Source organism: Thalassophryne amazonica, chromosome 1 (genome assembly GCF_902500255.1).
Source record: "Thalassophryne amazonica chromosome 1, fThaAma1.1, whole genome shotgun sequence".
Taxonomy (NCBI): Eukaryota; Metazoa; Chordata; class Actinopteri; order Batrachoidiformes; family Batrachoididae; genus Thalassophryne; species Thalassophryne amazonica.
The window spans coordinates 92,252,842-92,324,930 of record NC_047103.1 but is presented as its reverse complement, the minus strand read 5'-3'; the positions used below and the strand labels follow the sequence as shown (position 1 = coordinate 92,324,930).

Here is a 72,089-nt window from a genome sequence, read left to right as displayed (position 1 = left end):
TATGTGGGCATTTTTCCCAATACGGGCACTAATGGTGAAATTTAGTGTCCAGGCCACTTACTTTTCAAATAATCCTACAGAGTAAGTTTTTTTTACCCATTAAACTATAGGTGTGTGTCCTTTCTACTTGGAAATAAAGTATCATTGGTGTATTTTCCTTTTATGCGTCATTTTTGTGGTCAAAAAAGAGGATTTGGGGCCATTTTGAGGGTGTCCCAAATCTGGGTGACAATATACAAACTCATAGTTTGGCAAGGATTTCAATTTGCTTTGGCTGGAAATTGCATAATCATCAAAAGAAACTCTGGGATAATAATCCTAAGACAAAAAAATCATAGGTGGTGGTTTTCTGTGAAAAAACACTGAAAAAAATGGGTGTCCACAGAAACCCACTCAACTCCATAACCATCACTACACAGGCACTCCCTGTAGGTAGGAGTTGAAACCAAAGGATGAAGCCCATGACAAAACTACCTTTGTGTAACCCCCAAAGCTGCCATGTGCAGTTTGTTGAGAATGGCCTCATGATTTTATCAAAATTTCAGCATCCTACGGTGAGTATACTTTTTAAACTCCATTCCGTTATCTTCTTTAAAATCCAGGGTAACAGCAGGATATATTTTCAATCATGTTTGTAATAATACTTGTGCAAGACCCTCCATGGTATGGTAGGAACCATCAAGAGCTACTGCACTGGTGCATGGAAAATTCCATTTTCCTGAAAATCACTCAACTCCATAACCTCAACTCTGTTACCATTATTAGTTATGGAGTTGAGTAAAATGGTAACAGAGTTGAAATTTCCTGATTAAATGTCCCAAAAACCTGGACAGGTAATTTTTTGTGACCAAGTTCCATATCATTGTTAAAATGGGAAAAAATATCACAGAAATTTATTAGGGCAGGTTGAACAGAAATAACATATTCTTCAGGTTTCCTTGCTTTGGTAATGGAGTTGAGTCATTTGGTAATGGAGTTGAAATTTCCATATCAAGTCATAAAAACCTGGACAGGTTTTTTTGTGGCTAAAGGCCCAGTCACACAGCACTTAACGAAGGGTGACGAAGCCCTGATGAAACAAGAAATCTGGACTTTCGTTGACTGTCGTTGGCATCGTTTAACCTTCGCGCAGCTTCGTTCCTGCAGCTGGCACTTCGTCAGGATTTTCAAACTGTTGAAAAATTTGCACGAAGGGCAACGAAAACCTCAGTTCGTCTGTGTTTCATTTTGCTGTCATTCTTGACGTTTTTTAATCGTTCGTGTAGTTTTTGTAACGTTATTGTTTAATTTGACTTCGTTGGAGCAGCTGAACGTTTTCACACAGTGCAGAAGCCGGTTTGTGAGCGCTGAGGCTGCTGCTGCTTCATGTACCGTCGGAAATTACAGGGAACACTCAGCCTGCTTGCTTGGATTTTTTTATCTGTGTGGGTGGGGGACAGCTTCAATGGGCTCGGGCACCTTACATAGGCCAGAATTAATCTTTGTGTGGATATAATTAATTATTTTGCCACAAACAACTGTTGAATTTGAAACAACAAAAAAGTTGTGTAATTTCCGACGGTACTTGAATGCAATCGGCACATTTTGGTGCTTCAAACTCACAGGTGACCTTGCACACAGGAGTAGCATATGTTGGTGGTGAAGACACTGAGGCCATTTCCTTCTGCAGTTTAAGTGACAGAGATAAAACACCTACAGCAATCTGGTGTCACCTGATTCCTGTCCTCAGATTCCTGAAAGCTAGGTACCCACAGGCCGACAAACTCCACTTCATGAGTGACGGACCAGTGACCCAATATCGAGGGAAAGCAATTTTCACCTAATGGCCAATATCCCATTCCAGATGGGATTTACCAAGGTTTGGTGGAATTTCAGTGAAGCTGGCCATGGCAATGGAGCGGCAGATGGTATTGGGGCTACAGTTAAACACCTAGCAGATAACACTGTCTTATCAAGAACAGACCTGAACAGTGCAGCCAGCATGTATGATGCATTAAGGGACAAGACCAAAGTGCATCTCTTCCTAATACCAGCTGAAGTGAACATGGAAGTCCAAGTGAACAGCATTCCAACTATCAATGGCATCATGAAAGTCCATCAAGTCTATACTGACACACAAGGCCTGGTCAAATACCACCACATCAGCTGCTACTGCACTAAGGACAATTTCTGCAATTGCTTCTCCCCCAAAAGTCAAGATGTACACAAGGCCAATGTCGTTTATGTTGACCATGTGGACCAAATCTTCCATGTCTCAGGACAGAACGATGACCCTGCCCAACAAGATGATTTTGAGGTAAGATGGTTTTCATGGGCAGCTTTGCTTGAGCTGCTGCCCCCGCGACCCGACTCCGGATAAAGCGGAAGAAAATGGATGGATGGATGGTTTTCATCCCATTCAGTCTTTAGAAAATAACAATGAGATATTTAGTTAAAAAATGCCAACTACTGACTTTTGAACCCCTCGTCATTTCTAATTTTCAGCAAGCCACAGTTGCCAATATCAAAGGCGACAGGTCTCATCAGGAGATGTCAAGTAGCCAAGGTAGCAGTTCTCCAACTGTCGGAGATCACGTTGAGGTAAGACTCATTCCGTTTCTTCATTTTGATGTCACTTTTGAACAGTGTGTCTCAGTTATGTATGGTCATCAAACCAAGTGATTGTGAAACCTTTTTCAGCAAAATGACCCAGCCAATGATATGCCAAGCCAAAATGGATTTTTGCCCGGCTGTTATGCTATTGTACAATGTGGTGCAAAGTTCTATGTGGGCATGGTGATGGCCACAGATGGAGATCGACACAATGTGAAATACATGAAACAGAGAGGTAAGTACATTGGCACATTGGGTGAATGGTTCTATACAAGCATGCTCGACTTTCACTCCTACCAAGGGTCATTGCATGAGTTGGATCCCAGCCAAGGCATGTAGTTGTACAAATATGTAGAGAATACAGAGAGTCTGTCAGATGAGACTAGAAACAGTGCTCCCTTGTCCCAAAGTGTGTATGCCAGGGCAAGTAAAAGATCCCATGCAGACAGGTGGACTGTAGCCTGCAGTGGACTCCATTATACCTCTGGCAAAAATTCAAAAGGGTTACCACACCATAATGATTATGATGTAAAAATTGGCTCTTCAACAATGGATCCTTGCAAAACATGACTTCTCTATTTTTTGTTCACTTTTAGGTGCTTGCTTTGAGTGGCTGGATCAGATGTCATGGCAACAAAATGAAGACCTCGTGGAGAAACTTGATGTTCCACAGTTAGATCGACGTGGGGCACACCATCTTTTCACAGGAAGACATGGCCATGATTAGGAAATACCATGTGGTGTGACTTTGCTAGTTCTAGGTTATACAGTGTATGAGTTCTTGTGCTAATCATTCATGTTCCTCACTGCAATACAATACTGTGTTTGAATTTGGACAGTTAAATACTTTAGTAGATGGTATATTGAACGATGAAATACACAATTCATTTGTTGTTTGTTTCTGATATTTTTCTGACGCATTGTACTGAGTTGTATGGCTGATCTCATGTAATATTTTCTGTCAAAACTGACTTGCAGATTATTTTGTGACAATCTATGCGTACGTAGTAGATCTCAATGCTGACTGCTGTTTGATCGTCATGATTAAATACATTTATGATAACAGACTGCTGATCCATTCTTTTTGATTGTTTTTGATACTTTTGTTCATTTTAGATTTTAAAAGTTTGTTCTCGAGTCTGGTACAACTGTTAGCACAGGTTAGTTTGTGACATTTGAATAAAGTTGTTAAATATATTCTACGAGTCAGCTTGAGTTGCTCTATTTTTCAACTCCATTACCTTATTTTAAACTCTATAACTGATTTCTCAACTCCGTTACAGTTTCAGCGAAAATTCCTCAGAAACCAGACAAATTGGTCAAATACAAACTTTATTCTGTCAGTTTCAATCACCCTATTCAGAGTCACTGACTATGGTGAAATTTAACTCAGTTTCAAAACCAGGAGAGAGCCTAACTTGAAAAAGTAACGGAGTTGAGTGGTTACGAGGACATGGTGAATTTAAAATGCCCTGCCCCAAAAATTCTGCCTTGATTTAAGCTCTTCCCCATTGTTTTTTTTTGTGCACCTTAGGAGCAACCCTATCCCTGATGAAAAAAAGAACCAGGAACAAACAGCTTTTATTTTTCAGAATATTGACATCCAAAAAGTGCCCGTATTGAGAAAAATGCCCATGTGCATATTGTAAATAGTGCATATTGTAAATATTTTGACTTTGTTTTGTTGTGGTCAAAGAGATTTAAACTCTTTGTAATCAACAGATCCTCCAAAAGGCAGTAAGCATTTTGTTTTCGTCAAGTCATATTCTGTCAGGGGAATTTCCTGTTACGTTCAGAGCACCATTACGCAGTGTTGTATAGTAACAAAGTAAAAATATTTCACTACTGTAATTAAGTACATTTTGGGAGACTTTGTACTTTACTTGAGTTTTTTTAAAATTCAGCTTACTTTCACTTTTACTTCACTACATTTCCGACCTTAATTGCATACTTCTACTCCAATACATTTTCTATGCGCCATGCTGTTACTCGTTACAAAAAAAAAAAACAACCCACACACACATGAAACATACATGTCAACCTATACGGATTGTCCGTAAATTATACGGATTTTTCCAAGTTTCAGAGTCATACGGACGTACAAATAAAGTCTTATGGATTATCAGGGTTTGGTCTGCAGCGGCTCTGTAATCAACCGTTTCTGCAGCGTGACACCACTTTGATGCGTGAGTCATTGAAGCAATGCTTCGAACCACCGGCTCGTTGGTTCTTTGATTTGCTGCTCTTCAGAAATGGCAAGTCCGCTTCTTAACGCCTCTCTCAAAGCCATTAAAATATTGTGAGTCGCTTTTGTGTGGATTAAAGTCACTAACTGGGACTCATCTTGTTGCAGTCAAGAAATGAGAATCGTCCTCCGTTCCGTGCGTTTGGAGCCGCGCAACTGCGTGGCTCTCTGCTGAGACAGAGTCCAGTCGGAATTAATAGCTTCAAATTGCCGCTTTAAATAAAATGACACCTCTTTCAAACGCTGTAATACAGAAAATAAACTACAATCGACAAACTTTTTTTTTCTTCCCACAATTAGATGTGCTGTGTTCTTTATGAATTAAACAGATGCTGACATGCAGCACAGCCAGCTGTAAGAGCTCAGAGGTATGGAAAGACATTCATACCAAAATGTCTGAAAGGAAATGCTTTTGACAAAAACTACAGATTTTTATTCTTATTTATGTCCAGAGATCAAGGATCCACCATGTAGAGTTTATTATGTCCAAAGTTTAAGGATCCAGTGACCAATTACATATTTATTTACTTTAAGACTCAATAAAATGTTGTTCAATTCAATTTCAATTTAATGGGCTTATAAAGCGCCAAATCACAACAAAAGCCTTCTCAAGGCACCTCACATAGAACAGTTCAACATAATATAATTAAAATAAATAAATGAAAATAAAAAAAAATCAAATACATAATTAAAAACAGAAGTAAAAGATTAAAACAGATAAAAATAAAATAAATAAAAACTAGTCATAAGAAAGAGACTAAAAATGGGCTTTAAGGCTTGACTTAATAAAAAATATCCACAGACTCCAACTGCCTCACGGTCGCAGGAAGACCGTTCCACAGAGCGGGTGCACAATAAGAAAAGCTCTTTGACCTGCAGACATAGAAAACCTGTAAAGCCTATTTTTAGTACACACCAGGGGCGTAGGTTTGCATATGGACCATAGGGACAAGTCACAACCAATATTTTGGGATGGCAAAATAGTCCCTACCAATATTTAGCATTTTTTTATATAACAAAATCATTCACTATTTTTTTGCGAACTCGATACTATAATTTTAATTGTCACGTTTTGTGTTTTCGACGTGCCAGAGTGACAGGGTTACCATGTTGCAATTTCACTGGCTCTCGTTCTTCTCACGTGGACGTAAACAAAGCGCATCTCGTGGTGGCAGGCAGTGCTTAATTTGTAAAGTGGGAGGTCCCGGAGCGCAGAGGATGGGTGGCTCTGGTACAGAAAAACAAGAAGGGTGGGGGGGGGGGGGGGGGCTTGCGAACAATGCTGTGCGCCACACTTAAAATAAACTGCACACCCACACAAACACGCACACACACCTTCACAAATGACACTAACACCCTGCCTTTTCCTCAGAAATTACTACATTTATGTTTGCTGTCTGTCTCTGTACTTTTCTGTCAGTTTTGCACTCTTTTTCATACTTTTCCCTCGTTTCAAAAGTCACCGAACACACTTTACCGTAATATATGCAACATATAGGACACTGTTGGAAAGCACGGGTTCTTGGCTTGCTGTCAGTGTTGAAATTTTTCAGAGTGAGGGCTTACATGAGAACTTACGGTAATGAGAATCAGCGCGCACTAGTGTGAAACTTCTGTGTTTTTCCTCCGCGTTATGACATCACAGGCTTACGTTTACCGTAATACACCATATATCATTGGAAAGCCCTTTTTTAGGTAGGTGGTGGTATTGTCCCTACCAAAGCTGAGACCAAACCTACGCCCTTGGTACACACACAAAAAAAAAAAAAAAAAAAAAAAATCACAAGAGGTGTAGATAAGGGAACTGATAAGGAATCGGAATGATAAGCGGAATCGATAAAGGTATCTATCGATAAAATCTTATCAATACCCATCCCTAATAAACACAGGGGCAAAGTTGAGGATTATCGACATGCCAGTCTGCAACATCGCACTGGCGAGGCAATTTTCGATACACTTGATGAAGTTCTGAGGTATGTTTTGTTTTCGTCATTATAATTCCATTTATTTTTCATGATTTTATTAATGTATTTCCATTAGTGACACACAGTTCTTGTTTCTGTAAAAAAATAACAAAATTTGACACATTCAGTTCTATAAAATTCAGCTTGATGCATGAATACTAGATCTCTATTGTTTGATATTCAAATGTGGAGGAAATACTAATGATCCTGACTTTAATGTCATTGTGGCAACTCATAATATGTGGACAAAAACCCAGTTACGTGATACCGCTATGGGTTGTGTGTACTGTAATCAGGGGCGGTCCTGGAGGCGGGCCCGGGGTGGCATCACGGGGGGGGGGCTGCACGACCTTGCGGAAAAAAAAAGGCTAAAAAAAAATAAACGGGGTGGGGGGTTGTCCTGACGGGGGGGGGGGGGTCGTGGTTACGTTACGGCAGAGCGGCGCCCCCACCTTCCCGTCCCATGGCGGCTTTCCTCTCACTCATTCCCGCAGCTTCACAGTGCTATAAACAGTAGCGAAGCAAAGACTGCAGCGAAACGAGACGAGTCATTGGATAAATGCTGGGCTTTGTCCCGCCCATCGGACGCTCAGCGTGTCTGGGGGTCTATGGGGCAGTGGGCTGACCTCGGCTGGCCCAGACGCTCAGCTTCTGCATGATGATTGGATGATCTGTCTGAGGCTGAATCCCTTTTTGATTGACAACAAAATGAGCGAATCAGCGATCTTTTGGTGTAAACATCTGTGGGAGCATTTTCATTCTGTTCTGAGTTGAACCGGAGACTTTCCTAATCCTCTTAGCGGCATTTTCTTTGTTAAAAACGACTAGCGACAAATCGAGCTTCTATTTCTGGTGTTTTTTGTAGCTGCTTGTGTTTGGAGACTGACTTCTATCACTCTTTCTGACTTCTATCGCAGTTTCTGTCCCTACCAAGCAGCGGGTGCTGCTGAGCTCCTCCACCGTCACAAAGCACTCACAGGCGGACACACTTCACACTAGCCTCGCGCCAGTCCCAGCTAGTGAGCTAGCTAGGTAGCAAGCTGCACATAATGGCAGACAATTTGAATGTTGTGGACCGGATTTTGGCGAAGCCATTTGATAGTCTTCCTTATGAAGAAGCCATGGCTGCTGTCATGGCTTCAGCTCTCAATGGTTTGCAGGCCAAAGTTAAAGCAATAGCCCCCAGTGTAATGTTTGTGCATTGCTATGCACACAGACTGAATCTGGTTCTGTCTCAGGGGGCTAAATGCTTATCTGAGTGCAGAATATTTTTTGCATCACTCTCTGGGTTTGCCACATTTTTCTCAAAATCCACAAAGAGGATGTCTTTTCTTGAGTCTGCAGGCTGCTCAAGGTTGCCCAGAAATGCTCCTACTCGATGGAATTTCACATCACGGATAGTGAGCACTGTGGCAAACAATTATGACGCCCTCTTTCTAACTTTTGTGATGATCATTGCAGATAAGTCCATGGATGATGACACAGACTGTGCCAATTTCTTTGTGTTTGTTATTGCAGTAGTCATTAAAACTGGAAATTTGTTCTTGAAAATAGCTGTTGTGATTTAATTTGTGGGATTGTGGGTGTTCTGGACGAAGTTAGTGTTTTCATGGGTGGTGGGGCGGAGGTGGTGGCCATGTTAGTGTGCGCGCAGGGGGGGGACGCACGCAGGGGGTTTCACCCGGGGAGTAAATCACTCTAGGACCGCCACTGACTGTAATAAAACTGATTTTGCTGCGATTTGGAGGTTATAAGGATTTTGTGTTGATTTTATGGATTTTCCCACTTGCTTACCCTCAAAGGGGTTGACATGTATGCGAAAAAAGTCGTTTCACCCAAAGACAACACTGATTACAAGTGACTGCAACGAAGTCAGGCCACTTGGTCATGAAGCATGTCCGGTAGGCTTTTTTGCAGTTGCGCACTTGGGGGGGGGGGGGGGGGGTGTTTGTCAGGAAAATTATCATTTCTCTGCATTGATTACAGACCTGCAGCGGGTCTGTAATCAACTTTTCTGCAGCACGGCTTTGCTTTGAACCTTGAACCAATCGAAGCAGTGATTCGAATCGTGACCTAAATGTATTATTTCACGATGTTCGATTCGTGGAGTCATTGTTTTTCCCCGCTAAAACCCTGAAAAGCATATGTCTGTGAGTAATATTTAATATTTTTATGTTAAACCGACCTGTTATGGTCTTCTGAAGCAGTTGATAGATGTATTTTATAACTTAAAAACGGGACCGATGTTAACTCGTTAGCATGTCTATGGCGTTTTCAATGTTAAAGTTAGCATTAAGCTGTTCGCATCAGCACCTTTGTGTTGATTTGTTTTCTGTATAATTAATGTCTCAGCGTTCGTTATCGTAAAAGAGCCAAATTGTAATTTTTTTAATTTTATTCATATATTAATAATGATAGCAAAAACAATAATAGTCTACATAATAGACAATAATAGACTAATAATGTTACAATACAAATTTTAGAGAAAAACAAAAAGAACCTAATGAAACAAAACAGGAAAGATAAAACCATATAGCAATGAAAATAACTGTAAATAACTGTTTCCTGTGAACACCTGGGGAGTAGCCTACTCTCGTTTAGGTTTTGAAACCTTGTTTCTGAAGTGTTTTTGTGTGATGTGCACAATTTTCAGTATTTTGACTAATACTATCAGTCATTTACAAGCCTAGATAAACTTTGTAATATAAAAAAAAAAATCAGTCCGTTTTTGATTATTAACATTTACTTGTACTTTTACTTTCAATACTTGAGTACATTTAGTTGTACGTTACTTGTCATACTTAACTACAATAAATACTAGATACTTTAAGACTTTTACTTGAGTAGCATTTCGATCAGTGACTTGAACTTCTACCAAAGTCATTTTTTTTAACTTAATTGCCCCTTGTGGAATTAATAAAGTTGTTTGAAGTTGAAGTCATTGTGTGCAGTGTTACACCCCTGGCTCCCCAAAAGCGCACAATACCATATAAGACAAATGACGTCCAAACATAGGAAAAATCTCAGTCATAAACTTCAAACCAAAGAAACTACAAACGCACTCGACCAATCCAGTACTAATCAACGTCAAATATTTTGCAAAAGTAACCAAAAGGATTCTTACCTTAAATAATCTGAGTCACGTCTGCCACACGTGAACAACTGCCTATTTTAAAAAGGACGAGCCCCCATTTGTTACACCCCTGGCTCGATAAGGGAGTAACAAAAGAGGGGAGACGACACATGGACCAGTTTTAACAATATTTATTTAAACAAAATAATGTGTACGTGTGAGTCAGTATGTGTGCAAGTGTTGCAGTGCGTGTGGTGTGTGGAAGTGTAAATTAATCAAATAAACAGAAAAGCTTAAACGTCCATGGCTGGCTTCAGCAGGACTCCAACAGTCCAAGCCCTGTGTGCGTGGTGGAGACAGGAGGAGTGCTCCATGCACACCTGCACCCAGATTTTAATGAGGCCGCAATCAGACACAGGTGGAGCCACAGCCACACAAGAAGGGAGGAGGTGAAGCAGGACCACCTGGACAGAAAGCAGAGGCAGGAGCAGCCACAAAGACAACAAGCCTTCACCAACCTCCAAACCAAACAACACGGGCCGGGCCATGACAGCACGAAGAGTTGCAAAACTTTTTTTTTTTTTTTTTAAATTGAGAGAGAGCAATGTCAATTTAAATGAGATTTTGAAAGAGAGTGCATTAGAAAATACTTTCAGTCAGTAACATGAAAATGACATTCAGAAATTAACACCCTGACCTAAATGTATTATTTCTACATAGAAGTTGTCATCATCTCAGAGTGTTATTTCAGACTATAAACTCAGTTGTGAATCCATGTACCTCTGTCTTGATGGACGCTACACCCGCGACCTGTGAGGAGTTTCTTCAGTTTTCTATTGACAAAGTCTCATCAGTTAGACAGAATGCTGATCAGAATTCTAATGTTGAACTGTCTTGTTACTTGTGCACATTCTGCTGTTCTTGAGCAGTATAAGCCCATTTCTCTTTCATCCCTCATAGAAGTAGTGAAACACACAAAACCCACAGGTTGTCCTTTGGATGTTGTCCCAGCTGAGGTGTTGAAGGGGGGTTTTTAATACTGTTGGAGTGGGTGTCCTGACTTTTATCAACACTTGTCTTAGCTTAGGGTCTGCTCCAGCTGCTTTTAAACATGCTGTGGCTCGACCCCGTCTTAAAAAACCTCACCTTGATGCGTCAGTTTTATCCAATTTTAGACCTGTGTCACATCTGCCATTTCTGTCTAAAGCCCCTTTCACACCGGGGCAAATGAAGATTGCCCATTGTGGTGTACCTACTATGCTGAGTTATGCAGCTCTACACTGAGTTTAAGCAGCTCTACGCAGCTCAGCGCCGGGTTTTTGCTCCCCAATGCAGCAGTAAGCGGAGGGGTCCGTGAGGCAAAGAGCGCGCTGATTAGCAATGGAAGGAGACTTTTAGCCGACTTGGCATCACTGTCATTCTTCGGCATATTGCAGCAATGAAATTGAATGCGGTGCAGCGGGTTTTAATTGTGCTCACGTCAGAGAAGAACACTGTCACACTCTATTAAGGATCACCACTAATCAAGAAGGATCAACATGCTCAGTTGCGACCTCCACGACATGAGGCAAAATGAGGGTGGTGCATGGCATTCATGGAAGATTTTTCAACAGCCAAAAACATGCTCCACGAAAATCACGAATATCACTCAGAACATACATTATTAAGAAACCAAGGCAGGTTTAATTTTTTCTGCATAGAGCAGTGGACGCACAAAGCACGCCATTTTTAAGCAAGTCTGCGCTTCTGCATGTAAGCCTGTGAATGCAAATCTACACAACTGTACACTTACAAACTGGGTCGGTGGCTCCGAACGTTGCATTATAGATACAGAAGTTGATTTGTGAGCAATGCTGTGGAGGGAGAGATGCAGCTGCTTCCTCTGCTGGCAGTGCTGGTGTGTGGTGTGGGGCTTCTGCCGCTGTGTGTGATGGGGTGAGTGCGGCTGCTGTCATGCCGTGGTGCTGGCCGGGCAGGAAGAATTTGGCGGTGTCCTCCGCCAGCGCACGGCAGTCCATGATCATGGTGTTGGCCAGTGCTGCATGCACCTGAGGATGGAGTTGGTTCACAGTAGGTCCGGCTGATGTCATCTCAGGAGCTGCAGCATTCTGTCCATGAGCTCTGGGGGCTTGTTGTCCTCCAGCCAGTGCAGAGGGAAGAGTCTGACAGTTCAAAAGTTTTGAGGAGGTGATTCTTGATGGCTGCGTATTTCTTCACAGCAGGGGGCTTTACAGGAATGCGATCAGCCTCGATCAGTCTGCCAAGGATCTGCTGAGGGCCGAGATGATGTAATAATATTTCGTATCATCTGTGGTAATCTCTCAAAGTGAACTGCACCTCGGTTTGTGCAAACCAGGCGGCAGTTTACAGACGCATGTGACTTTGAGCATCAAGTGTGAAAAAGTTTCAGCAGCAATGGACATTTACGTGTGAACAGCTTTGATCCACAGAGGTGTGACATATAAAAACAGAAAACTCAGTGTGATCGCAAATGGCTGCATTCTTTTCTGAAAAATGTCTGAGTTGCTGAATTATGTATGAGACAGTCCTTTTGTGCGCGTGTGTATGTGCACGTGTGCAACAACACATCCAAACACTGAATTCATTCATCCAGAGTGAATCAGCTGAAGAAAAGGTGAAGTGTGTGTGTGTGTGTGTGTGTGTGTGTGTGTGTGTGTGTGTGTGTGTGTGTGTGTGTGTGTGTGTGTGTGTGTGTGTGTGTGTGTGTGTGTGTGTGTGTGTGGCTAATCCATGTACGCAGTGCCTGATCAGGACTGGAGGTGTGCCTGATCAGAACAGGTAATCAAACCCGCGACAGTAGACATGTACATCGTATCGTACAGTATACGGTTGTATATCGGCTTCCTTTATTTCTTCTTGACAGATTTGTTATTTGTTAGGTGTGTGTGCCTACTCTGAGGTGTATTTAACTGTAGTCTTGTACTGATATGGTAACGATCAGAGCTGGTAGCGGTCAGAGCCGGTAGCGGTTAGCACCGGCTAACGGTTAGCACCGGCTCGCTTGCTCGACTGTCCCCTGGCGGGACTTTTCCAGCTGTTCAGTGATATCCCACTGCCCCAAACCTCAGCCACGCCGATAGCAGACGGCTCAAAGGCGCGCTGAAGCCGGAGGTGAAACAGGGAATCAACAAACAAAAACACCCCCCCCCCAACATAAAGTTGCTCGGGTCCTTTTTTTTGTCCAAACAGATTGCAGGGTCACGACCCCAGACACCAATAGTGGAAAAAAAATAAAATAAATAAAATCCCACACAAAAACCAACTCAAAAAACACCCACACAAAATGAACTAACACAAAACAAATAAGTGATTTATACCGTCAAGCTCAAACAAATCGAACACACCTGTTCCAATGTAAGAGCTTAACGGTAATGTGACTCAGTCACCACAAGAGGGAGCCAGAGTGCTAAAAATGAAAAACCCCCTTTGGTGACAGAGAAAACAAACGAGCTGCTTTTCTGTGCGCAGCTATGTGCAACACACAACCAAAAATGTGATTCAACTAAATTACGCCGGAGCTGACACAACAGACGCAGCAGTTATCTTCACCCGGGGAAACGGGGCTACAACTGTAACACAGGAAGCTCAGCGACCCGTGCCACAGAGCTCTGCCGTGCGCGTTCACCCATTACAGACACACTCTTGCAGCTCCCGTTTAAACCTCTTATCCAGTCGGAGCGTGACGCGAAACCGTCGCCAGTCACACTCCACCACGACCCTCGGATAAGGCACAACACAGGATCACAGCTGCAAGAGAGCTCAAATCAGTATTCAGTAATGGGTTCTCAAACACGCACCATCCGGGCGGAGAGCACCCGCAACTGATCCGGATAACTACTGAACGTCTGCTGCCGCCTTCCCGGCGTGTTACCGTCTCTGCTACCGCTGGGTCCGTGATGTTTGGCCAGAGACTACTGTTATGTGTCGGACGCAGCCCGGAGAACCGACCAGCGTTTGAAGGACCCAGTATAAAATAAGCAGAGCACGGTACAAAGGATAACTGAGTTTAATAAACATAACAGTGATGTGATAAATATACAAACAAATAAGTGCGCGGTCTGGCAAGGTGGTAAACGGTGCGCTCCCAGCAGCGCTAACGGTCCGGAGCCAGAACCAGTTCGGACCCAAGGACCCCGCCGACACCCCCCAGGTGGCCGCGACAAACCGAGTCTGTGAATGAAGAAATCATCTTGTGAGTCCACACTCAACACACAGAGAGAACACTCAAAGGTGTACAACAGCCACTCAGTCCCAAATGCAAGCCACCTGGGAGGAAAACCAAAAGACAGAAACAAAAGACACACAAAAGCCAGCCAGGCACGCCAGCCACAACACAGATAAAATTGATAGACTAACAAAAGAAAACACCACCCTCAAAGATAAATTGAGAGAAAATGAGAGGACCATCCACCAGGTAGAAAAAGTCCTAAAAGAGAATAAAAAGGAAAAAGTGAGATTAGAAAAATACTGCGATGAGCTTGAGGAAGTTAACAAAGACCTGTTAGAACAATTTAACAAGAAATCGCCAATAACATCAGATCAAAAGACAACATCAAAGAAACTGGAAAAAAAACCTTTTGATAGCGGACTCTAACAGAAGGCACATAGTCCAGCACCTGTTAGAAGCAGACTGCAAAGAATGGCATGCTGAAACCACCATTTACAAAATGGAGGATCTGAGGAGGATACAGAGAAAAGATATAGAGGAATTTGATAACCTGGTCGTCCTCCTGGGAACAAACAACATAAAGGACGGACTGGATGGAAAAAGAGAAGCAACAGAATACATACACCTACTGGAAGAACTTAAAGGAAAGACAAACCAAGAAACTGTATTATATGTTGTAGAAATTCCCTCGATAGGGAGAAGGACAGGTAAATCTGAACGAGAGAAGTTCAATTCCCACTTGACAAGATACATACCAAGTGACATGAATATAATAAGGACACCAGCAGTGGTAAGCAGAACGCCTACAGAGGACCTACTTGATGATGACCTCCACCTGACCAAAGAAGCTGCAGCTGAATACGCCAATCACATAGTCAAATGTGTAGAGGCCGCTCAAGGAAGGAAGCTGCAGAAAAGAGAGGATTGCGAACGTACAATTAGGCTGACAGCCAACCAAAGTGTGGATGTACCGCAAATAATTGGGAAAAATGGATGGAGGATACAAGACATGGAAAAGAAACACAAAGTCAAAATCATAGTAGATCACGAAAAACCAACCACGATCAAAATCCGAGGAGAACAAAGGAGCACTGAAAAGGCAGTTGAGGGCAATAATTGAAGAAAAAAATGAATCGATGGAGAGAAACAGAGACAGAAGAGAGCAAGCAAAGGATGTGGTATGCCGCTACTACATAAAAGGTATATGCAACAGAGGCACTAGATGTTTCTACAAACACGTCCAAGACCAAACACCAAACAGAGAAGAACAAACATGGACAAGGAAAATGACCAGACAACGAGGCACATCAAGATATGAGGAAAATGAAAGGACACTGAACAGGATAAACATCGAAAAAATTAAATAGGACAACACCCAGAGCCCTGAAAAAAGAATAAAAAGACTTGGAGAAAGAAATACGAAAAGAAAAGTAACATTCAAAAATGAAGTACAAAAATATACGATACCATGGATAGGAACAATAAGGGAGAAAAGAACCAAACACAAAAGAGGGGAAAAAAGCATAACCAAGGGAAGGTAAACATCGTATACACAAACATCAACGGCATTAGAGGGAAAATACACAGCTTATCTGAGATAATACGAACTAACAACACAGATACAGTAATAGTAACAGAAACAAAAGGAGAGCCACCAATAATACCCAACTACACATGGTACTCCAAGCAAAGACTAAACAGAACAGGAGGAGGCATAGCAATTGCTATAACGAATGAAATAGCAAAGCACACAACAGCCCAAGAAAACCTAGAAGACAGCACAATGGAAATACTCTGGCTAAAAATAGAAAACCCAAAACATAAACCAGACTTCATAGGATGCTACTACGGACCACAAGAGACATGCTATAAGGATGAGGTGGAAAGGCAGTACGCCATAATCAGAACACAAATCCAATGCTACAAACAGGAAGGAAATGTACTACTAGCAGGAGACTTCAATGCAAAACTGGGAATTAGAGCAGGACAATACCAACAAAAAGAAAGTAGAAATGGGAGAATTCTAAAAAACCTACTAAAAGAAGCAGACTGCAAGGCAATTAACCTCAAATCTGAAACAGGCCTGTGGACAAGAGAGAACAGACACAATGATGAAAAATCTGTAATAGACTACATAATAGCATGTGACGAAATGGAACAAAGAACAACAAGGTAGAAGTTGATGAAGCAGGAACCCTCAGACCCAAAAGTAAACATGGTGTTGTGTGGGGGGCGTGTCTGAGGCTGTGATGATGGATGAAGCATCTCTCACCCTCCACTGTCATCATGCCAACCCCATGCACCTGATGAGCAGTTCATGTGCAGATCTAGAGGACTACCAGCTGAAGAGGATGTACCTGATGAGCAGTTCACGTGTAGAGCTAAAGGACTACCAGCTGAAGTGGATGCACCTGATGAGCAGTTCACGTGCAGAGTTAAAAGACTACCAGCTGAAGTGGATATCCTGATCAGCAGTTCACGTGCAGTTCCAAAGGACTTCCAGCTGAAGTAGATATCCTAATGATGTGCTACATTTAAGCCATGACTGCTCTGTGTAAGGTGCTGGGGACTCAACCTTGTTGCTGCTGTATGACGATCGTTTGTCTAACATGGTGATGCTGAGGATTGCTCCAGGTTTGACGCACCGTGCCTGTTAAGGAGATGGGTGAGGGACATGCTCCATCAGCACACTTCAGAGGTAACTAAAGCTGTGAATGACTTTGAGTAATTAACAATAGTAATTTGGTGTTTTGTACGCAGCTATATTTGAGCTACTCTGATAATTGTGTAAATTCGCTCTTCACAGCCGTGGCGTGCAGATTGATGGTCCTCCACGGGCTGTGAGAGCTGTTTCTGTAATTTGAGTCTGAATTAGAACCTGAATGTGTTTGCTGATGGTGTGAACCCTAAACAGTATTTGTGTGAACAGTGTTGACTTATCTCGCCTCTCATCCTTAACAGGCGCTGTCCAATTCATTAACCACCTGGGGGGTGCCGGCGGGAATTTCTGGGTCCAGAACTGTCGGGCTCCAATCCCTTGGGCGCTAGGAAGAGCGCGTCGTCCTCCACCCCGCCAGGCTGTTAATTCACTTTTTGTTTATATTTGCACTTGAAATAAATCTGTTATGTTCTTTGGAACCGCTCTCTGTTTCTTTAGCGCTGGGTCCTTGTCAGACACTGGTTCGCTCCTCTAACCTGCGTCTCAACATAACAGAAGTCCCCAGCCAAACCAGCATGGACCCAGCGGCAGAGGAGCTGGTTTAGTCCAGGAAAGCGGCAGCGAATGTTGGAACCAATCCGGGATCCGTTGCGGGTGCTCTCCGCCCAGGTTGTGTGCATGGGTGCGCACATGGCGGAGTCACAGCGTCATTTGCAGCACGGGTCGCTTTGCGTCCCGCTATTGAAGCTGTAGCCCCGTCTCCTCCGGTGGTAATTGGTTCCAACATCTGTTGTGTCAGCTCCGGACCACTTTAGTAAGGTGCACTCAGCTGCTCACAGAAAAGCAGTATGTTGATTTTTCTCTGTGGCCACAGGGCTTTTTATTTGTTGCACTTTGGCTCCCCCTGCTGGCAACAGAGTCACATTGCCGTCAAGAGCTCAGAGTGGGAAAAGACATATTTCCTGCTCTCTGACCTTGACGGAGCAAAACACTTATCGGTTAGTTAGTGGTTAACATCTCTGGGGTTTTATTAAGGGATTTTCACGAAATGTATTTGTGATTATTATAGCACATTTTAACATTCCTGGTGGAGTGGACAGACCGGCTGATTGGAGCTCTTCTGGACCCAGGTAATGGTATTTTTTACTTATTTGTAGTTTTTTATTTTTTGTTGGTGGGTTGGGTCGTTTTTTCTTTGTTGTTTTTTATTTCCCTGTTCCCTAGCCCTGACCTCACACACTTCTGTACCGTTCATCTTTAGTGTGTGGGGTGGTGCAGGTTGGTTACACTGGGCGTCTCCTAGGAAACCTCTGCACCTGGGGGGGGGGGGGGGTTTCAGGGCCGTTATTTCTATTTAGTTGATTCCGGTTTCACTCCAGCCTCAGCGAGCCTTTGACCGTTAGTCATCGGCGTCGCTGGTGTGTAGTGCAGTGGGAATGTGCTTTGGTCGGAGTGGTGGCGCCGATTCGTGCCGTTTGCCTTTTCCGCTGTCCACCACTCCCGGTAGGCTGAAGCACAGTCTGAGTTATGACACCGGACGTACGTCCGGTTTTCCTCTGCGCTTGGGGTGGGACTGGGTTAGTTTTTTCCTGTTTTCTCCCCCGGCTCAGTAGTCCTGTGCTGTTCGCCACGATGTATCTGTCGATTGGCTCTGGAGGTGTTCCGGGGTCTTTCGGGGTGCTGGGGGGGGCAACAGGATTTCCCATTTGTTTTGTTTGCCCCCGGGGTTGTTATTGGTGTCCGCTGGGGGTGTGGGGTGTTTATGTTATTTGTGTTTCCTCCCAGGTTCCACCTCCAGGGTTGATGGGACGGTCCTCTGGGGGGGAAAGGACTGTGGGGCCGACTAGCCGGATGTGGCCGGTCCTGGGGTTTCTGGGTCGTGGGGGTGTCTCCTGGGGTTTGATGGAACGGTCCTCTGGGGGGCGCTGTAGCTCCCGTGTATACCTGGGGATCTCAGGTGGACCCGGTCTCGGTTATTACTCCTAGAGCTGGCGGCAATGTCCTCTAGGGGGTGTTGTGCTCCACTTGTCGTCGGGGGGGGGGGGGGGTGTTTGTTATTTTCTTTGTGCATGTTGTGTTATATGGGGCTCTGTTGGGTTTTTTGGGTTTGGAATTTGCTCCCTGGGGTTTGATGGGACGGTCCCCTGGGGAGGGTTTTGGGGTGGTCATGTGTTTTTATTTTGTGTTATTCCCCAGCTTGCTTCCCTGGGGTTGTAGTTGTGCTGTACTCTGGGGGGGTATGTTGGGGTTTTACTGTGTGCTTTGTGTTTTATGTTGTACTGTGTTGTGGGACTTTTTTGGGGTGTTTGGGATTGTTTTTTTTTTCTTGCCAGCTGGCCTCCCTGCCACATTGTCTTGATGATACCGGTGGAGGCATGATCAAGTCCTTAAGACCATTGCTGAAGCTAAAGTGAGGAAAATAAGTATTTGAACACCCTGCGATTTTGCAAGTTCTCCCACTTAGAAATCATGGAGGTGTCTGAAATTTTCATCTTAGGTGCATGTCCACATGTGAACTCAAATGAAGCTGTAGAAACATCTCAAGGATGATCGTTGGAAACAGGATGCACCTGAGCTCAATTATGAGCTTTTGGGTAAAGGCTGTGAATACTTATGTGCATGTGATTTCTTAGTTTTATTTACTTTTAATAAACTTGCACAAATCTAAAAAACAAACAAACAAACAAAAAACAGTTTTTTGTGTGTGTAGAATTTTGAGGGAAATAATGAATTTCATCCATTTTGGAATAAGGCTGGAACATAAAATGTGGAAACAGTGATGCGTTGTGAATACTTTCCAGGTGCACCGTAACTTGTCCGAGTTCTGAAGTAGCTGATAAAAAATAAAATTAGACATACAGCCTCTAAAAAATGCACACAGATTCAGGGCTACTTTTTGCCATTAAAGTGATGTAACCGTGGAGTGATCTTTTGGACTACTCGCTGTCCGAAGATCACTCATGATTTACACCAGTATATACAGTCAATCTGGGTTGCTTTCTGTCTCCAAATGTAATGTAGCTTTAATTTGGTTTTCAAGTCAAATTCTTGTATTTTGTGATCAACAAATATCCTTCTCCACTTTGTAACCTGCGGTACATTCAGTCAAAAAAACAAAACAAAACACGTGATTATATCCTAGCTGTGAAAGTGGTGTTCACTAATTTCACTCCTGTTGTGTTCGCACACAGAGCCATGTAGAATTATTGCAGAGATTGTGAACCTTTTTGTGCTCCTGGCTGCACAGATTCTCCTGCCGACAAAACAGAGGCAAGCTCGTACACTATTGATCCTTCTCAGTTTAAACACTGCTTTTGTGTTTGTGTGATTCCTGTTATCTACCTTGTTTGCTATTTTTTGACTTTCCTTGCAACCTGCTGGTTTTTTTTTTAGCTTTTTGTCTGAATCGGATCCCATGAACACTGACCTCTGGCCTGTAACCAGTAACTTTCTTGTGCCAACCCTCATGCGCACCTTTGCCTGTTTATTGGTTGCCTGGTGAGCTTGGACTGCAGCTATTAGCTTTAGCTGCAGAAGTAACCTTTGATGGAATGGTGTCCCGTTCAGGGGAAGTAGCAGACTTTCATCTGCTTTATGCTGAAATATCCATGGATAAGCACCCATCTGATGAGCCTCATGGGCCTATATCGGACTTAAATCTACATAATCGTGCCATAACTGTGGTTAATCTGAATAATTAATGGATAATATTTGCAGTTGCACCAACTGCAGTTAGCACAAATGCTAACAGCATTATCCTTAAGTTTGTATTATCGTATATCACTTGATCTTTAATACACCCATCAATCATTAAATGTACCACATGAGCATACAAGTATCTGGTAAAGTACTAGGCTTCACATTTAGAAAACTGCTCAGTCCTCAAAAGCATTAATCACTTAAAATAAGCATCTGCATTTGCATCCTGAATGTCATCTTCACCACAATTCAAAACCTAGTAGACCTAAAATCTTCTTTTAAAATCCATAAGCAAATACAAAACAGTGAGAAGATGAATGTGAAAAACAGTTCAGAGGTCATCAACATAACATTGCAAATTGCAAATACATTTAAATAGTTTGAAACAGTGAAAATAAAAAGCAAAAATTAAAACAAAATAAACAGATAATGCCCATTTCAGTGTGTTCAAGCTGGAAATTTAAACCTTGGCTGAGAATTAACCTTAACCTGAATCTTCAGCAGTGGTCACAACAAGAATGAGATGAGTTTTATTCATGGCTGCTCAGGGAATTACAGAAATTATAATAGTCTATTAGTCATTATGTAGCTTACAGTTAACTCCTTTCAGCCAGAATTTCTGGAGAAAAGGAGAATTTCTGGAGCTTCTTTCTTGATGGATCTTGGTGGGTTTGTGTCACTGATGATTTAGAGTTGGTATAAAATGACTGAAACTGTGATGCCAGCAGAGTCCAAAAAAATTGGGCAGGATTAAGAACAACAGGGGTAATAGGAGAAATAGAATTCAGTCAGAGACTGAGATGTGCAGAGTATGTACTTTTTAATCTTTTGGTCCTTTTTGGGGGGGGGGGGGGTTGTTTTCTGTGAAGCGCCTTGAGGCAACGCTGTTGTGATTTAGCACTCTATAAGATGAATAAATTGAATTGAAATCTCATTGCCGAGCTGAGTGTCCTGGTTTTGATGCCACAAGCTTGGTGCACCTATCTTTGGGCAGTTTTGCCCATTCCTCTTTGGAGCACCTCTCAAGCTCCATCATGTTGGATGAGGAGCGCTGGTGCACAGCCATTTTCAGATCTATCCAGAGATGTTCAATTGGATTCAGGTCTGGGCTCTGGCTGGGCTATGCAAGGACATTCACAGAGTTGTCCTGAAGCCACTCCTTTGATATATTGTCTGCGTGCTTAGGGTCATTGTTCTGCTGAGAGATGAACCGTCACCCCAGTCTGAGGACAAGCGCGCTCTGGTGCAGGTTTTCATCCAGGATGTCTCTGTACATTGCTGCATTCATCTTTCCCTCAATCCAGACTAGTCTCCCAGTTCCTGCTGCTGAAAAAAACAACCCCACAGCATGAAGCTGACAGCACCATGCTTCACTGTCAGGATGGTGCCTGTTTTCCTCCAAACATTATGCCTGACATTCACACCAAAGAGTTCAATCCTTGTCTCATCAGACCAGAGAGTTTTGTTTTGTACTTCAGGTGCCTTTGGCAAACTCCTGGTAAGCTGACATGTGCCTTTCACTAAGAAGTGGCTTCTGTCTGGCCACTGTACCATACAGACCTGATTTGTGGATTGCTGCACAGATGGTGTTCTTCTAGAAGGTTCTCCTCTCTCCATAGAGGAATGCTGGAGCTCTGACAGAGTGACCATTGGGTTCTTGGTCACCTCCCTGACTAAGGCCCTTCTCCCTGTTCACTAAGTTTAGATGGGCAGCCAGCTCTAGGAAGAGTCCTGGTGGATCCTCACTTCTGTTTATGGAAGATGGAGGCCACTGTGCTCACTGATATCTTCAAAGCAGCAGAAATGTTTCTGTAACCTTCCCCAGATTTGTGCCTTGAGACAATCCTGTCTCTCAGGTCTACAGACAATTCCATTCCAAATCATGTCCAATCAACTGAATTTACCACAGGTGAACTCAAATTAAGCTGTAGAAACATCTCAAAGATGATCAGTGGAAACAGGATACACCTGAGCTTAATTCTGAGCTTTATGGTAAAGGCTGTGAATACTTAAGTACATATGGTTTCTTAGTGTTGTGTGTTTGCTTTTAATAAATTTGCACAAATCTAAAAAAAAAAACAACAACTTGTATGTGTAGAATTTTGATGGAAAAAATGAATTTCATCCATTTTGGAATAAGGCTGGAACATAAAATGTGGAAAAGGTGGTGCGTTGTGAATACTTTCCAGATCCACTCTGTAAGCGTAACACTGTGCGAGTTCTGAAGTAGCTGATAAAAGTCAAATTAGACATACGTCTAAAAAAAATGCACACAGATTCAGAGGCATTTTTTGCCATAAAAGTAACGTAACCATGGAGTGATCTTTTGGACTATTCAATGTCAAAAGATCACTCATGATTTACACCATTATATACAGTCAAACTGGGTTGCTTTCTGTCTCCAAATGTAATACAGGTTTAATTTGGTTTTCAAATCCTATTATTGTATTTTGTGCTCAACAAATGTCCTTCTCCACCACTTTGTAACCTGTGGTATATCAGACAAAAACCCACACGATTACATCCCATGAAAGTGGTGTTCACTGATTTCACTCCTGTTGCATTTGCACACACAGCCATGTAGAATTAATGTTCCGCTGTGTGGCGTTGTAATTTGTCCACAGAAAAACAACATTCCTCTGCCAGCTTTCTGCAGACTTGCTGGGGCTTCTGGTGGCTTAGCTATCGCTTCAGCTCAGCCAACAATACAGTAGTGTTCAGAATAATAGTAGTGCTATGTGACTAAAAAGATTAATCCAGGTTTTGAGTATATTTCTTATTGTTACATGGGAAACAAGGTACCAGTAGATTCAGTAGATTCTCACAAATCCAACAAGACCAAGCATTCATGATATGCACACTGTTAAGGCTATGAAATTGGGCTATTAGTAAAAAAAAAAAAGTAGAAAAGGGGGTGTTCACAATAATAGTAGCATCTGCTGTTGATGCTACAAACCCAAAACTATTATGTTCAAACTGTTTTTTTTTTAGCAATCCTGTGAATCACTAAACTAGTATTTACTTGTATAACCACAGTTTTTCATGATTTCTTCACATCTGCGAGTCAACCAACTTGTGGCACCTTTCAGCTGTTATTCCACTCCAAGATTCTTTAACAACATTCCATAATTCATTCACATTTCTTGGTTTTGCTTCAGAAATACCTTTTTTGATGTCACCCCACAAGTTCTCAATTGGATTTAGGTCCGGGGATTGGGCAGGCCACTCCAAAACATTAATTTTGTTGGTTTGGAACCAAGATTTTGCTTGTTTACTAGTGTGCTTGGGGTCATTGTCTTGTTGAAACACCCATTTCAAGGGCATGTCTCTTCAGCATAAGGCAACATGACCTCTTCAAGTATTTTGACATATCCAAACTGATCCATGATACCTGGTATGCGATATATAGGCCCAACACCATAGTAAGAGAAACATGTCCATATCATGATGCTTGCACCACCATGCTTCACTGTCTTCACTGTGAACTGTGGCTTGAATTCAGAGTTTGGGGGTCGTCTCACAAACTGTCTGCGGCCCTTGGATCCAAAAAGAACAGTTTTACTCTCATCAGTCCACAAAATATTCCTCCTTTTCTCTTTAGGCCAGTTGATGTGTTCTTTGGCAAATTGTAACCTCTTCTGCACGTCTTTTATTTAACAGAGGGACTTTGCGGGGGATTCTTGCAAATAAATTAGCTTCACACAGGTGTCTTCTGTCACAGCACTTACAGGTAACTCCAGACTGTCTTTGATCATCCTGGAGTTGATCAGTGGATGAGCCTTTGCCATTCTGGTTATTCTTCTATCCATTTTGATGATTGTTTTCCATTTTCTTCCACGTGTCTCTGTTTTTTTTTTGTCCATTTTAAAGCATTGGAGATCATTGTAGATGAACAGCCTATAATTTTTTGCACCTGTGTATAAGTTTTCCCCTCTCCAATCAACTTTTTAATCAAACTACGCTGTTCTTCTGAACAGTGTCTTGAATGTCCCATTTTCCTCAGGCTTTCAAAGAGAAAAGCATGTTATACAGAAAAGCTAAACGAAAGCCATCATTAACACCTAAACAGAAAAAAAACAAGGTTACAATGGGCTAAGGAAAAGCAATCGTGGACTGTGGATGACTGGATGAAAGTCATATTCAGTGATGAATCTCGAATCTGCATTGGGCAAGGTGATGATGCTGGAACTTTTGTTTGGTGCCGTTCCAATGAGATTTATAAAGATGACTGCCTGAAGAGAACATGTAAATTTCCACAGTCATTGATGATATGGGGCTGCATGTCAGGTAAAGGCACTGGGGAGATGGCTGTCATTACATCATCAATAAATGCACAAGTTTACATTGATATTTTGGACACTTTTCTTATCCCATCAATTGAAAGGATGTTTGGGGATGATGAAATCATTTTTCAAGATGATAATGCATCTTGCCATAGAGCAAAAACTGTGAAAACATTCCTTGCAAAAAGACACATAGGGTCAATGTCATGGCCTGCAATAGTCCGGATCTTAATCCAATTGAAAATCTTTGGTGGAAGTTGAAGAAAATGGTCCATGACAAGGCTCCAACCTGCAAAGCTGATCTGGCAACAGCAATCAGAGAAAGTTGGAGCCAGATTGATGAAGAGTACTGTTTGTCACTCATTAAGTCCATGCCTCAGAGACTGCAAGCTGTTATAAAAGCCAGAGGTGGTGCAACAAAATACTAGTGATGTGTTGGAGCGTTCTTTTGTTTTTCATGACTGCATAATTTTTTCCTCAGAATTGAGTGATTCCATATTTTTTCCCTCTGCTTGGTCTAAAAAAGTAACCGTTACTGACTGCCACAATTTTTTTTTTCCTGATTTCTTATAGTGTTTCTTAAAGCCAGAAAGTTGCCATTTGAAATGACTTTAGTTTTGTGTCATGTCTGTGATCTGCTTTTTTCTACAAAATTAAACAACTGAATGAACATCCTCCGATGATTCCATAATTTTTGCCAGGGGTTGTATTATGTTTGGAAAATCTGTCTACTTAATAAGCAACAATAGTCATTTTACTGCATCTTTGCAAAACACACATTTTAGCCATATTGACCTATTCACTGTCAAAGTACAAAAAAATTCAACAATTTCATACTGCAAAAATTCCATTCCCCCCCCCACCCCATTCATTTTAACAGAGAGCCTTGAGGGGACGTTAGCCTACATGATTTCATCAAAGACCAGTTTTCTGAGAGGTACATGTTGCTGAGTGTTTATCAGTAGTAGGCCAAATCAAATCAGGCCAAATTCCCCATATTTATGACTTAATTTCTCAGGGCATATGGCACCAAAAGTGAAATGCAATACTGTTCGGGTTCAGGCTTTTTCCTTCCCCTTTTCTTATGTGTGTTGTTGTTGTTTTCCCTGCCTGGTGTGTCATGTATCAGTCTGTCTCTGTGTTGATGGTTGATGGGCATGGACTCTGGTTTCCCTCCTCCTCCATCTGATCCTCTGCAGCTGCTGTTACTGCTCACCTGCAACCAATCTGCAATCAAGCCACTGCAGGATTTAACAGCAGCTCAGACATCCAGTTGCTGCCAAATCTTTCAGTCTCCATTGTTGTACTGACGTTGAGGCCTCATCATTGAAGATTTTTTCATCTTTTGTATTTTTGATGTTTGTCTTCCTGAAACTCCTGCTTATTGGTGTTTTAGATTCACCACGCCTGGTCCACACATATTTGACTCCTCTGCTTGCTCTGCCCAGCTGCTCCTGTCCTCTATCAGACCACTCCAGCCAGGCCTGCCTGCATATCACCCAAAATAAACTGTAAAAAAACACTTTCTGTCTCCAGGTTGTGTCTGCACTTTGGGCCCCATAACAAATACATCAATATTTTCATAATTCTTTATTTATTTAAAATCATCAGCTCATGTGACAATTTACTTGATACGGATTACAGTTATCACTGTAACAATGAGAACGTCTGGCATGAAGTTATGACACTGAAAATATTACAATGATACATGTGCAGATCCTGATCAGTAATTTTACTTTGTTTAATACTCATGATCATTTATCTTTGACCCTCACAAGCAGGTTACATTTTTGTGTTTGTCTCTTATGGGCCTTTCACATCGGATGCATTGGAAGCGTCAGAGGCATCAGGAATTGGTCTAAAAAGCATTATTTTCAATGAGACGTGTTACTTTTTCAAGGCGTCAGAAGCTTCGTGTCAAAAGCCGAGCTAAACCGATGCTTCTGGCGGGAGTGCGCATTGCCGTTTGTTGACAGGCTGACGCGGTCAAAGTTCAACCCAATCCAACATTCACCGCTCTGAGCTGTGACGTGCTGTCCAATAGGAATGACGCATCGGGCCAAAACACAGAAGACTAGTGGCAGAAGCCACTGATCTCTACAAAATAGAAACATGTCACAGGACTGCTCATTTATAGAGCAGTTTTCTGAAGAAAAATCCTTGCAAATGTTTTATTTTTACCTCAAAATTTCTGATTACTGTTAAAAAAGTTTAGAACACTTGTAATTAAAATAGCTAAATAAGTAAATGAAAGGTTCTTTAGAAACCTTTCTTCAGTAAATTTAAAACCACGTGTAACCTTTAGATAACATGGAAATTTGTACATTTTTTTTTTAATCTGATAGATTATTTATATCTCATTTCAACCAGAGAAACAGACACTAAATAAATACAAATGTTTATTATAAATGCAACAGGAGATAATTTAAGAATGACTGCAGTGTGATTGTAAAGTAGGATTTCTGTGACATAAACCTCACGATGAATTTTTTTTTTTTTGAGTCATTTCAACTTGTAATTACGTCAAAATTTGTGATTGCCTTTAATGCTGTGATCAGGACAGAGTCATTTCTAAAGTATGAATTTGACTAGTGATTATGAATGTTTTAAAATTGTGCACAATAAGGTGAGAGCTTCTACCTGTGTAAATGTCTTGATTTTGATTTCATGGACATTTTTAATGATCCAGTCATTTAGTTAAAATACAAAATGAAACAGCTTTTTAAAAAAATAATAAAATAGCTGCTGTTTACAGAGCCTTTTATTTAGAAACAGGTGATGTTATGCTGAATTCTCGGGACCAGATGAAGGTCTCATCTGCAGCTTTGACCTCTGGTGTTGTTGAAGACACTTTTCACTATTTTGAAGAGCAGAGATGTTTTCTTCCAACTGGACTTCATGGTGTTCAGCTAATCAGTGGAAGGTTTTGAAGCGCATCTGTATTTAGGTTGTCTGCACAGCAAATGTTCCTGATTGGGACAAATAAAAAATATTTATTAAAATATAAAGGAACACTAAACAGTTTGTGTGTGTGTGTGTGATATATATATATATATATATATATATATATATATATATATATATATATATATATATATATACGAGGTCTCTTAGAAAACTATCCTACCTTTTTTATTTTTTAAAAAAACTATGGATTTGAATGACATGCGATTACACCAATCATGCTTGAACCCTCGTGCGCATGCGTGAGTTTTTTCACGCGTGTCGGTGACGTCATTTCCCTGTGGGCAGGCCTTGAGTGAGATGTGGTCCCGCCCTCTCGGCTGAATTCCTTTGTTTCACACGCTGCTTGAGACGGCGCGCGTTGCTTTATCAAAATTTTTTCTGGACCTGTGAGGAATATCCGAGTGGACACTATTCGAGAAATTAAGCTGGTTTTCGGTGAAAAGTTTAACGGCTGATGAGAGATTATGGGGTGTTTCTGTCACTGTAAGGACTTCCCACAGAGCGGGTCGTCGTGCAGTGCTTCCAGGCGCCATCGTCGGCCTGTTTTGACCTGAAAACATCCTAATTTAAGGCTTAATTCACCCAGGACGTCATGAAAGAACAGAGAAGATTCAGAAGAGGCCGGCATGAGGACTTTATGCGGACATTCCACTGTTTAAGGACATTTTTTAATGAAAGACGTGCGCGCAAATTCGCCGAGTCGTATCTGTGTGCGCCGCGACAGGAAAAACACCTCCGTGTTGAAAACCATTTGTAAAATTCAGGCGGCTTTGATGGCTTTCAGCAAGTGAGTAACTGAGACATTGTTTAACAGCTTGGGCATGTTCCAACTTGCCCGTTAAGGTTTCCAACGGAGGTGTTTTTCCTGTCGCGACCCCCCGCGGTCGGGTCCGGCCCGACATGCGACTCTGCCCGCACGTTCTTTCATTACAAAATGTCCGTTAACAATGGAATGTCCGAATAAACTCCTCATGCCGACTTCTTCTGAAAGTTCTCTGACGACTTACTGGGTCAACAGAGCCTGAAATGTGTAAGTTTTCAACTTGAAACGGCGAGACGCTGCCGCCTCGAAGCGCAGATCGCCGTCAGGCACCGTGGGCCGTCCTTACGGCGACACTACCAGACCAAAATCTCTCATCAGCCATTAAAATTTTTACCGAAAACCAGCTGAATTTATCGAATGGTGTCCACTCAGTTGTGCCTTACAGTTTTGAAAAAAATTTTATCAAACAAAGCAGCAGTCTCTGAGCCATTCCTAAACAATGAAAAAATCGACAAGAGGGTGGGCCACTCCTCACTCAAAGACTGCCCACAGGTGAATGACGTAACCGACAGGCGTGAAAAAACTGTTGCATGCCCACGAGGGTTCAAGCATGTCTGATGTAATCACACGTGATTCAAATCCATATGGTTTTTGAAAAAAATAATAAGGTCGGATACTTTTCTAATAGACCTCATATATATATATATATACGGAAAAAATGCCTGGAAAAATAAACTAAGTTATTTAAAGTTGAGCTTTTATGGTCTCCAAAAAAAAGCTGTAGCTTTATTTGGTTAAAAAAAAAAAAAAAAAAAAAAACTGAACCATTTACAAATTAAAGCGTTCACTCAGATCAATTGTGCTAAAAGGCTAAGCTAACATTAGCCAATCATTAAACCTTCACAGCAGTGCAGTAAATGTCATGTTTTATTCTTATATTATTCTCACCTCGATAAAGCTGTTGGTCAAAGTAGGACTTCGCATATATCCAAAAACTGGGAGATTTTGGACTGAGTGGGTCTGCTCCATCACCCCGGCTGCCTGCTTTGCTCTGCCCAGGGATGATACCTGAACCCTGACTTCTCCGTGCGGGTCGGCCCGCTGTCGCGGTTTGATCGATATCCCACCAAGTCGTCAGTCCTCCCTCAGCTGGCTTCACTCAGAAAAGTAGCTGAAAAAAGCTTCTCCCAACAGGGTGATGGGAGAATTGCTCTATTATACTGCTGTTTTTTAAAGCTTTGTGGTTCAGGTGACGCAAATTCAAGATGGCTATTGCTCAACTTTTTTCAGGTTTCTGTGTAGGCTCTCAGTTGTCCAGGTGGTTTCCATAGTAGAGAAGCTTGAATCTTCTACTGGACTGGGTTGCTTGACGCGAGGACGTTTCGCTTCAAATTGCAGAAGCTTCCTCAGCTAAAATTCTTGCTCTGGAAGTCTGACTTCTGTCTGACTCTTGTAGAGAAGAATAAAACAGAAGCCAACAAAAGCTGGCGTTTTAAACATAACCAGACCCCTCCTACTGAGAGGCAGTCTGCTATAGGCTAGTGACTAAACAATAGCTCTAATTAGCTAACTATTGTGCTCTAGTTTGCACACCTAATGACAGGACAGCTGTCCCTCTAATGATGGGATGGATGCCTTTTCTGATGGCTCCCTTGATGACGTGAATGACTCATTACCATGAACAAAAGACTGAAACTGCTTTGACCTGAGTACCCCATTGTAAACAGGGGATAAAGTGTGTCTCAGACCCCCTCCCTGGTTAAGGCTGGGTTTCAAACGTTTCACAAACAATGCCTCCTTGACACCTCTCTCAAACCATTTCTTCTCTCTGGCTAATATTTTAACTTCCTTGTCCTCAAACGTGTGGTTACTGTCTTTAAGGTGGAGATGAACCGCAGACTGAGGTCCACTGGCGCCCTCTCTGCGGTGCTGGTATAGCCTTTTGTGTAAAGGTTGCCTCGTTTCACCTATGTAGTGTTCGTTACAGTTTTCCTGACATCTGATAGAATACACTACATTGCTCTGTTTGTAACTAGGGATCATGTCCTTAGGGTGAACTAATTTCTGTCTCAAGGTGTTAACTGGTTTAAAGTAAACTGGGCTTTTGTGCTGTCTGAAGATCCTCTGTAGTTTTTCCCCTACTCCTGCTAAATAAGGGAGAGACAGTCCTCTTCTTCTTGTCTCCGTCTCCTGTCTATCTGGTCTCTTTGTTCTCTGGGACTTCTGCAGTTTGTCCAGGGACCATCGTGGGTACCCACATACTGTGAGGGCTTTCCGGACACGTTGTTGTTCTTTAGCCCTTCCCTCTGCAGTTGTGGGCACCTGTAGGGCTCTGTGTTGAAGCGTCCTGATCACCCCAAGCTTGTGTTCAAGGGGGTGGTTTGAGCCAAAGAGCAGATATTGGTCAGTGTGAGTTGGTTTTCTGTAAACCCCTGTCTGGAGCTGCCTGTTCTCTCCGTCACAGTCCAAGAAGGCTAAATGGTTGTTTCTGGCATCCTCACGTGTGAACTTGATATTGGCGTCCACCGAGTTGATGTGTTCTGTAAAGTCCTCAACTTGCTGTTTTTTCAGGTTGTGGAAACAGCCAGAGTGTGATGTAGCCCTTGCTGCTTCCGAAGCAAAGTGTCTGATGTCACGCATTAGAGCGTTGGTGGGCGTTGCCTGACGCGTGTGAAGCGTGCAGTGTGAAAGGCTCATTAGTCTCTCTTGCTTTGATCATGGAGTCAGGAGCAACATGATTCTCTGATCTTTCAACTCACTCTGTTCCAGGTATTTAGTTACTTTTCTTTGTTCTTATTTTGAGCCCTTTTGTACCTGATTGTTACTCAGTTACAGTTCTTGTCTAATCCTTATTTTACTCAGTGAAGTTGGCATTGTTGCAGATAAATTAGTGTTACTATTGTAGTCAACAAATGTCATGATGCTGTGTGCTTGTGCAGAGTAATGAAATTAAATTGTGTGTGTGTGTTCCTCTGGACAAAATGACAGAAAAAGATGAGATTTTCAACAAACCTGGACAAAATGGAGTACAAGTTCAACCAAAACATGAACTTTTAAGTTTGTCTTAAAAGGTGCAGACAAACTCAAGAAAAAAAAAAATCTAAGAATTGTCTTCATGAAAAATGAGTAAAAACTGAGAAAACTGAGGAATCTTTATCAAAGGTGAAAATTAACTGAATGAACATCTTCAAAGAAGAGTAAAACCAGAGACTAGATTCAACAAAGGAATGTCTTTTCTTCTTAGAAGCGGAACTCTAACCTAAAGACAGGATTCAACCAAAATAAGTCTTTTCTTTTTACCCAAAAGGGTTCAAAATCCAGAGACAGGAGATAATTCAAAAAGTCTTTCCTTCTTAGAGAATGATCACAACTCCAGAATGCAAAAAAAAAACAAAACAAAAAAAAAAAACAATTCTGTACTCAAAACCGAAAGTGTCCATAGGAAACACCAGACACATGAAGCCATCAATCAAAAATGTACAAACAAAAAGACCTTCAAAAGACCCGCAACTAGAGGCAAGCAGGAGTCACTACTTTACAACCCCAATTCCAATGAAGTTGGGACATTGTATGAAATGTAAATGAAAACAGAATACAATGATTTGCAAATCCTCTTCAACCTATATTCAATTACAAAGTCAAGATATTTAATGTTGAAACTGATAAACTTTGTTGTTTTTGTGCAAATATTTGCTCATTTTGAAATGGATGCCTGCAATACATTTAAAAAAAGCTGGGACAGTGGTATGTTTACCACTGTGTTACATCACTTTTCCTTCTAACAACACTCAGTAAGCATTTGGGAACTGATGACACTAATTGTTGAAGCTTTGTAGGTGGAATTCTTTCCCTTTCTTGCTTGATGTACAACTTCAGTTGTTCAACAGTCCGGGGTCTCCGTTGACATATTTCACACTTCATAATGCGCCGCACATTTTCAATGGGCGACAGGTCTGGACTGCAGGCAGGCCAGTCTAGTACCCGCACTTTTTTACTATGAAGCCACGCTGTTATAACACGTGCAGAATGTGTCTTGGCATTGTCTTGCTGAAATAAGCAGGGATGTCCCTGAAAAAGATGTTGCTTGAATGGCAGCATGAGTTGCTCCAAAACCTGGATGTACCTTTCAGCATTGATGGTGCCATCACAGATGTGTAAGTTGCCCATACCATCGGCACTAACACACCCCCATACCATCACAGATGCTGGCTTTTGAACTTTGCGCTGGTAACAATCTGGATGGTCTTTTTCCTCTTTTATCCGGAGGACATAACATCCATGATTTCCAAAAACAATTTGAAATGTGGACTCATCAGACCACAGCACACTTTTCCACTTTGCGTCTGTACATTTCAAATGAGCTCGGGCCCAGAGAAGGTGGCGGCGTTTTTGGATGTTGTCGTTGGCTTTCGCTTTGCATGGTAGAGCTTTAACTTGCAGCGAAGAACTGTGTTAACTGATAATGGTTTTCTAAAGTGTTCCTGAGCCCACGCGGTAAGATACTTTACACAATGTTGACGATTTTTAATATAATGTCACCTGAGGGATCGAAGGTCACGGGCATTAACTCACAATTAGTGTCCTCAGTTCCCAAACGCTTATTGAGTGTTGTTAGAAGGAAAGGTGTTGTGGATTGGATGCGGGTTTGAAGCCCGACCCAGAGTTTGACCGGACCCAAACGCAACAGAAGCAGAGAAGGAGGGAGTGAATAACTGAGATTTAATAACACACAGTGAGCAGAATAAATAATGTCAAATGGTCTGTGGAGTGGAGGACACTGCCCACTCTAGGCAGTTGAACAGCAGGAAACCACAGCGTCAACTGGACCAGGAGAAGAGCCAGTACCAGGTGACCGCGACAGAGCTGAGTCTCTGAGGAGGAGGAGATTTACGCCAACAGATTTACACAGCAAAAACTTCCAGGCTAAATTTAGGATCAGGCATCTCACCGGCAGGTGCAGAACAGAAAGTTCCAAATGCAAGCTGTGGATAGAAGCTGATCAAACAAATTTCATAGCAGCTCAAACAGGGAGACGTGAGGGAACGCCAAATTTGCAGGCTCTACTAATGAGAGTTAGAGAACCTGAATTACCTCAGGAAGTGTGCTGTCTGACGGCAGACCTCAAAGATTCCTCAGCAATTTCTCCTCTTCACCAGAGACATAATCGTCAACCATGAGTCGGCTTCAGCATCCATGTAACATCATCAGATCTCAAAATGTCAAGATGTCATGTCTCTGGCCATGAACAACTGCATAATCAGGCTTTAAATGCAGCTCCTGATCAGGTGGAAACGAGCTGCAGGTGAGGTTCCTGATCAGGAGAAAATGAGCTGCAGGTGAGGTCTCCAGATGCTCAGCTCCGCTCACACACCACCTGGTGGGAAAACACAGAAAACACAGCCAGCCAAACAGCCCAGTCCATGACAGTACCCCCCCCCCCCCCCCCCTCACGGGGAGCCTCCTGGCGACCATACGGAACTGAAACAGGAAAGGGCACATCCCTCCAGGGTCCACGGCGGAGAACATGCGGTGCGACCCCCCTGGGTCCACGGCGGAGAACATGCAGTGTGACTCTTCTGGGTCCACGGGAAAGGCACATCCCAGGAACACAGGTCAGGCCAGCGAGGAGACAATATGACATGGCTGGAGTGTTCACCGGGAGAAAAAAAAAAAATGCAGTCCAAACACCCAAAAGAGTCCTGTAAACACAGTCCAAAAATAAACCAACAAAAAGGAATCCAACACCCCCCGGACAATATGCATGGCCCAACACCCCCCAGAGGACATCTCAATCAACCCTGGGAGTAATAACCACAGCCGAGGAACATTTGAGGTCTAAAGTCATTTGTGGGAGCATCCGACGCCTCCCAGAGGACATCACAATCAAACCCCAGGAGACATCCCCATGACTAAATCAGACCCAGCCCCGGCCTCCCACGGCTAGAAGGACCAAACAGTCATATCCCTCCCAGAGGACATTCACAATCAAACCCTGGGGGCGGAAACTGGGAGAAAAAAAACAAAAAAAAATAATGACCCCAAGCCCCCCAGAGGACGTTTACAATCAAACCCTGGGGAGGAGAGACCAAAGAGGAAAAAAAAAAAACTCACAGTAAATAAACATGAGTTTACCTGAGTCCAAAGAGATGTGCTCCCGCCAGCCTGTGTGTCCACTCAGAGACCACCAAATGTGCCACAAAAACACCCCACACTACAAAAGAAACCGATAACAGACCAATGAAAAACTATGTGACGAATGGTCTACATCATCAAGTACAGAAAATAAAAATTTATTTATTTTTTTTTCTTTTTTGGAGTGACGTCTTTATCGTTTCCGACGCCTGTTTGACCGGGGTGATGAGGATAACTCAGCCCGGCTGAGCTGCATCGGCTCGTCAGCAGGGGGAGCCAGGGTACCGGAAGGGGGAATCCCGGTGGAGCGAAAGAGGGGAGGGCCTGATCTTTGTCGGGGAGGACCCTGAGACGGGATGACCCGGTCAGAAGTTCGGCCTCTCTTGCGCCAGCGCTCTCTAATCCGAATGTCCAGACGAATAACCAGGGAAATCAACCCGTCTAGATCCTCTGGTTCATCTCGGACTGTCAGTTCGTCCTTGAGTGAATCGTTAAGGCCCTCGACAAAAACACTTCACAATGCTGCGGTATTCCAACCGGCCTGTGCAGCAAAAATGCGGAAATCAATGGAATAATCCGCCGCGCTCCATCGCCCTTGTTTAAGCTCAAGCAGCCATTGAGTAACGGAATGTGTTTTCAACGGATGGTCAAAAACCAGTCGGAATCCACGGGAAAAGTCAGCAAAAGAATTAAGCAGGGGTGAATCATTACTCCACAGAGCAGTGACCCAAGCCAATGTGTCACCCCGAAGCAGATTTGTCATGTACGAGACCCGACTACTATCTGTGGAAAAATAAGAAGGCCATTGGGAGAAAAACAATGAACACTGCATCAGAAATGATGCGCACGTTTCCACACTACCAGCATATGGCTCTGGGTGACAAATTAAAGGCTTGGGAGCTGAATCAACGGATGTTGGAGATATCTGCATGGGGGAAGGCGGGGCCGCAGCTGGAACGACAGGGAGCGGTGTAACTTGAGCTGTGAGCTCCGTAATGCGAGCGTCAGCATGTTTAACCTGGGCAGAGAGTGTCTGTAATTGATCCCAGATTGAATCCAAAAACTGTTGTATCTTTTCCTGAAAACGAACCGACTCTGCTTGGGCTGGGTCTATTTTCATGGCCAGAGACTTCTGTTATGGATTGGATGCGGGTTTGAAGCCCGACCCAGAGTTTGACCGGACCCAAACGCAACAGAAGCAGAGAAGGAGGGAGTGAATAACAGATTTAAAAACACACAGTGAGCAGAATAAATTATAATGTCAAACGGTCTGTGGAGTGGAGGACACGGCCCGCTCCAGGCAGTTGAACAGCAGGAAGCCACAGCGTCAATTGGACCAGGAGAAGAGCCGGCACCAGGTGACTGCGACGGAGCTGAGTCTCTGAGAAGGAGGAGAGACTGAGGTGAGTCCAAACACTCTATAACGCCAACAGATTTACACAGCAAAAACTTCCAGGCTAAATTTAGGATCAGGCATCTCACCGGCAGGTGCAGAACAGAAAGTTCCAAATGCAAGCTGTGGGTAGAAGCTGATCAAACAAATTTCATAGCAGCTCAAGCAGGGAGGCGCGAGGGAACGCCAAATTTGCAGGCTCTACTAATGAGAGTTAGAGAACCTGAATTACCTCAGGAAGTGTGCTGTCTGATGGCAGACCTCAAGGATTCGTCAGCAATTTCTCCTCTTCACAGAGACATAATCGTCAACCACGAGTCGGCTTCAGCATCCATGTAACATCATCAGATCTCAAAATGTCAAGATATCAAGATGTCATGTCTCTGGCCATGAACAACGGCATAATCAGGCTTTAAATGCAGCAGCTCCTGATCAGGTGGAAACGAGCTGCAGGTGAGGCTCCTGATCAGGAGAAAACCAGCTGCAGGTGAGGTCTCCAGATGCTCAGCTCCGCTCACACGCCACCTGGTGGGAAAACACAGAAAACACAGCCAGCCAAACAGCCCAGTCCATGACAAAAGGTGATGTAACACAGTTGTAAACATACCACTGTCCCAGCACAAAAACAATAGTTCATCACTTTGAACATTAAATATCTTGGCTTTGTGGTGTATTTAATTGAATACAGATTGAAGAGGATTTGCAAATCATTGTATTCTGTTTTTATTTACTTTTCACATAATGTCCCAACTTCATTGGAATTGGGGTAGTGTGTGTGTGTGTGTGTGTGTGTGTGTGTGTGTGTGTGTGTGTGTGTGTGTGTGTGTGTGTGTGTGTGTGTGTGTGTGTGTGTGTGTGTGTATAGCTGCCCTCTTCAGTTGCAGGTCCAGACCCAAATAGGTGGAATCAATCAGAGGCTAAGGAGATGTAAGGATCTGAAAAACCAGAGGGCAGCAAACATACAGACACTATGTGAACTGAAGATAATAAAAGGAAATACTGGGGGCAGCAAATAACAAGATGATGCTTGTAATAGGTGATAATATGCATGCAAAGAATAATAGACAAGATAGGTGAAAAGACAAGATAAGAAGCTGGGAAAATACTGTGAGAAAATAAGATGAATGGATGTGAAAACAGTGACTAACAATGAGGAGACAGGAGACTAAACCAATTAAAACCCCCACACCAAGAGAACCACAACACTATTGACTCTGAGGGTGGGCAAGGCACCCTAAGGCTCACTCATGATGCCGGGTATGCTGTAATCTCTAAATGAAAGAAGGTGTCCACCATTACTCTTCAGCTATCACACCCACACATATTCCTTAAAATGTCACTGTTCTCACTCATTTCTTGCTGATTACAGATCACTGACAAGATGTTCTTTTGATTTCAGCATATTTGCAGTCACCACTACTGCAAGAACTTTTAAAATATGATGGAAGAGGAAGGAGTGAAAGCAGAAAAGTGACAAATCACAGCATTTTGCTGTGTCTGATTTAGCAGGTGCACATCAGACTGTGGGTTCCATGTCTGACTGCAGTCTGTAAAAAATAAATAAAAATAAACGCCAGGCTTTTAATCAAGAAAATATGGTGCACACATTCCTCGAATCAGTGAGTGTCAGTGCTAAACCTTAATTTCCTCCCTCCATTATTGGGCATGTCCAGACTGCTTTGTCCAGTACATGTGAGGGGTTTTTTAACCCTCTGGGGTCCGAGGGCATTTTTTGGACAGTTCACTCGCCTGGCATAAATGTTTTATTATTGCTGTTAACAGCTCTTCCTGCATCCCACAATCAAGTTTTTATGTCTCTTTTTTCTTCAGGACAACCTGTGCTTTCAGAATATATATGTTTTTGTTGTGTTTTATAAGTGTAATAAAGGTTTACAATCAAAAATAGGCAAGGAAAAAATAAAGCGAAAAATAATTTTCCACACACAGTTATTCAAAACACACAGCAAACTATAATAAACAACTGTTTTGACACTTTATAAAGGTAATTTGAGGTCGTGTGTGAAAGTCTGTACAACAAAAAGGTTCAAACAATAAACACAAATGGACATTTTGAACAATATATACAAAATGTTCTATGCATTTTGTTGTCCATTGATATGGTAAACAGTGCTTTACGCAGAGAAAACAGAGTTATCCAGTAACATTTACATGCAAACTAATGGAGCAATCCTGATAGTTACACACTCTTTGTTTGACCACGTGAGATTGTCATCAGAGACTCTCCGTCTGCTCCTGCTTTCACTGATCGCTGTGCGTAATGGCGCAGGGCGCACTGAGTATGTACTAAAAGTATGTACTTATTGGAGCACCCAGGGGGCTATTCAAATGGGCCAACTAGTAACACATCACTCCTGAAAATGATCTTTGGCTTTTCACGTGAGGTAAATCTGCCCTACGATTGGATTTTGGAAAACCATGTGACGGTGAACCAATTCCAATTGGACACTTACATTGCGCACGTCATCACACAGCTTCTATGAGGAGTACAAAGATGGCCGATGGCTGGCTCGAACGTCCGCAGAGTTAACTTTTCAGCAAAAAAAAAAAAAAAAAAGTTTCTATCTCATATTCAAAAGTTATTTATAATTTAGAAAGCTTGGTCTTAGCCATCGTATACAACGGTGTAGGCCCCAGAGGGTTAATGGAAATGCATTGTGGTCGTACAGGACGCTTTGTACAATGTGAGCGACAATCTGTTATATATGGTGTTTATTACATGGAAAACCATAAAAAAATATTGACTTTTTTGTTTTTGTCCAGTGAGTGCAAATATCCAGTTTATACGATGATGGCTTAGGTGAGTTTTGCTGTAGTTACTCAGGCTTTTATTCCCAAGATGTCATTAGTAACCTGACTGACAACCACATTCTGCATCCATCCAGCAAGCTGTAGGCCTCCAAACTTTTATATGACTTCAGGATTTCTCCTGTGTCGGCTGAGGGAGTGTTGATAAAGTAGTTGAAAATGTCTGATACTGCACGTCTGGCTTCCGCTCAAAATAAAATAAAATAAAAAACTGGTGAACTTCTCAAGGGAAATATTGTAGGGATCCACATTGATTCTTTGAATTTTCTCTAAGTGCCTCTTCTGATGTTCAAGACTGAGTGCTTTAGCCATATTGGACAAATTAGGTTAAGCATCCACCGACAAGCCAGCATCAGCCATGCTGTGTACAGAGAACCTGCCGTCCAGAATGGCTGCAGATACAAAACCACGTGGTGTGTGTGTGTGTGTGTGTGTGTGTGTGTGTGTGTGTGTGTGTGTGTGTGTGTGTGTGTGTGTGTGTGTGTGTGTGTGTGTGTGTGTGTGTGTGTGTGTGTGTGTGTGTGTGTGTGTGTGTGTGTGTGACATCAGTGCACATTGTCTATAGTGTCTTATTGACTGAACATTCATTCATACACTCACTGGCCAGTTTATTAGATACAACTTGCTAGTACCAAGCTGAACCCTCTGTTGCCTTCAAAACTGCCTTAATTCTTCATGGCATAGATTCAACAAAGTGTTGGAAACATTCCTCAGAGATGATGGCCCATATTGACATGATGGCATCATGAAGTCGCCCATTCAACTAGTCTGCCATTCTCCTGTTAACCTCTGACATCGAGACATTTTCAAAGGTCAAAGCTTCTTTCTACGTTATATCGATAACGGTCAGCAGGTACTTGTACCCATCGTTAAAATCTGATAACCCTTGCATGTCGCATAAATCCGCCTGAAATTGGTTAAGCGGGTTTGTGACAAATACTCTATTTCTTGGAAAATGCGTCCTGGCAGGTTTGTGTAATGTGTATGCATCTTCCCCCGACAGGAAATCTCTGATATGCTTCATACGAATTTTAGAGCCGTGTTGATCGGTCATAGCCCTGCGTAAACGCTCCGGCCCTCCAAAACTCCCCGGATTTACCGGACTATAATATACATCCTTCATTAAACCCTCATCACCCATCTTTTAAGACGGATCTCTTCAGAATGATGAACCGGATAGTCCTTTTGCATTTTATATGTTTTAGCGACCATAAATATTAGTCTTTTGTTTTAAATAGGAGCTCTTGGAAACGTTAAATTGAACTCTGATTCAGCACCGTGGAGAGCGCTCACAGAGCAGCCTCGAGCTTTTAATAAGACCGTGTTTAAACCCCTCATTAATTCATACCGAGCACCTTTTTTTTCCACCAAAACCTCGTTTGTATGACTCTGTCTTGCTATATGAAGCGCCTTGGGGCAACTGTTTTGTTGTGGTTTTGGCACTATATAAATTTGATTTGTAAAACATTTCACCCTTTTTCAACAATATTATAGGAAAGAACACTGACCGTCTGAGGTTTAGAATATGTGCTTTATTACATTCATTAAAGTCACACACAGAGAAAAAAACAATTGTTCATGTTTATTAAACACAACATGCGTGAAGGAAAAAAGTATACGTTCACGTACAAAACTGGAAAACTCTCAGTAATACATCTCCCCCGCATTTACGGTTTATTTCAGTATTCAGCTGTAAAAGTGTAGGAACAATCTCCCCTCTGGACAGCCCCATCTGTTTCACCCGGCACGCTATCACATCCACAAACAGAGTGTATAATGTAAGCAGGTGCATCAGATTACACCGTGTAAAATCGTCAGTGGCCAAAACAGAGATTTTCAGTAATACGTTGTACAGAGATTTTTCAGATGAATGGAGAGCCGCGCTGTAGATATGATCTGTCCAGACTCCGGGCCCGGGGCGACGTCTGATAACGTCGAAGACCCTCTCCAAAGCGCATGAAGGCGGGACGTCTGGGATCTCCAGCCTGCGAATGACTACCCGCTCCAGCTTATACGAGAGTCCACGTATAATATAAACTTCCCGCAAGCTTTGAAAGAGAGTCATCACACAATTACCCATGACTGTAAAACAATATAATGATATTTAAAAAACAAACAAAAAAAAAGCAGGTTTTTTCTTCAGTCGTCTGGGTTATAGACGGCTACCATCCCCTCCAGGTCGAGATCTGCGTCTTCACCGAAACATGTGTACAGTTCGTTGATCTTTGCTTCAAAAGTATCAGTGTATTTCAGCTCAGTGAGGATGTTTTCTACCGCCCCCTGAACCTTCGCAGCCGATGGGTTGAGGAAGCGCTGGGCTAGGAGCTTTACCACAGCCGGGATGAAGGTCGGTCTCCAGAGTCTCACCATTAATCTCTCAAAATGTCCGGTAAAGAAATATTCATTTAACGGGTCCAGGCATTCGTGCTGGCGCTGGCTGGGGTGATCGATCTCACACCCGTAACAGAGTTTTTGTCTGTAACGTTTGATCACAGCCAAAAGTAAGTGTGCCACGCCGACTTTCACCGTTTTCAGGAATTCCTCTGACAGGAACCCTTCAGGCCGGTCAGATGCGAAAGATGTGGCGTATTTCTCAGCCGGCTCGAGGTCTTGTACCTCCCGCGGACTCGCGGCCTCCGTGACAGCGGGAAGAGACCCTACGCCTCCCGGGCTGGAAAGCGCATGAGAAGGATGGATCTCGCCCCAGACCGGCTCGAGCTGAACTCCCCACGGGCTCTCGTACCCGCCGCGGGTCCGTGAAGCCTGGCTCAGGGACGGCAGGTCTCTTCCACAGTCGAGCGCGCAGTCACAAGCGATGTCGTCGGCCGCTGCAATGGGAGAGGTTGAGGAGCTCATGCTGGTTCGTCGTCCGATGCTTGAATGAGATGTGGTCCCCTGGTTTTTATAGAAACCCCCGTGCATGCGGGGAGGAGGTACGTCAGTTTTTTTTTGTTTTGTTTTTTTAAGTAAAAAGAGGGGCCAAGTTTTTTCGGACTTCGATAACGTCCCTCCAGGCCAGGCACCTTGTAAAGAGGCCCATAATCCTGTCGTTACAGGTGTTGAACATCTCATGCCAGCTCTCAGCCGCAGCTGTGATGCTTCTGACGTGGCCGCTGGCACTAAGCCGCTCCAACTTAATTTCACCCTCAGAGACAGTGTCAGGAGGTCCACGCTGAAATATCACCCTATAGCGCGGCCCCTGGGTGCTGAGCCAGGTGAGTTGGAAGTGTGTTTTCTTCTTTTCCGGCGTCCGATCTCCTGGAGGTTCAGGGTTGACCGTGTCGCGAATCATCGAGCCCGCCGCCGCGGAGAAGACACCCCAATCGGCGGAAGTAAGCGCCACCCGTGGGGTTCCTCGAGTGGCAGTCTCACCCTCGGCCAGAGTGAAGAAACTTACTTGGGCATAATACGGGTCGAACGTGTAAGTTAAACGTTCGTGCCCCTCCAGGCTGTACGTGAGATCTTCCTCCGGTATCGGCTGGCTCAGACGGCTGACGTACATCCTCGCTTTTTTTGGAGCGAGCGAGCCTTCTGTTGTCATGGTGATGTTAACCGGGGTCTCGCAGATGTAGCGGAGGATCGGAGTTCGTCTCGCCATGGTGAATGCTGTATGTCACTCTGTCGTCGGAAAGGGGATTTTTAAACCCTTCTTCGTCTGCGGGGCGTAATTCCTCACCTTTTGCTCTAAAAAACATCCTTTGGCGTGAGTGATAAGGAGCTTTGTTGATTGTTCTTCGGGTTCATCACCTCGGGGCAGCATCTCCGCTCAGCGGGTGTCCCGCCACACACACACACACACACACACGCACACACACAGACACAGTTAGCGTCTGCAACAGGTATTAGAGCCGTGGGGTCATGTTTCCGCGAGCGGCTCTATGCGTGGGTATTTGACCGTCTTGCTGCAAAGACTTACAGCCGAGAGACGGCTATTTCTTTCGCTTCTTTAATTTACGAATTAAAAAACAGAAAAGGAAACGTAATAATTTAAGAATTAAAAATATTAAAGGGGCATTAAATAATAGACACTGATTTATGTTTAATTATTTCAGAATTAGTTAATTCTTTAATACATTAAAAAGATCTAGGTATTTTTAATCATTCTTTAATTCATGAAATAAAATGACATTAAAATATTAGACCCTGGGTGGGAGGGGAGGTATGGCTTGGAGGCGGTGCTTGGCCGGGGTTAGGGGAGGAGCTTGGGGGTGGGGCTAGGGGAGGAGCCAGGGGCGGAACTAGGGGAGGAGCCGGGGGCGGGGCTTAGGGTTGGGACATACTGACGTCATTGACTCTGATTGGATGTGATGTCATAAGGGGGCGGGGCTCGGAGGCGGGACTAGGGGTGGGACATAGTGACGTCATCGCTTATGATTGGCTGTGATGTCATAAGGGGCGGGGCTTGGAGGCGGGACTAGGGGATGGGTTTAGGGGCGGGACATAGTGACATCATCGATTCTGATTGGCTGACGTCATAGAGGGGGCCCTACCATTATTTAATGCTTTGATCTTAAATATGATCAATCTATCTTTGTTAGTTGGCTATGTACCACAGGCTTTTAAGGTGGCAGTAATTAAGTAATTACTTAAAAAGCCATCACTTGACCCAACTATCTTAGCTAATTATAGGCAAATCTCCAACCTTCCTTTTCTCTCAAAAATTCTTGAAAGGGTAGTTGTAAAACAGCTAACTGATCATCTGCAGAGGAATGGTCTATTTGAAGAGTTTCAGTCAGGTTTTAGAATTCATCATAGTACATAAACAGCATTAGTGAAGGTTACAAATGATCTTCTTATGACCTCGGACAGTGGACTCATCTCTGTGCTTGTTCTGTTAGACCTCAGTGCTGCTTTTGATACTGTTGACCATAAAATTTTATTACAGAGATTAGAGCATGCCATAGGTATTAAAGGCACTGCGCTGCGGTGGTTTGAATCATATTTGTCTAATAGATTACAATTTTTTCATGTAAATGGGGACTCTTCTTCACAGACTAAAGTTAATTATGGAGTTCCACAAGGTTCTGTGCTAGGACCAATTTTATTCACTTTATACATGCTTCCCTTAGGCAGTATTATTAGACGGCATTGCTTAAATTTTCATTGTTACGCAGATGATACCCAGCTTTATCTATCCATGAAGCCAGAGGACACACACCAATTAGCTAAACTGCAGGATTGTCTTACAGACATAAAGACATGGATGACCTCTAATTTCCTGCTTTTAAACTCAGATAAAACTGAAGTTATTGTACTTGGCCCCACAAATCTTAGAAACATGGTGTCTAACCAGATCCTTACTCTGGATGGCATTACCCTGACCTCTAGTAATACTGTGAGAAATCTTGGAGTCATTTTTGATCAGGATATGTCATTCAAAGCGCATATTAAAGAAATATGTAGGACTGCTTTTTTGCATTTACGCAATATCTCTAAAATCAGAAAGGTCTTGTCTCAGAGTGATGCTGAAAAACTAATTCATGCATTTATTTCCTCTAGGCTGGACTATTGTAATTCATTATTATCAGGTTGTCCTAAAAGTTCCCTAAAAAGCCTTCAGTTAATTCAAAATGCTGCAGCTAGAGTACTGACGGGGACTAGAAGGAGAGAGCATATTTCACCCATATTGGCCTCTCTTCATTGGCTTCCTGTTAATTCTAGAATAGAATTTAAAATTCTTCTTCTTACTTATAAGGTTTTGAATAATCAGATCCCATCTTATCTTAGGGACCTCGTAGTACCATATCACCCCAATAGAGCACTTCGCTCTCAGACTGCAGGCTTACTTGTAGTTCCTAGGGTTTGTAAGAGTAGAATGGGAGGCAGAGCCTTCAGCTTTCAGGCTCCTCTCCTGTGGAACCAGCTCCCAATTCAGATCAGGGAGACAGACACCCTCTCTACTTTTAAGATTAGGCTTAAAACTTTCCTTTTTGCTAAAGCTTATAGTTAGGGCTGGATCAGGTGACCCTGAACCATCCCTTAGTTATGCTGCTATAGACGTAGACTGCTGGGGGGTTCCCATGATGCACTGTTTCTTTCTCTTTTTGCTCTGTATGCACCACTCTGCATTTAATCATTAGTGATCGATCTCTGCTCCCCTCCACAGCATGTCTTTTTCCTGGTTCTCTCCCTCAGCCCCAACCAGTCCCAGCAGAAGACTGCCCCTCCCTGAGCCTGGTTCGGCTGGAGGTTTCTTCCTGTTAAAAGGGAGTTTTTCCTTCCCACTGTAGCCAAGTGCTTGCTCACAGGGGGTCGTTTTGACCGTTGGGGTTTTACATAATTATTGTATGGCCTTGCCTTACAATATAAAGCGCCTTGGGGCAACTGTTTGTTGTGATTTGGCGCTATATAAAAAAAAATTGATTGATTGATTGATGTGGGTCCTGGCACATGTGGGGGTTAGGGGTAATGAAATTGTGGATCAGGTTGCAAAGAATGCTTTAAAACATGACACTGTAGATCTTGAGGTGGCTCATAGAAGCTCTGAACATAAAGCCATGATTAAAAAAGTAGTGTGGGCTCAATGGCAGAAGGACTGGGACAATGGTAATAAGGGTAGGCATTTTTATAGTGTGCAGAAGTCTGTTTTTGGTGACTGCCCAACCCAGGGGAATAACAGAAGGGAGCAAGTACTGTTAACAAGACTGAGGTTAGGACACTGTGGACTGGCGTCTGACCTATGTCTAATTGGTAAACACCACAATGGATTGTGTGAAACCTGCACAAAGAAAGAGACTATCCCTTATGTTCTGATGGAGTGTAAAAGATTTTCTGAGCAGAGGAGAGTTCTTTTTTCACATCTTTTTGATCTTGGTTTTAAGTTTGTTTCTATTAAAGTGCTGCTTGATCCGTCTGCACGTCAGCAAGAGGTCTACAATGCCCTGATGGATTTTGTGTTCAGCTCTGGCTTGCAGCATAGTCTGTGAGTAGAGTGTAGTAGTTATGGTCTGCCAGTGAAAGGCAGCAATGCGCTGACTGGCACGCAGCCTGCCGGAAATCCATAAGAAGAAGAAGAAGAGATATTCAAGACTGTGATAGCACATAAAATATCTCCAGCCTCTGATAATTGTTTATGTTAAAAATCAATCATTTTGTATGTGTTTTCCCCAGATTAGTGACATATCCTATGAAATTGGCTTTTAAAGGGTTAAAATCCATAATTTAAAAAAAAAAAAAATAATCATTAATTTTGATTAGGGCTGAGCTTGAGGAAGAGATTTGAGCAAAAAAAAAAAAAAAAAGCAAAACAAATATTTCTGATATGTTTTTACAGCAGCTAAACTTGTGGCTTTTAAACAGCCAAAACAGGATCAAAGAGAGGAAAAAAGTCTGATGCCAAGCAAAAAATAATAAAAATGCAGCAAAGTCATTTTCCAGCCTCTGATCATTTTTTACATTGAAAATCAGTCATTTTTTGTTTTGTTTTTTCCCAAAATCAGCGACACCTTCTATGAAATTGGCATTTAAAGGGTTAAAATCCTTAATTTTTTCAAATATTCATTATTTTTGATTAGGGCTGAAGTTGATGGAGAGAATTGTGCAAAAAAAAAGAAAAACATTTATCTGTTTATTATTTTAGAATAGCTAAGGTTTGTGGCTTTTAAATGGCCAAAACAGGATGTAAGAGTAGTAAATGTTTTCCACAACTAATTTTTGATCTTTTAAAATTTTTGAAATCACATACTGAAAATTTATGTAGAATTAAGTTTCCTCACCAAAAATGTTTTCACTATCTTAATAGAGTGAAAGTTATGGTCAGTTACTTCTAAAGATCAGCCCTTTTTGGCAGAAAAAACCCACAATACCTGGTCTTATACTGTGCGAGTTTTGGCTCTTTTTCAGCTGATTTTTCACTCATGCGATAATTTTTAGGATTGCGCTGAGTTTCAGCTTAATCGCGCATCCTGCATTGTGTAGTATACATGGAGTAACGAGTTGCATTTAACCTCTCACAACCACCTCCCGATCGGCAATCATATGGTCGGATGAAAATCAAACCTATTTGATATTCTGGTCGGCCCTCGTGAGGGTATCGCGCTGTTGAAGCAGCAATACGAGCATCAACGAGCTGATGTGCAAACACCGGAGAGAGCATAAACATTGATCATCTCTTTGGGAGAGCAGCTTCTGTTTATTTTTTCCCCTTTCAACTCATGTAAAGTCTTGTTGTTGTTTTTTTTAATTTGATGTCTCCTATTGAGGTTTTTTTAAATAAGAAATGTAAATAAAGTTTGAAAAATAAGAACAAAGGAAAAATAAAGCTTCTGTTTACATTTTGCTTCCCCAAACACGAGTCCGTCGTGTGGTTTTTAAACGTACCTGAGTAGTCAGATCGCACCAGAGCATAGTGTGAGAACATAAATCTGAACTTTTACTTTGTCGTACAGTTTGAGCTGGAGCCAAGTACAACGGCTTTATGCTGCATTTACACATAACCACAAGTCACGAATGCCACGAAGTACACATTCTTGGCTGCTGATCACGAATGTGATGATTCAGGGCAGAGGCGTCAGGTGTCCTCAGGAACTGTTGCAACGCGTTACGATTAATGGCACGTGTTGCTGGAGAATTATCAGGAACTATTATGCACAGTCAAGAATAATGTTCCGCGTTGTTGCGTGCTATTGCACGTAACAGCGCATCGTCAAGTTCTGTCACGTTGTGAACTCGGTGAATTGTCTCCACACACACACCCATATTCATCCAACCATTGCTAATAATTCAGATCGCTCCAGTTTTTCAGAAGAACTTTGTGACTGCATGCGTAGTTGGGCTCTGTGCCATGGAGTGGTGCAGAGAGGAGGAGACGGACAGAGCCAGATGTGTGGCTTCATGCACCTCTCGTCTCGTGCGTTTTCCCAAACATCAGGCACATGCAGCAGGTGGAACACCTGCAGGAGCGCGCTGAAGAGCACTGAAATGAGACTTTTAGCCGACTTGGTGTCAGCAATCAAACTGAATGCGGTGCAGCAGGGTTTAATTGTGTGCACACTTCTTCCTCCACCGGATTGGAGGAGGTGCAGAGAAGTCTGGCTGCACATGAGTCTCCTCTTGCTCCTCTGGTTGCTCAGACTCATGTCCCGTTCATCGGTTACAACAGCAGGTGGAACACCTGCAGGAGCGTCCTGAGGAGCTTCAGCAGGAACTGTACAACGACACTTGGCTGACTTCGCGTCACTGTTCCTCTTCGGCATACTGCATCAAACTGAACACTGTGGAGCCGAGTTTGTGCGCACATGACAGAAAATGGATTCGTCGTGGCGCGCAGTGAAATGTGACGCTGCGTTACAAGTTGTGTCAAAACTTGACAGTTTCCGTGTCACTTCATAATAATGTGTGACATTTGGGCTCCAAGAACCATCACAGGAACTACTACGAACGTTGTCACGTTCTATTAAGGATCACTACTCATCAAGACGGATCAATACGCTCAGTGGCGACCTCCAGGATGTGAGACGAAATGAGGGTGGTGTGTGACATTCGTGGAAGATTTTTTGACAGGCAAAAACATGAATATCAAGATTATCACGCACCAACACGTGCTATTAAGAAACTTATTCAGATGCGTTGTCACGTTAAGAATGTCAGGAATGTGTCACGAATAACAGAAAAATGACATTCGTAACGCCCTTATGTGTAAACGCACCATTAGGTTTAAAGCCCCTGTCACAGTGGCGTATTTGTAGAGCTGCTCATTGCGGCGTTGTGTGTCACTGAAATATGCGCGAAATACGCGTGTGCTCGGCTTTTTCCATTGTGCAATCCGTTAGTAGAGCTGCGTATTGCGGCGTGTGTGGCTTTTTTAGTATGCCCGGAATGCGCGTGTACCTCTGTGTTCATTGCGTTCGTATAGCTGCGTGTTTATGTGTGCACAGCGCGTGTTTATCCTTGCTGCTATAAAAAGCCACTTCCCCTTTTTTTCAGTTCTCTCCAGACGGCTGAGCAGAACACATCGCTGCGCTTGAAAATCAGTGGGATTTTATCATGAGGTTTTTAAGTCCTCGCCTAAAAGCTGCAATCCTCCAGCATCTGGATGTCCTGGAAACATTAATTATGTGGCAGAGGTTGAGCGCTTGAAAGAACGAGAAAGCATGAGGAAAACTATCGCAAGTTGGAGAAGAAGACGTATGTGGGTGAGACCTTGGATCCAGCGCAGGCCCCTGCATGGTCAATATGAAAAGCTGATGAAAGCGCTGCATGCTGAGGATGTTACAGCATTTACCAATTTCCTGCGCATGGAGCCACCAGCTTTTCATGAACTTTTGACAAGAATTGGGCCGAGGATTACAAAACAAGATACCAACTGCAGGAAAGCTCTGGAACCTGGTTTGAAGATGGCTATTACTCTGAGGTTCCTGGCCACTGGAAGCAGCTACAAGTCTCTTCAATATGGATTTCGAGTTGCTCAGCGGAGAAAACACATTGTTATTGGCCTCTGCAATAAATGAATAATAGCAATGTACAGTTAACTTCCTGCTAGACTAAAATGTGTGGATTGCAAGTCCCAAAAGATAATACAATATGATTTTATTGTGATCAAGTGTTGTCACACTAAAAACACACTTCTTTTTTGGCACACAAAAGCGCAAACACTTCTTTTAGAGGCGCGAATGGCCCAAACACAGACACACACCATTTTATGGATGACAATGTTGCTCAAAACAGGAGAAGTGCGAAAAAAATTCTCAGAAGTGTGATATTTGATCTACTGCCATATAAAACGGTTTAAGAAGTTGAAGTCTGAAATGCAACAGATTGGTTTAATATTGTCAAGGAGTATCGCTCAATTTCCCAGCTAAATGAAACACTGAAATTCCATGGAGTGGAAAAACTCCAGAAGACCTTGACAACTTCCTACAAATACACTGTGAAATGCAAAGCTAAATGATGAAAAATTAGAATTTGTCACACAAATAAAACTCTGAAACAAGAGCCTCTATGTAAAAAAAAAAAAAGAAAACTTTATTTTCAACAAAGATGACAACATTCACAACAACAGTCACTCAACGTAAAACAACACTCAAACAACATCTGCATCACTCTTTTCACTTTCGGCGTTTACACGGGTTTGCAGTTTTGGGGTTGATGATTCAATATTTGATAATAGAGACATATTGAAGTCCAATGTGGTGAAGTTCAGGATTGTGGTGGGGTGCTGAGAAGGATAATATGGTGAAGGGTCATGGGGATGATGTGCTGGATCTGACTGAACTGTACTATGTGTTCTGGGGGGATGTTGTGCGGATGTGCTGGGTGGTAGGAGGGGAGACCAAACTGGGACATTATATGGTGATGGTGGAACAGGCTGTTGGGAATTGGTCCGTTGTGCAGGTGACGAAGAATAATAATAGGACTGATGGGGGACGGGAGGAGGATGGAAAGATGCGGGATGTGGAGAAGGGATGGAGGGATGCGGAGGAGCCAGGATTGTTGGTGGAGGAGCCAGGGATGGTTGATGATGCGATCTGGGAGGAGCTGGGGATGGTACATGATGCATGGGAGGAGCCAAGGGTCGCTGATGTGAGGTGGACGGGTCATGATGTGACGTGGAGGGTGTTGAAGGTGGGTGGAACTGCTGTGGTGGAGGGGGCATAAATTGATAGTGCTGGAGGAGTTGTTGTTGCTGTTTTTTTTTTTTTTTTTTTTGATTTGTAAATTCCTGTAATGAAGCATCTGTAATGGTGCCAAAGAGTAGGCACTCCAGATCTCAGATCTCCTCATCTATCTTGCTGGTCTCATGGTAGACCCTCTCCGCAAACAACCTCTGGCTCTTGCTGCCTTTCTCCACATGCACAACATTGCCGATAGCGGCCCTGGTATTGAGGAGCTCTTTGGAGAGCTGAAAAGACACAAGCAGGAGTAGTGACAATAATGAGTATAGTGCCCCCTGCTGGTCATATGTTAAATTAAAATGTGCAAAGAGGAAAGTTTCACGTTTTCCAAATACAGATATTTGTTTCAGAATTGTGAGTACCACTGCAGTTACTATTTCCCTACAAAATTGTTCATGTTTAATAATATCACATTAAATTTTGATGAATAGATGAATGTGTTTGTTTTTAAAAAGACAATAGTGGGGAAAAAAAGGAGGCACTATTATTCTTGAAATATATATATATATAGTGAGGAAAATAAGTATTTGAACACCCTGCAATTTTACAAGTTCTCCCACTTAGAAATCATGATTCTAATTTGTTTTTAGTAGGACTGGAATTTATTACTGGGCATTAAAGTTATTCCTACAGGGAAAGTTATATTTAACCATAAAAAAAAAAATAGAAAATGTCAACTTTGATAAAAAATCTTTTATTCAAGTATTAGCAAAAAGACAAAATGTGGAATGTTGGAGAAAAATCTTTATGTGCTATGTACATGTGGCAAACGGTTAATGTCTCGTCATTTTTTGTCCTATTGGTCATCACCTTTCAAGAAGGCTGGTGTTGAGTGTCTGGAGCTGGGATGTACTGGGTGATGGAAAGACAAGTTGGAGATGTTTGCATCGTCCTCAGCCTCCAAAAGAAACCTACTCCTGGACATCACTCCCACTGGGGTAGTCGTCTGGTGATGGGAGATCGTGGCACAGGAGCACTCTGGGTGGCACTTACCATCCTGCTGAAACTTCCAGATGTGGGAAGCTGGGTTGGATACACAGGCTGCAGCCACTCGATGTTCTGTGGCTCAAAATAAATTAGAAAAAAGACAAAATATCAACTTTGAGAAAAATGTTTCATTCAACTATGTAGCAAAAAGAAAAAATGTCAACTTTGAGAAAAATCTTTATGTACATGACAATTTTTGCCATCATTGGATGTTCAGTTTCTCTCCTGTTATTTGATAAAATTTTAAAAAAATTGTTTATAACATAACAAATTTTGATGACTTCTAACAAATACACAAATTTAAGGACCCCTTTACACCTAGTGTGAATTTGGTCAATTTGCACATAATGTTGGGAAAGTGTAGTGACACGGACCCACAATGGGGGCGTAAATGAATGGACAATGGAAGGAGTTAAATTAGAACACTTTACTGTTGTGAATGTCACAACCAAACACAGCAGATTACAGAATGTACACAAGTCAATTAATAAAGGTGTCGTGTGGGCAGGCTCGACGATAGGAGATGCCCGTCTGGAGATGAACCGGAACCACACGATTTCCACCGCCACCGAACCCGAGGGATACTGGAGCCGCCAAGTCCCGAAGTCCCCAGGTGGCCACCGTCTCGGCGTGTCGGATCTGGTACTGCTGGCAGAAAACAAAGACAGTCAAGTGTGGGTGTGTGTACACCCAGTAACAATCCTGGTGGGAATTCCACCTCCACCTCTCACTCAATACGTGTTGCAGCACCTCCCTCCGGGGTCCTCGTCAGGAAGCAGACAGCACCACGCTCCCAAGGTCCACCACAGACAGCAGGACAGGGCACCGCAGCTGGAAGGCCGGCTGGCATCAACAAAAGCCCCAAAACATTCCCCAGTACAATCCAACACACAGGAAAAAACACAAAACCCACCCAAAACCTCCCCAGGGGACCGTCCCATCAAAGCCCGGGAAGAAAAGAAAAACTCCCAAACGCAAAAACCCAACACAGCCCCACAAACACAATACAAACATAAATGCATAAAAGAAAAATAACAAACAACCCCCCCAGAACGACCTGCGAAGCCCAACCCCCCCCCCCCCCTGCGGAGCTGCAAGCTCCGTAACACGGGCGTCTGTTTGTTTAATGTGGTTTGCGAGATGCTGTAATTGCTCCCATATTTTCTCCAAGTGTTCTTGAACTTTTTCGGCAAAAGGAACCGCCTCTGCCGCTGGGTCCATTATGGAATGGCCGGGAACTACTGTTATGTGTCGACGCGGGTTGAGGAGCGGACCTGTGTCAGACGGAACCCAGCGCTACAAATAACCAGAAAAGCGGTTCCAAAAACAATATATTTATTTCACCCGCTGCTGCATAAAAAGTGTAAAAACAGAAATAGCGTCATTCTGGTGGAGTGAAGGCTGGCATGCTCTCCAGCGCCCAAAAGGATCGAAGCCCGGCGCTCCTGGACCCACTACCACTGCCAAACACCCCCCAGGTGGACACGACAAACCGACTCTCTGCGAAGCATAGAAGAGGTGAGGTAAGTTAGCAGTTACAACTAATATCCTTCAAAAGACACACACTATCAGCAACACATTCAGGTCTGTACTTTAAGCTTTATGCAAATGAGCAGCTTCTCACAACAGGTGGAGGATCACTTGTCCGCACGCCACAGCAGTGAGAAGCAAGCTGCACAATTCTCATCACAATTCAAGTATACTGCGTAACAAAATACCAAGTTACTATCAACAATTAGTCAAACACTTAATCACCTCTGATGTGTGCTGACAGCATGTGTCCCTCACCCTTCCTTGCTTCACGGGCTCGATGTGTCAAACCCAGGCGCGGTCCTCAGCGTCTCACAAACGAACATCACAAGGTCGAGTTCCCGGCAGTTCTGCTTAAATCACACATGACTTAAATGCAGAACACCATCCAATTATCTGCTTCAGCTGAAAGTCTTTAAGGTTGCATGTGAGCACCATTCACAGGTGCTGCACATGATGTTGATGAGGGTGAAGGATTCTTCAGCCAGCACCTTCTCCACAGACAAATCAGTTCTCATGCCACCTGGAGAGCAAAGAAAAGAAAAGAAAAGAACACCAAAATATCCAGCCACACCCCCCAACACACAACAAGGAAAGCCTATTGTGATGTCTTCCAGGCAGGTCTTCAGTACAGATTCATTCTAAATCTGGGTATCACTTGCTGATCCTTTACCTAATAGAAATTGAGAGTAAATAATTACAACAAATAAAAATTAATAAATGACTGTATAAAATTAAATTTTTGATTGACTTTTATCTCTACTTACCACCGATGTCTGCCCAGATTAACTTGTAGTCCAAATCCACCAAGGCAAAGACGACACTGAGGAATCCCTTGTAATTGGGGTACATGCTTCCTGTACCAGGAGGACACTTACAAGTAATATGCTTGCCGTTGAGTGCACCACAACAGTTCAGAAAATGCCATTTCCTGAAGAAGCCCTTGACTATAGTCAGCTACTCTACAGGTGTAGTTGTAGGTGTGAAACATTCCTCCATGAGGTCTTCACAGATGGCTTTGCACTCTTTTTGAACGACAACAGAGATTGTGTTGTAAGGAACACACCATCCATGCTGCATATTGCGGTACTTGGTTCCGGAAGCGAAATGACGAAGAGTCAGTGCTGGCTTCAGGCCTGGACCCAGAACCGCCCGGTGCCATCACAACACACAACGTAAATGCAACGTTGCTGGAAGGTTGCAGTTTGGTACCTTCTGAAATAATGTTCCTGGCACGTCCTGGCGACGTTGCCCAGAATGTACACCAAATTAATTTCAGGACAGGTGCAAGTTTGTTGGACAAGGTCAAGGCCGAGGTTACCACTGGTTACTTATAGCAAGCATTCGTGTTATCGCCATCTGTAAAACACTGTCTGCACGTGCCTGCAACATTCCTCCATTTACAGCACCTCCTAGCGTATCCCAGTGAACAAGGCCGAGGCTGTGCGCATGCGTATTCATCCTTCCTGTTGATCATAGCGGCAGCGTTGATGCAAGGTAATATTGTTCAGATGATTGTAATCCATGTTTTATCCATTGAGTAGGACACCATCACTGCTTGAAACATAGGCAGAATTAAAAGATAAGATATACAGGTCACTTTGGGATATAGATTCCTGATATATTTGCTTCCTGGGAGTAGGGTTGTTTATCGAAAACCGGTTCCTTTCGGGTATCGTTAAGAAATTATTCGATCCACCGAAATCAATAACCTTAATAACAATTCCCTTATCGGTCCTTCAGAGTGGCCGTTGGTTTTGGGGGTGTTTGTCAGGAAAATGATCATTTCTCTACAGTGATTACAGACCCTGCAGCGGGTCTTTAATCAACTTTACTGCAGCACGTCTTTGCTTTGCTTTGAACCTTGAACCAAATGAAGCAGTGATTCTAAAACTTCTCAATGTACAATAAAAATAGTTAAATGTGATACAAAAAGGCTTTGAAATAGAGGTTTCTTTTTTCATGGAATAGTGGTTGCATCCCTGCTGTAGAGAAGCTGGTGTCCAGACAGACATGGAACTTTATTAACGTGCGCGTTCCTCTACAAAAAACAGATGGCTCTGTGATGCCCACGTACACTTGTGGAATACTTTTGGCTTTTGATAAACTTCTGGTTCCTGGAGAGGATAATCTACTTGGGTTCTTAAACACATCTATGGTCCGATGCTTAAGAGACTTAAATGTTTTATCATCTCACCGTGAGAGCTCTTGTTGGTGCATCTCTTTCCAGACGGTTTACACCCAGCAGCCAGGCACAGGCTAAGCGCATCTTCTCCATCACTTGGCTCAGACTCTGAAGACGAATCATACATTTTTTATATATGTTTGTGTAAATTTTAGACTTTTTTTTATCCATGAGCTAAAATAATGGTTTTATCCTTGTGTGGAAGATCCACTCACCTTCTGTGCATTCCTTGACATATTTCATGTGTTTCCTTCTGGGAGGTTTAGTGGATAGGAGGCCCTCTCGTCCTGCCTGAGACTCTGAAGACAAATCACAAAATTATTCCCTTTACTTTAGTTCTCAGAGGGCAAAAGGTTTGAGATCCCTAATCAATTTTAAATGAATAATTTCAAATAATATGAATAATAACTTATTTCACTTTCCTCTGGTTTATATGAAACTTTAGTTCATGTGTCCCTTATCTAACAGTCGTGTTAAAGGCCATCAAGCCTGGCCTTTAACACGACTGTACATCATTGTAAATCAGTTCCTGTACTAAGAGTTATAAGGCTGCATCACAAAATAAATTACTGAAACATTAGACTTTACTTTTGGACATTAAATGGACATTATGGCGAGTCAGAGCTCTATTGAGCTGAGTATTCCATTAACTTTAACTAGTAATGACTTCATGACTTTCTTTGCTAACAAAATTTTAACTATTAGAGAAAAAATTACTCATAACCATCCCAAAGACGTATCATTATCTTTGGCTGCTTTCAGTGATGCCGGTATTTGGTTAGACTCTTTCTCTCCGATTGTTCTGTCTGAGTTATTTTCATTAGTTACTTCATCCAAACCATCAACATGTTTATTAGACCCCATTCCTACCAGGCTGCTCAAGGAAGCCCTACCATTATTTAATGCTTTGATCTTAAATATGATCAATCTATCTTTGTTAGTTGGCTATGTACCACAGGCTTTTAAGGTGGCAGTAATTAAGTAATTACTTAAAAAGCCATCACTTGACCCAACTATCTTAGCTAATTATAGGCAAATCTCCAACCTTCCTTTTCTCTCAAAAATTCTTGAAAGGGTAGTTGTAAAACAGCTAACTGATCATCTGCAGAGGAATGGTCTATTTGAAGAGTTTCAGTCAGGTTTTAGAATTCATCATAGTACATAAACAGCATTAGTGAAGGTTACAAATGATCTTCTTATGACCTCGGACAGTGGACTCATCTCTGTGCTTGTTCTGTTAGACCTCAGTGCTGCTTTTGATACTGTTGACCATAAAATTTTATTACAGAGATTAGAGCATGCCATAGGTATTAAAGGCACTGCGCTGCGGTGGTTTGAATCATATTTGTCTAATAGATTACAATTTTTTCATGTAAATGGGGACTCTTCTTCACAGACTAAAGTTAATTATGGAGTTCCACAAGGTTCTGTGCTAGGACCAATTTTATTCACTTTATACATGCTTCCCTTAGGCAGTATTATTAGACGGCATTGCTTAAATTTTCATTGTTACGCAGATGATACCCAGCTTTATCTATCCATGAAGCCAGAGGACACACACCAATTAGCTAAACTGCAGGATTGTCTTACAGACATAAAGACATGGATGACCTCTAATTTCCTGCTTTTAAACTCAGATAAAACTGAAGTTATTGTACTTGGCCCCACAAATCTTAGAAACATGGTGTCTAACCAGATCCTTACTCTGGATGGCATTACCCTGACCTCTAGTAATACTGTGAGAAATCTTGGAGTCATTTTTGATCAGGATATGTCATTCAAAGCGCATATTAAAGAAATATGTAGGACTGCTTTTTTGCATTTACGCAATATCTCTAAAATCAGAAAGGTCTTGTCTCAGAGTGATGCTGAAAAACTAATTCATGCATTTATTTCCTCTAGGCTGGACTATTGTAATTCATTATTATCAGGTTGTCCTAAAAGTTCCCTAAAAAGCCTTCAGTTAATTCAAATGCTGCAGCTAGAGTACTGACGGGGACTAGAAGGAGAGAGCATATTTCACCCATATTGGCCTCTCTTCATTGGCTTCCTGTTAATTCTAGAATAGAATTTAAAATTCTTCTTCTTACTTATAAGGTTTTGAATAATCAGATCCCATCTTATCTTAGGGACCTCGTAGTACCATATCACCCCAATAGAGCGCTTCGCTCTCAGACTGCAGGCTTACTTGTAGTTCCTAGGGTTTGTAAGAGTAGAATGGGAGGCAGAGCCTTCAGCTTTCAGGCTCCTCTCCTGTGGAACCAGCTCCCAATTCAGATCAGGGAGACAGACACCCTCTCTACTTTTAAGATTAGGCTTAAAACTTTCCTTTTTGCTAAAGCTTATAGTTAGGGCTGGATCAGGTGACCCTGAACCATCCCTTAGTTATGCTGCTATAGACGTAGACTGCTGGGGGGTTCCCATGATGCACTGTTTCTTTCTCTTTTTGCTCTGTATGCACCACTCTGCATTTAATCATTAGTGATCGATCTCTGCTCCCCTCCACAGCATGTCTTTTTCCTGGTTCTCTCCCTCAGCCCCAACCAGTCCCAGCAGAAGACTGCCCCTCCCTGAGCCTGGAGGTTTCTTCCTGTTAAAAGGGAGTTTTTCCTTCCCACTGTAGCCAAGTGCTTGCTCATAGGGGGTCGTTTTGACCGTTGGGGTTTTACATAATTATTGTATGGCCTTGCCTTGCAATATAAAGCGCCTTGGGGCAACTGTTTGTTGTGATTTGGCGCTATATAAAAAAAATTGATTGATTGATTGATTGATTATGGGACAGACTTTGTGAAGTGCATTATACATAGTGCTTTTATGAAGACTTTTGTAAAAAAAAAAAAAAAAAAATGGAATGAATGGGGTACAAAGACCTGCAATATATACAGTGCATCTTAGGGCATCTGACTAATTACAGAGGAGCAGAGGTAATGCACAACTGTATCTTCTTTCAACTTCAATTGTGTGAAGTCTGCATCTAATAAGTACATAAATATACATCATAATGTTTAATAAATTCCCAAAATTGAGTTCCACTTTTGTGTTTACCATGCCCAGGCTCACCTCTGTCTTCATCGTCATCATAATCGTGCCTTGTGACTCCAGTTGAGTGTGGCTCGTTTGTCTACAAAAAGAGGTTAGAATCATTAAAGACATTACATTTTTTCTACTTCAAAAACCTTTCCTCTTCTTCTCTACTCGTACATGTGAGAAGTTAAATTAAAGAAAAAGCTGATCACCAAAAAGTAACATTTTGTATCAGTAACTTATCCACATTATGCCACAACTAACTTGTAGTACGACCAAATGTCTTTCTGTGAAAAGCTAAGATATGTTCAGGATTATAAAAATACACTTTATCTGATTCTTCATCTGAAATACTATTCCTCATGTCTCAAATTCCATAAGATCAACTCCATGTTTGAACCTCAATCCTCTGTTCCAGAGGCCTCATGTCTGAAGGAATATATCTTAAATGTGCTTAAATATGCATTAACATTTTGTGCTTTTTTCCCCATTCAGTATCATCATATTATTTATCTTTTATTGAGCTAAAATATATTGTTACATGAGTGTGTTTTAATGTTTAGAAGTCATCATTTATATATTAATAGAGTTTGTTGCTGTTGAAGAATATATTACTCATATTGCTCATAGTGATCAATATTTATCACTGCTTATTAATAGCTAAGGTTAATTGCATGATATCTATATATTTAAATACTTTTGAGTTATATGTTTGAATGCTGTTGAATTGTGTATTGTGTCTACCAAATTAAAGGTATGTTATGTTTATGATTACATTTGCTTTTGTTCTAAGATTTCCTTTTGCTGAAATATTAGTTTAGTTTCGTAGCAGGCTGTCATGAAGATATGTTACTTATATAATCATTTTCAAAAGTCTTGTAAATGTGATGTGTCCCTGTTTCAGTGAGGCCCTGAAGATATATTAAGAAATCGATATGTGGCAAACAGCATATGGATAGGATGCCAGTTGTTAGAAGGTTGTGCAATTTTGAAATGTGCAAACATTCCTGCGGTATAACCACGTGATGTGACTTGCTGACAGTTTTTCCATTAGCAGTTGTTGCCCAAAATTTCTTATCAGAAGACTTCACAACACGTGGGCAGGACCATGCCAGGAAATAGAGGGATCAAGACCACCCAGATGAAGGACAATGCCCAAGATTAGCAGAAAAACATTGTAGTACCATAGGGTATAAATACAAAGCCAGCCCACTGTTCGGGGTTCCTCCTTGCTGTCAGCTTGCTGGAACACCAGATTGCTGGTTAGAAGCTTGCAGCTCCTGGGACCCTCAGAACTTCTGGGTATGAGTTTGCTTATCTCACTCATTCTGTAAAACTTGCATTCTGTCAAATTCTGTGACATTTAAATTCTGTTTAATAAATCTCTGAGTGGTGGTCTAGCCCTCAGAGTAATTGTGTTCAAATTTAAATACTGGTCAAAACCTTTCTTCAAATCAACGGACGCGCCGGATAAGAGAGACAGGGGAGAGCAAGGTCACTAGAGACCCCAGAATTATCCCAAGAATTGGTGACCCTGACGTGATTTGAAGAAGGTAATTAGTGGATTAATATTGTAATGATTATTTCAGCGATGGTGACTGAGCCAACGTGAATGACATTGAATCCCTTCGGACATCAAAAGGGCCCTATCTCTAAAAGACAAGCACAAGCCTTTTTAATAAAATTGTGCATTTTTGGACATTTTAAAAATTGATGTCTGTAAGTGAGGCAAATGTCCCGTCATTAAAATAGAGTGAGTGAGATTGTGAAGAAGATATTGGGTTAAGGTAACCCATCGGTTTAAGGTAACCCGCAAGAGATATAGGGTTAAGGTAACCCATCAGGTTAAGGTAACCCACAAAAGATATAGGGTTAAGGTAACCCACAAAAGATATAGGGTTAAGGTAACCCACAAAAAGAGATCTCGGGTTAAGGTAACCCACAAAAAGAGATCTCAGGTTAAGGTAACCCACAAAAGACGTCATAAAAAACTAATAAAATACTAAAAATAAATAAATAATATATAGGAAAAAAAGGAGCAGAGGGAGAATTAAGATTCTGCCTGGCTTGTGGATATTGTGTATTGTGGGGTTTTTGGTGTGAATTTGACTAACTCAACGTGACGGACAAACAACTGTTTATAAGCTAAGACTAACACTGGCACTTTAAGAATCGGTGTTATCACTGACAACTTTGATAAATGTACCATGGATGTCTGTTGCTGTTGTATGTGTATGTGTGTGAGTCAGTTTCCAGGGTGAAAAGAAAATTTCTTTAGAGGGAAAATTCCGAGAAAACCCTATTAATGAAGTAAATATATTCAGCTCTTCTTACTTTCTATATCGAATGATCAAATAACTTGCATAAAGTGGTTGAAATATTGTTAACTTTTGTGCGCCAGATTAGTGGAAAAGATGGTTAGTTTTGCGTATTCAATATATTTCAAGTAAAAGGCAAATTACATACCAGTAAAACAATGAATGATTGGATTTATTATTGTGAATGTTTTCATGTGGTGTTGGATTGTGTATTTGTCCTCTGTAAATGTACTTGGGGATATTGAAATTTGTGTGGGTTGGTTCTTTTCTGTCTGGAACAAAATTCAGATTGACTGTTTTAATTGAACACTGCAGTATTATGCAGTATTATGCAATGCAGCTTATTTTTGCTTCAGTTATCATGAATGAGCTACTGTGGAACTGACCAATTAGGTTAATAAGTTCCAGCGGGTATTCATAAATTCATTTGGAAACAGGCTCATCTAGGCAATAAAGAATTTGTGTTATAAAACCTATGAATCAGTTCCCCAGTATACATATTAAATACTGTTAAAAAATTAATATTTTTTAAATTGACTGATCAACTAATTATTCTTGACTGAAATAATAGACAGAATTGCCTGTGTGGGTAGATAGAATAGAGTGGGTGGTTGTGGTAGATCCTCTGTGGACTATTTAAAACTGATTGTGAGACTGTGAATTAACACCCAGTTCCCGTCCTCCAGGCCCTAAAAAGTCTGGTAGAAGGTTGGCGGGCAGGTCTCTTATCAGGGCACTATGACCAATAGTCCCTTTGAGTTCTATGTGTGTACATTTGTATATAATATGTCAAGTGTAATAGGACCCAGGTCATTTTTGATCTGTGGATGTCTTTTTCTAATTTTTGTTTGAGAGGAGTTTCCACAAAAGACAGTGAATCTGTGAAAAAAAAAAAAAACTTGAGGGGGTGAAAAATAAACTATTAAAATACTCAAGTCAGGCGAAGGACAGGGAGCTGACTGAAAGGTACAAGAATGTTTTCGAGAATGCACGTGCAGGTGAAAGCTGGATTAAGAATGTTGGAAGTGCAAGTTTGAGTAGGTGGAGAGTATGTGGTTACATGAGGGTGTGTGTGCAGGTGGAGGAAAGTAAAAAAGGTTGGACAATTATAACGTGTTGATAGAGCTCTTGGTGGAAGCATTAATACAACCCCTGGCAAAAATTATGGAATCACCGGCCTCGGAGGATGTTCATTCAGTTGTTTAATTTTGTAGAAAAAAAGCAGATCACAGACATGACACAAAACTAAAGTCATTTCAAATGGCAACTTTCTGGCTTTAAGAAACACTATAAGAAATCTGGAAAAAAAAATTGTGGCAGTCAGTAACGGTTACTTTTTTAGACCAAGCACAGGGAAAAAAATATGGACTCACTCAATTCTGAGGAAAAAAATGTGGAATCATGAAAAACAAAAGAATGCTCCAACACATCACTAGTATTTTGTTGCACCGCCTCTGGCTTTTATAACAGCTTGCAGTCTCTGAGGCATGGACTTAATGAGTAACAAACAGTACTCTTCATCAATCTGGCTCCAACTTTCTCTGATTGCTGTTACCAGATCAGCTTTGCAGGTTGGAGCCTTGTCATGGACCATTTTCTTCAACTTCCACCAAAGATTTTCAGTTGGATTAAGATCCGGACTATTTGTAGGCCCTGACATTGACCCTATCTGTCTTTTTGCAAGGAATGTTTTCACAGTTTTTGCTCTATGGCAAGATGCATTATCATCTTGAAAAATGATTTCATCATCCCCAAACATCCTTTCAATTGATGGGATAAGAAAAGTGTCCAAAATATCAATGTAAACTTGTGTATTTATTGATGATGTAATGACAGCCATCTCCAGCCAATGACTGTGGAAATTTACATGTTCTCTTCAGGCAGTCATCTTTATAAATCTCATTGGAACGGCACCAAACAAAAGTTCCAGCATCATCACCTTGCCCAATGCAGATTCGAGATTCATCACTGAATATGACTTTCATCCAGTCATCCACAGTCCACGATTGCTTTTCCTTAGCCCATTGTAACCTTGTTTTTTTCTGTTTAGGTGTTAATGATGGCTTTCGTTTAGCTTTTCTGTACGTAAATCCCATTTCCTTTAGGCGGTTTCTTACAGTTCGGTCACAGACGTTGACTCCAGTTTCCTCCCATTCGTTCCTCATTTGTTTTGTTGTGCATTTTCGATTTTTGAGACATATTGCTTTAAGTTTTCTGTCTTGATGCTTTGATGTCTTCCTTGGTCTACCAGTATGTTTGCCTTTAACAACCTTCCCACAGTTGACTGTGAACAACCAACATTTCTTGCAACATAGTGTAACCCAGGTTAACAATGTCAACTTTAAAGTAAAAGCATGTTAATAAAACATCAATAAATACATTGAATAAAAAAAAAAGATAATAACTATGTCAGTATGGTTATTTTGCTTTAAAATGTCTTTAGGCTTTTATTTTGAAATGCACCTTGCTGCGTGACCCGTGTAACTTGCAGCAACCAATCGGATTGTTCTAGAGTCTTCCCTGCTAGACGAGGGAGATATGCACATAGCAGACGCGGGCTGCAGGAGAGGAGAGAAAGAAGGAAGGAAAATAGAAGTCTAAAGACGTTAAAAATATATTTTTGTTAAGAAAAATGGTACAGAGAAGAGTAATTTTTGTTTTTTCAACCTGTCGTGTGTGGGAGACGAATTGTATATTGGAGAAACGGGACTTGGCCATTCAGAGTTGGGTTGGAGAAATAGCCAACTTAAGTCATCTTTGAGCACGAGGTTGAAACAAGATGGCGAGCCACCCTTTGATCTTCTGATCTGTGCATCCGTCTGAGAGTTAACGCCCTCTGCTGGACTGTACATATATTCCTTCTGAACTGGTAGAATTTACCCAAACTTCTGCAAGCTGCTGTGGACACTGAACTGCTAATTCAAAGACAGTAAAGGACTATTGAAAACTGGGAAGAAGAAAAAAGACTTTATATTCATTTTGGGAAGAAAAAAAGACTTTATATTCATTTTGATACTGTGGTATGCAGATTGTTCAGTCTTTTGCTGAATCACTTTTATTTTGACTATTAACAAATATATTGTAAAGAGATCATTTTTACAATGCAGTTACTTTTCTTTGAATGGTGTTAAACAAGGAGTAGATTTTAAAAAAGGTAACTTGAATATTTGAACTTAAAGGTGAACTTCACTGAATTTAAACAGAGTTAACTCAAAATAAATCTAAAACTCAACTGAAAATAGAACTAAAGTAAACTAAAACTAACAAAAAGGTTGCAACCTGAAACTAAACTTGAACTAAATCTAGACTTACAACCAATATTAAATCAAACCAAAGGTTTAATTAAAAGTGTTGGATCTTAACTACCTAAAACAGGAGTTAATGTATTGTAAAATTTATGTTTATTGTTGTCCATTGTCTTTCATCTAATTTGTAAATAATAAGCTGGCAATTTAAACTTATTCCTTGGTCTGTGGTCTTTAAACACCCTTCCTACGTTCGGTAATCCAACTTTTACTCCAGTAGACGAACTTAGTTGATTGTTTCTGGTCCATAGGATATTGATTAGCACTTTTGCTGGTTATTACCCTGTAATTACCCCTCATAGGTGTTACAATTGCGTGATGATTTACCCTCTTTTAAGAGTTTGATAATCCTCTCCTTTGTTTCAATTGACATCTCTCGTGTTGGAGCCATGATTCATGTCAGTCCACTTGGTGCAACAGCTCTCCAAGGTGTGATCACTCCTTTTTAGATGCAGACTAACGAACAGATCTGATTTGATGCAGGTGTTAGTTTTGGGGATGAAAATTTACAGGGTGATTCCATAATTTATTCCTCAGAATTGAGTGAGTCCATATTTGTTTCCCTCTGCTTGGTCTAAAAAAGTAACCATTACTGACTGCCACAATTATTTTTCCTGATTTATTATAGTGTTGCTTAAAGCCAGAAAGCTGCCATTTGAAATGACTTTAGTTTTGTGTCATGTCTGCGATCTGCTTTTTTTCTACAAAATTAAACAACTGACTGAACATCCTCCGAGGCCGGTGATTCCATAATTTTTGCCAGGGGTTGTAAACAAATGCTCATTACTTAAATCTTTCCAAGTCTGAAAGCTCCTTTAACATTATGATTTCAGCTTCTTCCAGAGATCCATTTAAGTGATGACTAAGAATTTACAATTCTTAGTTATTCACTTTATATTATTCATTAATAGCTCCAACTATGACATACTGCAGGTTTGGGGAACATATAGAAAAAAATAATAAATACTAATTCAACATTGTTATTGCAAAAGGTAACCATGGAACATTCTGAAATTCATGGACTTAGTTGATCACAGTACATTATGTTTAATTAAGTAAAAAAAAAACTCAGATTCCAACATGTTCCAAATTTGTTTAAAATGAAGGATTCCAGTTACAGCTTGAGAGGAATAATATTATTTGGTAATCTGAAGATGAAACTACAAAAAGTATATAAATAACTAAGTGAATCCAATGTCTGCATTTTGTTATTGCTGTATCCCTTGTGATGATTGTAGTTTCAAAAGGCGGTGGCTGATGGATGTAAATGGGAGCATCAAATTGTAGCGGGATTGAGTCAACCATCTGTTAGGGGTACAAGATAACCAAAACATGTAGATAGATTTATTTATATCCATTCACTTTAAAACCAAACACTCCATTTTAATACAATAATTAAGTTAATGAAACTCATTTCCATTAATTAAACTAACTCAGAAATGTCTTGTTGTCATAACAACACAGTTCCTTTAGGTGTATTTAACGTTTTGGGGCATTTAAGTGTTGGTGATGTGTTTCCAGTGCATTCCATTCACTTATTTTAATTGAGTTTATGTAAAGCAGGTGTCAATGAGCATGTGTAGTTAGTGAACCTCACTCCCAACAGCTTAAAAGAATTCTCTGGTCACAAGGTCAGAGTCCTGGGTTTTAGTCTTCTGGTTAGAGAATTTGACTTGTGCTGGAGATTGTGAGTTTGCAACCCGAGGGGAGCGAATGGACAGTCATAACAATACAATGCAGAGTCAACAAGTAAACTAAGGAATGCATCAAAAAATCTAATCTAAAATGTAATTCAAATTGTAATTCAACACTGTGACTGGACCACATTATCCCACGCGGGATAAGAGAGACAGGGGAGAGCGAGGTCACTGGAGACCCCAGAATTATCCCAAGATGTCCCAGAGGCGCTTCAGTCCCTGAAAGAGGGTTGTTTTTATGCCATATGCTGTACCAGCTCTATGGAGATATGTCTGAATATTTTATACACACTGATGAACTTCACCCAGCGTAACCTCTACTCTGTTGACAGCGAGCCATGCTGAATCTTTGATGGTCAGAATAGTAAAACCCCTCCTCCTGAGAACACTGCTGTGACCACCTACCATACTCATCTTCTGAATGATCATCTACAGTTGGACTCCCGATGTTTTGCTGTGGCAGCTACATACAGGTGATCTCTCCATCTGTAAAAATATAACTGGTCACAGCTCAGTATGTCAAGGCTTTTCAGTTAATCAATAAATGTGATTATTCAAACAAAATAAAAGTAAGAGCCAAAAATAGAACTGTTAGAATTGAAATAACCAATTGAATATATTTTCCTTGTAACGTTATGTGAGTGAGTTGAGATTGGCTGACGTTACCTGTATCAACATCACTTTCATCAGGTTCTGTCCTTGTACAACCCCTGGCAAAAATTATGGAATCACTGGCCTCGGAGGATGTTCATTCAGTTGTTTAATTTTGTAGAAAAAAGCAGATCACAGACATGACACAAAACTAAAGTCATTTCAAATGGCAACTTTCTGGCTTTAAGAAACACTATAAGAAATCAGGAAAAAAAATTGTGGCAGTCAGTAACGGTTACTTTTTTAGACCAAGTGGAGGGAAAAAAATATGGACTCACTCAATTCTGAGGAATAAATTATGGAATCACCCTGTAAATTTTCAACCCCAAAACTAACACCTGCATCAGATCAGATCTGCTCATTAGTCTGCATCTAAAAAGGAGTGATCACACCTTGGAGAGCTGTTGCACCAAGTGGACTGACATGAATCATGGCTCCAACCCGAGAGATGTCAATTGAAACAAAGGAGAGGATTATCAAACTCAAAAGAGGGTAAATCATCACGCAATGTTGCAAAAGATGCTGGTTGTTCACAGTCAGCTGTGTCTAAACTCTGGACCAAATACAAACAACATGGGAAGGTTGTTAAAGGCAAACATACTGGTAGACCAAGGAAGACATCAAAGCGTCAAGACAGAATACTTAAAGCAATATGTCTCAAAAATCGAAAATGCACAACAAAACAAATGAGGAACGAATGGGAGGAAACTGGAGTCAACGTCTGTGACCAAACTGTAAGAAACCGCCTTTGGAAATGGGATTTACATACAGAAAAGCTAAACGAAAGCCATCATTAACACCTAAACAGAAAAAAACAAGGTTACAATAGGCTAAGGAAAAGCAATCGTGGACTGTGGATGACTGGATAAAAGTCATATTCAGTGATGAATCTCGAATCTGCATTGGGCAAGGTGATGATGCTGGAACTTTTGTTTGGTGCCGTTCCAATGAGATTTATAAAGATGACTGCCTGAAGAGAACATGTAAATTTCCACAGTCATTGATGATATGGGGCTGCATGTCAGGTAAAGGCACTGGGGAGATGGCTTCATTACATCATCAATAAATGCACAAGTTTACGTTGATATTTTGGACACTTTTCTTATCCCATCAATTGAAAGGATGTTTGGGGATGATGAAATCATTTTTCAAGATGATAATGCATCTTGCCATAGAGCAAAAATTGTGAAAACATTCCTTGCAAAAAGACACATAGGGTCAATGTCATGGCCTGCAAATAGTCCGGATCTTAATCCAATTGAAAATCTTTGGTGGAAGTTGAAGAAAATGGTCCATGACAAGGCTCCAACCTGCAAAGCTGATCTGGCAACAGCAACCAGAGAAAGTTGGAGCCTGATTGATGAAGAGTACTGTTTGTCACTCATTAAGTCCATGCCTCAGAGACTGCAAGCTGTTATAAAAGCCAGAGGTGGTGCAACAAAATACTAGTGATGTGTTGGAGCGTTCTTTTGTTTTTCATGATTCCATAATTTTTTCCTCAGAATTGAGTGATTCCATATTTTTTTTTCCCTCTGCTTGGTCTAAAAAAGTAACCATTACTGACTGCCACAATTTGTTTTCCTGATTTCTTATAGTGTTTCTTAAAGCCAGAAAGTTGCCATTTGAAATGACTTTAGTTTTGTGTCATGTCTGTGATCTGCTTTTTTTTCTACAAAATTAAACAACTGAATGAACATCCTCCGAGGCCGGTGATTCCATAATTTTTGCCAGGGGTTGTAGCAGTCTTCTTTGGCCTCTGAGCAGATAAGGACTTCTTCATCTGATGAAGAAGCACACATCAGACACATGAGGCACATGCAGATGGCATTGTCATTAGGGCTGATCAGGATTATATGGTTAGCTGGACCATACAAACTGTGAAATAATAAAGTCTAAATATTGGAATTTCATTACACAATTAATTTGAGAATCTTTATTCTAATTAATTAAAACCTATATTTGATGCACTTAGATTATGAAAACATTTTTTTATCAATCATTTGACAAAATGACAAATCAAAAAATTATCCTGCTAGTCAAGTACTGAAATGATTGCTGCAGCCCTTAGTGTCATCAACAATTATTAGAAACTATTTTTTTTTTTTTTAAATACCACCACTTATGGTCAATATGGTCAATTAGTTTTTATATTCAACTTCTGGACATGGACAATCAGGAGTTGCTCAGTTCATGGGACATATTAGTATAATTACTATTAATATAGAGTCCATTGTGACTCTTATTTGCAGACTAACAAACGTTCCAAGTGGCCAAGATCTGGAAGCTTCTTTTCTCACCATCATGAGCCTCCACTTGTGCATGGCTCCCTGTCAGACTTCTGCTGGCTCCAGGTCCTGTTCCTGTGAAAAGATCACAATGGAAACCTGCGTTACAAGTCTAAATGTACTCATAAACATGTAGATAGTTATGGAAATGACAGATTCATAGTAGACAGCATGAAATATTAGAAACAAAGAGACACAAATCTACTGTTACGTTACATACCACTGATCACAGAATCCAAGGTCTTCAGACTCTTCCCCTTCAGCGACTCCACTCCTTGCTCCATTGCAAAAAGAAGCTTCCCGATCTTGGCCACTTGAAATGTTTTGTCAGTCTGCCGATCGATAAAAGTCACAATGGACTCTAATATCATGTCCCATGAACCGAGCAACTTCTTCCAGCTCTTGATTGTCCAGGTCCAGGAGCTGACATAAAGTAGCCACATGTTTTCTTAACTTTGTGGACCTCAGCAGCTCTGGCTGTTTTGCTTTACTTTCCTCTGGAAACTTTCTGAGACAGTCGCATCCACGGATGCTAGTCATTGTCCCAGGCCTTGCAAACACATATGGATTTTCATCAAGTATTCCAGCTTGGTTTCACCTCTAAAACCAGGAAGTTCAGTGATGCTTTGGTGCGCTCCAGCAGCAGTATGGAGATTTTTTTCCTCTTTTGCCACGTGTTACCAAGTGTGTCATTCTATGGCTAAGTTGCTGCTCCGCTGGTGACAAGGTATCATAGATGTCCTTATTCAAAGGGCCAGTATCTACCTTGTAATATGTCTCTAAGGTTAAACGTGAGGCTTCTCCTTCCCGCTTTTTATTGAAAATGATTATCTGTGCCAGAAGGCTTTCACTCAGCTTCTTGTACGCTGTAGTACTCACACATACCTTCAGTTCCTCCTTCGCTTCATCCTCCATTCTCCTTAAATAGTTCTGCAAGGTCACTACATCTTCTGTCAAAGGTATGCTCTTTACCCCACTTTCTTTGCTCTGCTGTGCTGTGAGCATTGGATAACACGTACATGGACCAGGAGGAATCCAGCAGCTCCTTGAATTTTTTGGCCTTGTTTTCATTTAGAGCATCACAGGACATCAAGCAGTGGCCAATCCAGTCTACTGCGGTAGATGGTTTTCCATATTCACTACTGTCTGGGTTATAGTTTGACACTCTTCTGACTGCTTTAATAGCCAGGTGAAACTATGCCGGATCAACAATATGACACGGATATTTTATTTTCTTGTGAATTTCTTTAGCAGCGAACAAAAATCGTCTTAATTCCCTCAGTTTTTGTGCAATATACTGTATCTGTGTTGAGACTGTTCACGGCCCATTTTGGCAAACAATGCATCTCCATGTGGGCAAATCATCTCATCACTTCTAATCTGGGAGGTCACATGGTCTTGTTGCATGGAGTGAATAATTTTATGGAGTCCCTCTGAGGACACAGTAACTGGCATTAGTTGGGAGGAGGATTTTTGTATTCTAGCTTTGTTTTTTTTACTTTTACCCCTTTCCCCTTGCTTTTCTTTGCAAGTCTTTTCATGTCTCCAGAGTTCAGAGTAACAAACATGGCCAAACAGTGTTGATATGGGAGGTATCTCTTAACAGCCATCTTTTTAGTGGGCTGTCACCACATAACTATTTTGCCACTTCCTTTTTCCCAAGACTGCAAGGTTGTGCTGCCAGTCTCCTTTATTGCGCAGAACTTCCAAAAGTTTTTCATATCTTTTGACCGTGGTGGAAAGCTGAAAGCATGGGCAACCTCCTTTTCATCCCCATGTTTTCTTTCAAGATGCCTGGCTATTTTTAAATTAGCCTTTTTACAAAATATGCAATAATGCACATTGTCCCAGGCCTTCGTCCCACCCTTATTTTTACTTGTTTTTATGGTACTGTCTGTTATCTTTTCTTCACAATTCTTGACCTCACCTTCTGAACCCCTTTTATGTGTCTCTTCAACTTTGTGTCTGACTGATTTCTTAGGGAGCAGCTCGTCTCCACTGGCGGATGGTGACAGTGACGATGATGGTGGTGGTGGAGGATGGTACTCTTCACCTCAACCAGGAAGTTCAGTGATGCTTTGGTGCGCTCCAGCAGCAGTTGTCACTGGATAATTCTGACAAATCTTCACTTGAGGCTGGTGGTGATGAGGAGGGCTGATCATTGGATGATTTATCTTTGAGATCTTCAGCATCTTTGGATTGGTCCATGTTGGCCTGAACAACAGAGGAATAAACAGTTAAACCCAAATTAAATGAGTCTTCGCAACAATGGTATCTCACTGCAATTCTACAGTAAACAGTGATGACATTTTCTCCTGTGAAAAATACAAACACAAGCAAAATGTGCACATTTCTACACTCTGATCACATTTGTACAAGTCTTCAACTCAGAAGGATTTTGTTTGGGGCAGACTAAACAAAATAAAGTCACAGCAGTCAGAAAACAGTTAACAGTTAAACAAAAGGAGCACTCATTTGTATCACTGACAGGCTTAAGATCATAGATTGTTTCTGTACCCAGTAGTTATCATATAAAACAAATAGAAACTCTGGACACATATTAAGTAAAAAAAAAAAATCACATATAGGGTCTCATCTATCAAGTGTTTTGCTCAAATGCCAAACAGAAACAACACAGTTTCTATGCACAGTTTGACATATTAATGTTGCAGTACAGTCAGTTGTACTGTGCATAGTTTAGCCCATAGACTTAGATTGGGTCAAATGTGCGTGGGTCACTGTTAATTTCGTCGACTGAAATATTTAGTCATAATTTTAGTCATAGTAATATTTTTCTAGACTAAAATTTTACTAAAACTGAACTAAAATCAGTTATTTAGACTAAAATGATGACTAAAATCCACAGATATTGTTTGACTAAACTAGGATTAAATGAAAATTAAAATCTAGGACTAAAACACCAGAGCCACTCAGACAGTTTAAAAAAGCCTCATATCATTTAAATCCTCAACTAAAGGAATAAGTTTAGAGTTTTGTTCCTGTGAGAGAAGCTCCATGACACTATGGGCCTTCATTTAATATGATTATTGTCAATAATATTAATTTTAAGTAGACTAAATTGATTTCAGTTTTAGTCTACTACATTTACAGAGCATTTTAGTTGACTAAAACTAGACTATAATTAAAAAGAATGATTTGACTAAATCTTGACTAAAAAACTAAGACTAAAACTAAATTGAAACATGTTGTCAAGATTAACACTGGTGTGGGTCTGTGAATCAGCATCCTACAGAGAGTCATACTGACATCTGAGACTGCAAAAGAGCTAACATTACCTAGCTGATTAACCCTCTGGGGCCGACATCGTCGTATACGACAGCTGAGACCAAGCTTTACTAAATTATAAATAACTTTTTAATGATATGAAATAGAAACTTACTTTTGTTGCTGAAAAGTTAACTCTGCAGACTTTTCGAGCCACTGTTCACCATCTTTGTACTTTGTAATGTGAGTGTCCAGTAGGAATTGGTTCACCGTCACATGGTTTTCCAAAATCCAATCGAAGGGCAGATTTACCTCACGTGATGAACCAAAGATGTTTTTAGGAGTGATGTGTTGCTAGTTGGCCCATTTGAATAGCCATCTGGCTGTTAGTTCCATTACGCACAGCGATCAGTGGAAGTGAGCAGATGGAGTGCCTCTCACACAGTCTCATGTGCTCAAACACAGAGTGTGTGAGTTTCAAAGAT

The 72,089-nt window shown here is 41.6% G+C and overlaps 1 long non-coding RNA gene across 1 annotated transcript; it reads right to left on the bottom strand.

Annotated features, from left to right (window-relative positions):
* Positions 1–44,460: 44,460 nt before the first annotated feature.
* On the bottom strand, positions 44,461–65,420 carry LOC117519905. The gene is made up of 3 exons (XR_004563480.1): positions 65,339–65,420; positions 46,229–46,233; positions 44,461–44,472 (listed from the first exon to the last, which is right to left on the bottom strand). It is a non-coding gene; the product is annotated as an uncharacterized LOC117519905 (long non-coding RNA).
* Between the last annotated feature and the right edge of the window lie 6,669 nt (positions 65,421–72,089).